Source organism: Coffea arabica, chromosome 11e (genome assembly GCF_036785885.1).
Source record: "Coffea arabica cultivar ET-39 chromosome 11e, Coffea Arabica ET-39 HiFi, whole genome shotgun sequence".
In the NCBI taxonomy this organism is placed as follows: Eukaryota; Viridiplantae; Streptophyta; class Magnoliopsida; order Gentianales; family Rubiaceae; genus Coffea; species Coffea arabica.
Window position 1 is genome coordinate 22,773,035 of NC_092331.1, and position 72,089 is coordinate 22,845,123.

At 34.4% G+C, this 72,089-nt stretch overlaps 3 protein-coding genes across 7 annotated transcripts; all 3 read left to right on the forward strand.

The window, feature by feature from the left end:
* The first annotated feature begins 4,485 nt into the window (after positions 1 to 4,485).
* LOC140021611 (F-box protein At3g07870-like) lies at positions 4,486 to 6,202 on the forward strand. 2 transcript variants are annotated; one of them, XM_072072871.1, is made up of 2 exons: positions 4,486 to 4,885; positions 5,339 to 6,202. In XM_072072871.1, exons 1-2 carry the CDS (start codon positions 4,692 to 4,694, stop codon positions 6,009 to 6,011), a joined length of 867 nt encoding a protein of 288 aa, XP_071928972.1. In that variant the 5' UTR covers positions 4,486 to 4,691; the 3' UTR covers positions 6,012 to 6,202. The 2 variants fall into 2 exon arrangements, with proteins under 2 accessions (XP_071928972.1, XP_071928973.1); XM_072072872.1 differs by having other exon boundaries at positions 5,345 to 6,202.
* Positions 6,203 to 7,911: 1,709 nt separating this feature from the next.
* LOC113717843 (F-box protein At3g07870-like) lies at positions 7,912 to 10,858 on the forward strand. Of its 3 annotated transcripts, none has more exons than XR_003454507.2 (2): positions 7,912 to 9,361; positions 9,702 to 10,858. XR_003454507.2 is itself a non-coding variant. In XM_027242658.2 (2 exons), exons 1-2 carry the CDS (start codon positions 9,207 to 9,209, stop codon positions 10,461 to 10,463), a joined length of 813 nt encoding a protein of 270 aa, XP_027098459.1. In that variant the 5' UTR covers positions 8,112 to 9,206; the 3' UTR covers positions 10,464 to 10,858. The 3 variants fall into 3 exon arrangements, 2 of the variants coding, with proteins under 2 accessions (XP_027098459.1, XP_071928960.1); XM_027242658.2 differs by having other exon boundaries at positions 8,112 to 9,361; positions 9,806 to 10,858; XM_072072859.1 differs by having other exon boundaries at positions 8,113 to 8,698; positions 8,989 to 10,858.
* A 27,495-nt stretch (positions 10,859 to 38,353) lies between these two features.
* Positions 38,354 to 58,942, forward strand: LOC113717570 (myosin-1). Of its 2 annotated transcripts, XM_072071661.1 has the most exons (25): positions 38,395 to 38,464; positions 38,557 to 38,593; positions 38,708 to 39,542; positions 43,729 to 43,830; positions 43,934 to 44,077; positions 44,159 to 44,309; positions 44,396 to 44,423; positions 45,951 to 46,116; positions 46,233 to 46,296; positions 46,419 to 46,432; positions 46,518 to 46,602; positions 47,138 to 47,241; positions 47,409 to 47,547; positions 49,358 to 49,476; positions 49,551 to 49,703; positions 49,822 to 49,911; positions 51,489 to 51,566; positions 51,946 to 52,104; positions 52,672 to 52,878; positions 54,025 to 54,230; positions 54,327 to 54,462; positions 55,770 to 55,899; positions 55,996 to 56,142; positions 56,624 to 56,691; positions 58,115 to 58,942. In XM_072071661.1, exons 3-25 carry the CDS (start codon positions 39,186 to 39,188, stop codon positions 58,772 to 58,774), a joined length of 3,507 nt encoding a protein of 1,168 aa, XP_071927762.1. In that variant the 5' UTR covers positions 38,395 to 38,464; positions 38,557 to 38,593; positions 38,708 to 39,185; the 3' UTR covers positions 58,775 to 58,942. The 2 variants fall into 2 exon arrangements, with proteins under 2 accessions (XP_027098118.2, XP_071927762.1); XM_027242317.2 differs by having other exon boundaries at positions 38,354 to 38,618.
* Positions 58,943 to 72,089: the final 13,147 nt, after the last annotated feature.

Consider the following 72,089-nt stretch of genomic DNA (forward strand, 5'->3'; position numbering starts at 1 on the left):
TTAATATTCATTCGAATCATCACGCATTTTGATCAAGAAATAACAAAGGGTAAATAGAAGCCACAGGACAATATTATGACTGTAAAGTCTCTGGTTATTCAGCTATTAAACTTATCAAATGACTTAATTTGTAAATTTACGAACTTGTATGTATTTTTGTACACAACGTGTTGATTTCTCTTCAAATTTAACTGGAGGTGTATCTATAGGCAAATAGGGTGGTATGGTCCCGAGGAGATTACACGGATAAAATCCTAGAAAATCATTTACTCAAACCCATAAAATTGATTTTTGTTTATAAACAAAATCTACAACTATCCAACTTACCCAAAAAAAAATTATTGAAAAAAGGATCATACTTGAATTCACTTTAGATTGGTGATGTCATTAGAGCAATTATCTTACTTATAGAGTAATTCTGCTTCAAATGCCCAAACTACTTTTGAAATAATTCAATACCAAATTGCACATATGTTGCTGCGACCCCTATAATTACCGTTTCCTTCCACCGCTTCACTTGCTCAGGCCAATGACTTGCAGATCCGGACTCCATCCACCATATAATAACTAAACCACCACACAAGACTTCCTACTGGGGTAATACATGAAAACGTTTTGTCATCATAATCTAAGAGAATAGTAAAGGTTCTTAAAGAGAAATTTATTGATACTGATTTCTAAACAATAGCATGAAGTGATGAAGTTAAAGCATTTATAGGTAAGCACATGACATTGCCGAAGGACCTTATTACACATTATCCATGATGATTACTGAATTTAAATCTTCAGAATTCGGCTTGGAAGTTGTTAGAATAGGATGGGCAGGAAGTTGTGAATAAGATAGGGAAGGATACAATTATAAGAGTTACATAAACAAAACGTGTCTGCAGAAGATTTTCAGAATTAAAATTCCATATTTTGCAATATGTCGAATTGCAATTCCGTAAGAATTAAATAAATGGCCCCGGACACTGTTGAATTAAAGTGGAGTCCAACACTATAGACTACCTATCCTTCGTAACATTATAATCTACCTAGAATAAAGAGGAAGAATGATTGGTCCAAAAAGTTAATGGTCGAGATTAGACATGCGAAGAATCGATGCTTAAGAAGAAGTGTAAAATACAAAATAAATCACTCTTATTAAGCTAATCTATGAAAAAGCTCCTATGATTTTAAATCATATACTCCAACTCATCGTGGTTTGAACTAATTTGAAACAGCAATAAAATTATCATAACTAATAGAAGCGGAGGAAATAACACAATTTCTTTTATATATATATACATATATATATATATATATATATATATATATATATATATATATATATATAAGCAAAAAAAAAACCTTCTAACAAACATCCTAGTTAAGCAAACCTATGAAAAAACCCTTGTGGTTAGTTAATCCAACCTACGGAAAAATCCCTTATGATTACCAATTGCTTCTCCACCTTCTATGGCCACCCTCCCCTCTACCACATCCCCTATCCGTCTCCTTTTTCCTCCTCTCTCTTTCTCTTTCTTTCCTTCCCCTGCACCCCCCTATTCCCTCCCGTTGCAGTCCCCTTTTCGCATCTCTTCACCTGCTTCCCATGACCAAAATTATCATAGGAGGGAGGGCATGGGGTGCGAGAAAGGGGCAATCTGGTCGTGATCCCTTCCCTGCACCCGGTTCCCTCTCTCCCATGGCTAGCTATGGTCGCTGAAACGAGAGAGAGTTCGGAGAAGTAGAAATGGCTGGGAGGAGACGAGAGGGAGCGGGATGCAAGGGAGAGGAGAAGAGGGGGAGGAAGGTGTTGTGATAGAAGGGAGGATGGCGGTGGAAGGTGAACAGTGATGGTGGAGGAAGAGATGAGGGTGGTATTTTATTTTTATTTATTTATCTTGTGTATGCAAATTAGTTGAGCTATATTTGGGCATTTTTATTTATCTATTTTGTGTGTAGAATAAGTTGACTTGTATTTGGGATTATTTATTTATTTATTTTATGTATAGAAATGAGGTAAATTGTGTTTGGGAGTTTTGGATTGTTTTTGAGAATTTTATGAGCTCTAAGGGATTTAATATGTATATTAGCTAAAAATTTGATTTTAAAAGTTATTTCCTAGTTCAAGCACACTCAGACTCATTAATTTAAATGATTTTTATCGATATTTCACATTAGTTCAAACCATGAAGTACCAAATTGTATGATTTGAAATATTCATAAGGAGTTTTTTCTATAGGTTTGCTGAATGGCAGGGGACTTCAAACCATAGAGGGTTTTTTCAAACCACAGGAGACTTTTCTGAAATATAATTCTAAGTGTACAATAGGTATATCTACTGAAAATTTGAGTGTTTCTAGTATAAATGCTTGCAAAAGAGAAGCGTGTATTTCAAACTAATTAATTCAAATGATTTTCACTCCTTTTTTAAATTAGTCTATATCACGGGTACTGAAATATATATTTTGAAACTATATGAGGCTTTTTTTTGTAGATTTACTTAATTGCAGGAGATTTTTCCTGTATATTACCTAAGAAAAACCACAAAAGAAAGGGATAATTTCATAAACCACCCTTGGGCTTTTATAACAATTTCGCTTAGCATTCCTCTTATTTTAAATATTACACTTGTTTTCCTTGTTTTTAGGAAATGAGGATACTAGCCTTAACTTAAAACTCAATTTACATACCAAATAAGAGACCTACCCTTTCTTCCTCCACCATCACCTCTCACCTCCTGCCACCACTACCCTTAGTCCTACCATCTCTCCTTCTCCCTCCTGCCTCCCTTACCATCCATTTTCCTTTGTTCCTCTCTGTTTTCCCCATCCCCCTCCCTTCCCCGTGTTTTTCCTTAAGAGGAAGAGAGGGAGAAGAGAATTGGGAAATAGTAAAAATTGTAAAAATATCCTTAAAAAAAGTTTTAAATTTTTAAAACACCCGAAAATACAATTATACAGTGAACAACACACTGAAAAACACCTATTTCATACCTATCAATAAACTCATTATTTTTCATGTACTTATCTTGTACCTTAAAGCCATTAAAATGAACTTCGCTTCAAATCCCTAGCTACTTAAAAATATGTAGTAACTTTAACTAGTCCTAGACCCTAAATGAACTCAAGCAATGTAATTCATTCGCTAGTAATGTACAAGGGATAAAATAAAGATATAAATAACATATCACTTTGAAAATGCTCATACATTCAAAGTTTGTACCTAACATAATTGAAGAAGAAGGAAACACGACGCAAGTCACATTCTTTTCAAGCTTTTTATGTTTCTTTCTTTCTTTTTTGTGCCTTGTTACAGTGATCCTTGATGTACTTTAAGCCATTTTGCATCATTGCGTAATCATTTTTTTGAATCAATGAAAATGTTAATTCTTGCTTTAAAATAAAAAGTCTATGGAACCACTTTATATATTTATTAATCACATTTTGTTCTTTTTCATTTATATTTTTTAGCTGGTTTTTTTTAAACCTTCCCACCCTTCCCAATACCCTCCACACCCCAATTGCCAAGCGTAAAATTCGAATCCAAGATCTGATAGCAAGAAAAACTCTAATAGCCCCTTTTGGTAGCTAGTAATTTGTGTGATTAGGGAACATCATTCAAAACTTTTCTCACATTTTGCCAAATGAATTTTTTCCTCCTTCACCTTTAAAATGTTAACTTTACGTTCGTACAAATTCAAATTAGCAAAATTTGGTACCAACCTAAGTTTTCGATCACTTGTTAGCCTAAAATGATCACGTGATTCACATGTGATCATTTTTTGTGTACAAAATGTCAAAGTCCACTCTTTTAGTAGTAAAACATGAATATGGATTGGGTCAAATCTTATTTTTTTGGGGAAAAAATGAATATAGTTCAAGTCAATATCATACTTTTTACGGGAAAAATGAATATGAATCAAGTCATTTGTTTAACTACAAATGGAATCTAACTTTTTTGCATTAAAAAATAATTATGTGTGGATCATGTGATAGATTCAAGGTAAAAAATAATCAAAAATTTAAGTTGAGACCAAATTTTATCGATTCAATTTTATATGGGACATAATGTTACTATTTTAAAAATAAAAAAAGAAAAAAAAACATTTGGGAAAATGTGAGACACATTTTGAATGATTTTTACTTGTGGCCATTATGGTGGCAAAAGTATTAGCATTAGTGGTCTTATGGTGTTGGTAGTGGCAAAAGTATTAGCAGTACTGGTTTTGACACTTAAAATGAAAGCGTTAGAGTAGTTTGTTTTCTTCTTCTCTTTTTTTTTAGCAAAAGGGTAGATTGGGTATTTAATTTGATTTTGTTACCCAAATACGGTATCAGCAATATTCAAAATAATAGGGGTGTTAGGTAAAATTGTCATTAAACCTCAAGGGAGGTTCCTGAAATTATCCCTGAAAGAAAACATAAAATCCTCATTTTATTTTTATTTATGTGCATAAGTGTATATTTATGAGTGACTATTTATACTTTGGGCATATCAATTCATACATGAATGCTAACATGTGTGAACTCAATTTTATTAGGCCCTGCCGTGCTTGCATCAACCTTCGTGAAACAAAGCATATTCTTTCTTTCTCTGGATATCTCCGCCCCATTTGAAAAAAGACGCCAGCTAGAGTCCAATTAATACGTCGGACCTACACACACACACACACATTCCGTCCTGCGACTTTAAGCAGTCTAGCCATGAACTCAACCCTTGACATGTTCACATTTGTCATGGAAGACATGGAAATTGAGAGAGAAAGCAAGAGAAGGAAATCAACTTCAAATGATGAGCATCATCACCCAGGACCAGGAAATTGTTTTGAAAATCTACCTCAAGAAGTTGCTCTCGACATAATTTCCAGACTATACATAAAGTCCGTCATCCAATTCAGGTTTGTTTGCCGAAGTTGGAACAAGTTGTCACATGATCTTGATCTTGTTAATTTGCATCTCACGCGTGCATTAGAAAACAAGGACATATCTCTGATCTTTCATTGCGATTATCCTGTAAACAATCAACTTTATTTTGTTGAATTTGCTGATCAGAATCCTGACAAAGATGTATTAAGAAAAATTCAGACTCCTTTTTCCACCTTCATGCCTGAATTTCAAGTCGTTAGCTCTTGCAATGGCCTACTTTGTTTGTCCAACTCTTTGTTTCATGATGGACCATATGTTTATAATCCTTTTACGGGAGATTATAAAGTGCTACCAAAATCCACTGAATTCCAGGACCAAGATGTTGTATTAGGATTTGGATTCCATCCTAATACCAATGAATATCGTGTAATAAGGATAGTCTATTATTGGAATTTGTATGAATTACCTCCACGTATGTCGCGAAGGTTCAGGTATCGGAATTTTCCAGGATCAGAAGTTCAAATATTTTGCCAGGGCAGTGAAAAGTGGAGGGTTATCGGAGACATACCTTATAAACTAGATCAATCATCAGGAGGGGTATTTGTCAATGGAAAGCTTCATTGGGTAAGTCTATGGGGCAAGAATCACTGTCGACGTGACCGAATTCTCGTGTCATTTGATTTATCTAATGAGATTTTTAGTGAAGTTCCATTGCCTGAAAATGATGTCAACCTATTCAGGCACAGATACTCTCTCAGTGTTCTGGGAGGGTGTCTGTCTATTGTTCATCCTTCGTCTACAAATTATTGGGTTCAAGACATTTGGATCATGAAAGAGTATGGCGTGAAAGAGTCCTGGGAGAGAGTTTTCAGCATCGGGGCTTATGATGTGACGAGATATAGGTCTCCAGAAATGCGACGAACATACAGGATCTGGAAGAATGTAATTAATCAACGATATGTTCACGTACTTTGCCTTCTCAGCAATGGTGAGATCTTGTTGCAGTATAGATGGGGAGCTCTAGTTTCCTACAATCCTGAGAATGGCATGTTTAAGGACATAAAGTTCCCAGGAATGCCTAAATTCTTTCATATCACTGTGCACATTGGCAGCCTGAGCCGAGCAAATGCCGCTTCGATGTTAATGAATCTCAATTGAACTGGAAAACTTGAACATATGTACAGAATAAATGACTTTGATGGTTAGATTGCTTAGGTCCTTTGCCTTCTCAGAAATAGTGAGATCTTGTTGATGGTTAGTTTGCTTAGTTAATACATGATATAATTCATACATTTACTGGTGTATTCAGTGTAGTTATTAACGGAGTATCAAGTCTTTGTTTTACATAACAGCTAGCGTATCTATAACGAGGATGATTCGCATGTCATCTTTCCTAGTCGTCTTACTTCTTTTCGCTCCAAGATAATCATGAAAAGTATTGGAAAATTGCTATGATCCAGAAAGATAAGATGCTTACAACATCTATCATTAGAAAAAGCCAAAAAGGTGTGGCAAAAAGAAAAATGGATCTTTAAGTAGAGCAATAATGATGACAATCCCTGTGCATTCGAAAAGGATCGTTTACCAATATAATCCTCTATTTATTGATAATTCGAAACAAGTCCAGCATGTTTTAGCCTTCCAAAAAAAAAATTTGCCATTTGAAATATCCATTTAAAGTCGCTGTTTCAATCAGCAACTTCAAATTTGCTAATCCGTATGGTGACTTTAATGGAGTCACACCTTGTACTATAGGTATCAAAGTAGTTGTAATATTGACTTGTCCAAACTCGCCCACTAATAAGTGAATTTGGGTATGCAGTGAATTTTGAAAGGGTTTAGATTTATGACTCAATTAAACTCAATTAAAAATAATTGGTAGGTAATAGATTGACTCAAAACCATCTATATACATTTAAAAATAATTGGATATTTAATCCCAAGCTTTGGTGGATGTTAAACGGATAAATTTGAATTTCTTATCAATCCAATAATAATAAAATATTGTTATTTCTTATGAAACAACATCCAAAAGAACAAGAAAAAAAGAGCAAGTAAAAATTCAAGTGGGTCATAAATGAGTAATTAGTTATATACCCATACTCATTTATTGAATGAATATAAATGAGTTGACTCATTTGATTCATTTATTAAATCGGTATAGATGAGTTGATTCAATTATATCCATTACTCAATTATAACCTATCCGAACCTGCTTAAGTCATCCATTTTTTACGCCTCCTACCATGTAGTGTGGTTCTTAGCGATAGTTATGAATGCAAATAACAAGGAGGTTAAAAGTTATAAATGCAATGTGGCAAAATTTCAGTAGTTTTGCGAAGAGGAAACCAATTCTCAAGTATGGCCATACTTTAGTTCCACATCTTCATACTGTTTTCTTTTAGAAAATACTTTTATCTTTTTGCATATATTCACTCTATGAAAAACCCACAAAAACCAAGTAAAGACATTTAGAATATAGAGGATGCAAATTTTAGTTGCTTGCTAAATAGAAATAATGGATGAACTCTAACAATAAAATGGAATATGACCTAGTAAAAGATCAATATAGTGAACTATTTTACCAAAAGGTTGTTGGTAAAGGGACATAAAATCACCATTTCAAGAAGCATATCATAGACACACTTGCAATTAGCAAATTTTAAAGTCATTATTGCAAATAGAAAAACTCTAATTTAAAAAGATGCAAAAATTTTAGGGTGCAAAAGTATAGCCCCAATATAGTATAGGAATCTAAGTTGCAATTAATCCTGAAATAAAATAGAGCACCATGCTGTGGATTCCCACACTCCGTAATAGCATCAAACCTTGCATCATCATTCCATGAACAAAGCGTATTCTCTCTCCTTCTCTTGATACTTCAATACCGACAAATAGCAAAAAAAAAAACACCGATTACGGTCCAATTAATGAGTCAAATCAACGTCTCCCCCAAGTTTTTCCTACTAGCATTATAATTAGAGTTAATTACGTTTACCTCCCTTGAGATTTAACCAAACTACGAATCAAACCCTCAAGCTTGGACAAACTACAAAAAGGTCCCTCAGGCTGTTTAATGCATAACAAGTAACTCTTATCGTTATATTGCTAACGTTGACTGATACACAGTGAAGGATGTCAACATGAAATTTTCGTGAAAGTCCAAAATTAACCTCAAAACCCTACTTTGTCTTCTTCTCCCTGCTTTCTCTATACTAGTTTGAGATTTCAACTACTGGCAGCCAATAATTCCATGTCCATCACTTGAATCTTTTTTTTTTTTTTGGGGGTTCAAATACCTTTATATCTTCAAAGTAGTAACTCCCACAAAAATTACAATCAATGTTAGGCTCGTAGAAATTTTCACCTTTGCACAAAAAAAAAAGAAAAAAGAAAAACTCAGTTCCCATGATAAAGGTGAAAAAATAGGGGGAGAAAAAAGAAAAGCTCCATAAAACATCACAAAATATGCATAACTTATAGCCTTACATTTAACCACCAACAAACTCAAATCAATAACTGAAAGCATAAACTTATCGTCATAAGGTCTCAAACTGATCTAGACCTTGTTATGCCAACACCAAGATAGAGTCCATAAATTATAATTACTTTCTCCTATTTTGGCCTTTCCAATCCTTACAGTCTCTCGCTAGATACTAGTGGAATACAATCTTTTTCTTTCAAAAGGTGTATTTGAGAGTGTCAAACTGCTAATCTCTTAGTGTGCATGTGTAGTAGCAGAGAAGATGAAGAAGGGGGTGTCTGTTGAGGTAAAGAGATGGAGGCAAATTGTGTTGGGAGCTAGTGGAGAGAGTTGATAAAGGCAAAAGAAGATCGATGCTTCAGTATCCCTCTCAATTATATTTTTTTTATTTATTAAATAGGCAGTCGCTAATTTATTTATATTTTACTTTCTTTTTTTTTCATAGTTACTCTTTGTCTGTTTGATATCTCTCAACATGTATTTTTCTTCATTTTCTTAATTTTTTTTGCAGCAAATTTTTTACTCTTAATGTTACTATCTTTCTTTTTCTTTAGCTTTGCTTACTAAGATACTTCATTTCTCCTTTGGACATTTTTTTTATGCCTAAATATTAAGTTCTTTTATAACAATAATCTTGTTTTTGTTTTGAAGGGCAATTTTATCATCTTGTGACATCAGTTAACAGAGTTTATGAACCGTCAATGACAAGGGGGTAAATGTTATTTGGACAAACTACAAGGTTTGTTTGGTAATATGGACAAAGCTCGAGGGAAGTAAGTGCAATTAACCCTTATAATTAAGTCCAAGTGACCTAAAGCAGTCTAGCCGCCACCTCAAACCTTGAAACGTTCACATTTTCTACTACCATCATGGAAGACGACATGGAAATTGAGAGAGAATCCAAGAGAAGAAAATCAACTCCAAAAGAACATCATCAGCCTGGAAATAATCTTTATAGTCTACCTCAAGAAATCGCCCTCGACATAATTTCCAGACTACACGTAAAATCCGTCATCCAATTCAGGTATGTTTGTCGAAGTTGCCACAAGTTGTCACTTGATCAAGATCTTGCTAATTTGCATCTCACCAGAGCATTAAAAAACAACGACATAGCCCTCATCTTTCATTGTGATTTTCCAGTGAACAATCAGCTTTATTTTGTTGAATTTTCTCATCAAGATCATGAAAAAAATGTACTCAGAAGAATTCATACTCCCTTTTCTAGTACTTTGCCTGAATTTCGAATTGTTAGCTCGTGTAATGGCCTGCTATGCTTGTCGAGTACTTTGGTCAATGATGGACCATACGTTTATAATCCCTTTACCCGAGACTATAAAGTGTTACCAAAATCCACTGAATTCCAGGACCAAGAAGTGATAATAGGATTCGGAGTTCATCCTCATACCAATGAATATCGCGTAGTAAGGATAGTCTACTACTGGAATTTATATGAATTATCTCCACTCAGATCGCTGAGATTCAGGGCTCAAAATTTTCCAAGATCAGAGGTTCAAGTATTCTATCAGAGCAGTGAAAAATGGAGAGTTATTATTGGAGACATACCTTACAAGCTAGATCAGTCATCAGGGGGAGTTTTTGTAAACGGAAGGCTTCACTGGGTGAGTATATGGGGAAAGAATCATGCTCGTCGGGAACGGATTCTGGTGTCATTTGATTTATCTGATGAGCTTTTTAGAGAAGTCCCACTGCCAGAAAATCATCTTTACTTAATCCGACACCGGTATTCTCTCAGTGTTCTCGGAGGTTTTCTGGCTGTTGTTGATCCTTCAAATACTAATTACGGGGCTCAAGACATTTGGATTATGAAACAATACGGGGTGAAAGAGTCCTGGGAGAAAGTTTTCAGCATTGGGGTTTATTATGTGACGACATTTCAGTCACCAGAAATGCAGCAAAAATACAGGATTTGGAAGAATGTACTTGATGAACGATTTGCCCGGGTTCTTTGCCTTCTGAAAAATGGCGAAATTTTGCTGCAGTACAGATGGGGAGCCCTAGTTTCTTACAATCCTGAGAGTCGAATGTTTAAGGATCTAAGGTTTAAAGGGATGCCTAAATTCTTCCATACCGTTGTACACGTTGGAAGCCTGAGCCAAGCAAATTAATGGCCTTCTGGTCTCCGGGGATCAAATATAATAGCAGAATTTAAGATATTGACAGTAGGAAGGACCTTTATGATTCGCTTGATTGAAGTGTTCAATTATGTAGTTAATTCATCAAATGGTTTGTCACCAAAGTGGTAAGGTTATAGTCTGGTTGTGATTCTCATCTGGACATCTTCTCCACACCGATATACCTTACTCTCCCTCCCCTGGCTATTGTCTGTTGCGATGGCTGTAATTCTCTTCCTAGCTACCAATATAGATACCATAGTTTGAAATGGCATATTTTGATTTTTGTCATAGGTTTTGAAGTAAGATTCTCAATATCTTTTTTGTTGTCGTAAATGGTGATGAATCTACCGGGGTATTGATTGGAATGATCGATACATATTGCTGAATTCAAGATCAGAATCCATTACCGCGTTGAGGAGTTTTGAATATGAGAAATACAAAAGATAAACTGCAATTTTAAATTTGTATTTGGGGGACTGGGGGGAAGGGGGGGGGGTGTGGGGGTTGGAGAGGGTAGAAATAGAATACACTAAAAGAAAGTAATTTTAGAGGGTAAAGCAGAAATTTTATGTTGCACCCATACCTCAGTTAACAAGTGTCTTGAGTGGCTTGGACTGATGCTGCACCTATTAAAAGTTCAATCCATATGGCTGTAAATGAGTTTAATGAAATCAAACACCTTGGTGTTCAATTTTGGTTTGTTTATTTTTTAAGTCGAATTTAAACAAGCTTTTATTGAGTCAAGTTTGAATAGTTTGAATTTTTACCTAAAAAATCCAATTTTAAGTTAATCAAAGTAAGCTCGAATCGAATTTGAAAGTTCATCGAACATGAAATGCTATTTAGTAGGTTTGATTAATTAGCGAATCAAGTTAAAATGAACTCTTACCAAACCAAATTTGATTCGAGTATCAAATAGTTTAGTTTGTCTTTCAACCATTTAATTGAGTTATCTTTTTTACCCACGTGAACATATCTTGAGACTGTTTTGCGAAATCTGGAGTCTCCTCTTTAACATCCCCCCTCCCCCTCCCCCAACACACAAAAAAAATCATGTCTTTATAAATTCTTATAAGTGAAACTTACGAATCGTTGAATTGATACTACACTATGACTAAGGCCTTGTTTAATAATCCAATTTATCACTTAAAATTAATGGTTTCAGATTTTAATATGTTCACACGTGTTTCATAACCAAAAATTAAACATTTAAATTAATTAAATGACATTGAATTTTTTAGGCAAAATTTACTTCCAAAAATAAATGATAAACTATTCACTTATCACTCAGGGTGTGTTTGTTTGGACATAAAATGTTTTCCTCAAAATGTTTTCCAAATTTTCCTGTGTTTGGTAATCATTTAACTTGGAAAAAAAAATTTCTGTGGAGAAACTATTTTACTTCACTTGGTGGAAAATAATTTCCTCTTTTGAGTTACTGAAGTTATTTTTCTTCATTGAAACGCACGGCTCTTTTGAGTTACTGAAGAAAATAACTTCACTTGGTGGAAAATAACTTCCTCCTTTGAGTTACTGAAGTTATTTTCCTTCATTGAAATGCATGGCTCTTTACAATAGAGCTCGCTACTCCCACATTCTAACAAAAACAAAGAAAGAATTTGCGGCTAAAGATACAGAAAGTGAGCGATGGAGATTGGAGAGATTGAAAAATCACCACCAATATAATTATTTCTGACGGCAACCATCTCCAACTCTGGCAAAGTGCCTTGGTGAGATTCTTATTTAGGGTTTTATCTTAAATATCTTTTATTTTTTTCCCAAAAAAATCTGATAAAATTGGTTTCTCCAGTCTAGGATTCTATCGATCTTTTTTTTGTTATTTTATTGCTATAATTCTTGAGAATTGTGGCATTAGTTTCACGGAGGAATTTGGGTTTTTTCTGAAAAATGCTTCTTTTGTTTTTAATTTTCTTCTTCTATAACTATACAAAGCTCTAGGAATTCTGGCCAAATTCACTGCTCTGGTCCCCTTTTTTGACGGTTCGGCAAAATGGGTTGCGAGTTTAATCTTATTCTCTTAATTTTAAGGCCAAAATGACTAAGTTTAAGCTAAGCACATAACATGTAATTAACTAATATCTAAACACATAAAAACATGTACAGCACCTTAAGAGTGAAGTAAAACAGAATGATTAATTCCAAAGCTTCCATTGGAATTGGAAAAGCCAAGCGACAACGCACCTGCGGCCCACATGATCTCATTCCACAATAATAACAAAATAAAAAGTAATTAAGTGAAAAGAAAAGAAAAAGAATACAAAAATTACGAGCACCTATGCCGGTTAAGGGTTACATTATTCCTAAAAAGAGAAAATAAAATTAACTACAACTTGACCAATTGAAATGCTATTTAAACTAATAGTTAACTAGTTCAATTCTAGGAAGGGAAAATCGTTCAAAACGTCCCTCACATTTTACAAAATAACTTTTTTCTTCCCTTACTTTTAAAAATATAATTTTATATCCCTTACAAATTCACATTGGTCAAATTTGGTCCCTACTTAGGTTTTTGACTAGTTTTTTGTCGGAATTCACCACGTGCCTTGCACGTGATCATATTTTAAGGGCAAAATTATCAAATCAAATTTTATATAATTCGATTCATAATCCCTCACATTTCATAAAATAAATTTTTTCGTCCCTTACATTTCACAAAATGAATTTTTTCATCCTTCACATTTTTCAAAATGAATTTTTTCATTTTTTATTGATCATGTGTGTGAATAATTTATTTTAAATTCATGTATATATCTATTTGATTTCACTTGAACAGTACGAATAACATGTGAAATCAAATAGAGATATATTACATACTATTCGTACTGCTCAAATGAAATCAAATAGATATATACATGGGTTTAAAAAAATTATTAGTTTTTCACTTATATTCATTTTCTTTTACTCGAAATTTGAAAATAAGGAAGACATTTAATCCTAAATATTATCGAGTGTTATATCGAATTAAATTTGGACAAAAAAAATAAACAAAAGAAAAGTATGACAAAAAGAAATAAGTGATTGGCATTTTCAAATTTTAAGACAATTACAAGGTAAGTAATTTAATTATTGGTCTTAAAAGTGTCGAGTAGAAATTTCATATTTAAACTGAAATTTATTAGCACAATTATAGAATTCGACTTATGACTCATTAATTAGATGACCTTATTATACAATTCAATAAATAAATTATTACCAAAAAGAGAAATGTCACAAATATTGAATAGGTTCAAATGGTGAAATTATATAAATATATACGTGAGTTCAAACAAAATTATTAGTTTTAAACCCCTATATATATTTATTGAATAGCATGTGTATAACTACGATTAGCATGTTTAGATGAAATCCAATAGAAATAAATTACATGTTATTCATACTGTTCAGATAAAATCAAATAGACATATACGTGGGTTTATAGAAAAAAACTATTCATACACATGATCAATCAGAGATGAAAAAATTCATTTTGAAAAATATGAGGGATGGAAAATTCATTTTTTGAAATGTGAGGAACGAAACAATTCATTTTGTAAAATGTTAGGGACGAAAAAATTCATTTTGTAAAATGTTAGGAACTATGAATCAGATTATGTAAACATTTGATTTGACAATTTTGCCTATAAAAAATGATTACATGCAAGTCACGTGGTGAATTCTGACCAAAAACTAGTCAAAAACCTAGGTAGGGACCAAATTTGATCAATATGAATTTGTAAGGGACGTAAAATTACACTTTTAAAAGTGAGGGACGTTTTGAACGATTTTCCCTTCTAGGAACTTAATCCAAACTACCTAAAGCAAGCTCCAGGGGACAAATTATAAAGTCCTAAAAATTGGGGCTAAGTCACAAAGAAAGGGAAATTTAGGGACTGAAATTGTAAATCTCCAGAAATACATCATCTTCTTCCTCAATTCAGAAGAACTGTTGCTGCTCTGTTTCCTCTCGTCTCATGAAGTTCGCCGGCTTCCGATGACAACAACTCTGTGGCTCCTCTCTCTCTTGCACACGAACATCTCACACTATCACATAGCTAGATCCGCTCAGAAAATGCAGCAAAACATAAAAATAAAAATAATTTTTAAAAAAATCAAACGTTCTCTCTCGGCCCTCTTGGTTTTCCGGCATCGTTCACGATCTCCGATCAACTTTCAATTGATCGGAATTGCTCCCCCACATGCTCAGATTCATCAATTTGTCCATATAACTCAATTTCTCATTTGGGGCCATTATTGGCGCAACAAAACTTTACAAATCTAGGTCTAATTGAGGTGCCGCTTACACAAATAACGAATGTCAGTCCACCTAAATCCCATTCCACCATAGACAAATCATATCATAGACAACAAGCAAAAGGGAAATTTAAAGGGAAGGGAGATTCATCGATACAGCGAAGAAGCCAAATTCTTGAACATAATATCAAACAGGTGAGAGAAAAATTCAAACAACATATGGAGCAACGAAGTTTCATAGTGCTTTTCCAGTTATGACCCACGGTAGTGGTGGCTGTGATCGTGGACTCCGTCAATAGCACCAGCAGCGCAGCTCCTTGCTCCTACTCCTCGGACTCCCTTTTTGGGCTTTTCTTTTCTCTGTTTTTTCCTTTTTTTTGGGTGTTTTTTTTTTCTGGTTCTTTCTTCCTACTTTAATGGATTTGTGTGACGGCCCCACCTTCCCCTGAGCGTACCCTAGGGTTTAGCGGACCGCTTATCCAACTCTCGTCAGGACTCACTCACTCACATCAAATAAACTAAGATGCACTCTAAAAAATAAACGAAATAATAGTTCCCAAGTTTGGAACACACGTATACATTCATTTCTATCTCAACCATCCATACAGTCCCAAATACTTCAAAAGATTTAAATTCTCAGTACATTCAACCCTAATCGAGCGACTAGTGTGAGTACAATTACAAAAGTCAAAACAACTAGACTACGCTAGTCTATACACGTCTCACGCCTCATTCGTACCCCTGTAAGGAAAACAAATAGCGTGGAATGAACTAAAAATCCAGTGAGGTTCCAAATAGCAAATTGACCATTATTTATACGTACAAGTTTCCAATGTAGCAAAGTAACGAATATGAAGAGTTCATAAAAGTGAGCGATAACACTTCAAGTAGCAATCTCAAAATGAACGAGTGTAAAATTCTTTTTCTAAAAGAAACAATAACACTACGAATAACAATCAAAATATAAGGATACAGATGGCTCTCAAGAGCCAAATTCTCGTTGCTTCACCAGAGCTTGATCAAGTATCAGTTGACACTCTGTCAATTTTCACGTAAAGTAACCAATCCAGTAGTATTTCGTTTAACTCCAATCCGTCCACCATTCAACCCCCTTGCCGGGCCCAAATACCAACTAAGCACTGGTGGTAATACTCGAGTATACCGATTAGTCGAGAAGATAACACTCCACTCGACATCACTAACTACCCATGGTTTGTTATCTAATCGACCAATCCCTTGCCGACTTGACTCGATTAACTAGCCAATGGGGTTTAGGTCCCCAAGAATTCGATGAGATAACCTCTCCAATCGACTGAATCAAGATAAAAGTACGGAGACGGAAATGAGAGGTACCTCCCACTCGGATCGAGTGTGGTACATACTGCCGCTCAGTACTTACAAGTCAAGCACAAGTATATCAAGTCAATTGCAATAATAAACGAGTACATATCACATTATGGCAAGTGCGATAAAGTACACTCTTGTCCGACCATACCAATCACATATCATTCGATCACATTAGTCAAGTAGTGAAACCAAGTTTCAAGTTCAATCAGATATTTGGAAGCACTCACCAAAAGTCTTGTGCCTCTCAAAAATCACGTTCCGGTCCAACTCCTTGGTTGGAGTCCAAATCTGCGATAAAATATCATTTACGAATGTAAACCTTTCTAGAATTTGAAACATAGGAGTTTCGCTTCAAGAAAATTAAGTAAATGTAACTCGTTATGTAGTATTCCGGATACTTATCAAATCCCAGAAAATTCATACTCGCTTGTTTAGTTTCGATAAGGAAGCGGTTAAAATTTTAGAACTCCCATTGGAGTCAAAAGAACGAGGAAAACATATTTCAAGTAGTCGTTATTTCCATTTTCTCAAGGGTACAAGTTCGGCCAAGTTCTAACTTATATACCTCGATAAAAGAAGACGCAAATATCCTAGATGGTTCACGTGGTATTCGCTCTCAAACCTTACTCAAGTCACAAGTATATCTACCTAGTCTTCGAGCGTAAATTTGGGCAGCACGTCCTTTGTATTTACCTATTTTTCAGCCATTTATGGCTTCATTCTTTTCCTCAATCAGTCCCAAAGTCACTCACAAAATAATTTCATTTCAATAGCCATTCAATAGGTTCAAAGTCATACAAGTACAAAATCAAGTTAGGAAAATGTCCGGAAATGAAATTTAAGTCAAAAAACAAAAGACAGATTTGATGTCGCTTAGCGGAACGGACACAACCGAAGATACCCTTATCAGATTGGGGTGTAATTTATACCATTTCGAATCTAAGACAAAGGCTTACAACTTTGATGAAGACCACTTAGTCCAGTTTCTAGTGTATCCAAGTCAGATTCCCAATTTACAAACCGGATTCCTACCAATAGGCTAGTTAACTGCACTACATTCAAATGACCATAACTCAAGCTACCGAAGTCCGATTAAGGCGTTCTCAGGGGCGTTGGAAAGTTAAAACATAGTACTACAAATTTCATGTTTTGGATAAATACTAGTTTAGTACATATTATGGTGAAAAGACACGACCAGATTGGTAAAATATCCAAAACTGATCACTGGATTCACCTAGGGCAGTCAGGGTATTTCGGTCTTTTCATAGGCTACATTGCTCTGATTGAGCTGAAATTTTGCAGGCAGCTATAAAATATCATTCTATACAACTTTTATGTTTTAGGTTAAGCCTAATTCGGCCTCTAACATAGTGAACTAGAACAGGGCAGAACAGGGTATACTTTAACTTCAATTCTGGAAATTTGCTACAATCAAGGTATAAATCTCATTTTTAGCTTGAAACTATCACTACCACCTCTTATACCAACTTATATACATCATATACCACCCATACAACAAGTATGATAAGTGAATCATTCAAACCCAAACTCAAATTCATCACCCCCAACCATCCAAAATCACTTGATATAAGCATTACAACCACAAATACAAGCTACTAAGCAACTCCAACATGATTAAGGAAAAAGAAAGGGGTGGTCAGCCATATTACCTCAAAAACAAAGTTTGCTAGAGTTATCCTCCACTTCTCCTTGAAATTTTTGGGTCCTTAAGCTTCCCCAACTCTCAACCTACAAGTTAATCAATTTAGTTTTTCTTGGTTTCACTCTCAACTCTTGATTTGAGGTTGGAAATAGAAATTCTCTTCACTCTTTCTCCCTCTCCTTGCTCTTGGCCAAACAAGAAAAAAAATGGTGAAGAAATGAGCTAAAATGAAGATAAGAAGGTAAGAAAGTTGGCTTGGTCAAAGGGCCTTAAATGGCCAACACTTGTCACACTTAGGTTCTCACAATTTTTTTTCTTTTCTCTCTCTCTTGGAGTCAAGAATTTCAGCTGCCTTGAAGGGTATTTTGGGATGATTTTTGCTGAAATAAAAGTAAGGAGATTGAGGTAATAGAGTAGTGTTCAAGTGGTGTGTTCAATCAGTAGCGCGCGACACCCGTCGGTCCGAATTGTTTTTTCCTTAAATCGCGTATACTAGGGTTTTAACTTATAATTTACTACCTCATTATTATTACTTCTAATCCCACACTTAATATCATCTAAAACTCATTCTTAATCACCAAATTTTATCCACACTCCGTACCGAATAATCACACGACGAAAAGGCGTAAAAACCCTAATTTATCGTAACGATGAAAGTAAAAAGGAAAACCCTTGTTTTTATGATTATTTGTAGCTATTGGGGAAGTGAATGTGTATTAAAAGTTTTGTAAAGTAAAAAATTTCAAACTAAAGGGAATTTTAATAAAAATATAAGAAATTTTACGAGTCATCACAATTTGGGCCTCTTTGGAACCTGAATTTTTTGGGAGTTTGTCTAAAACTTTACTGTAGTGCACTGTAGAAGTTTTTGAAAAAATTTTGTAGAAGTTTTTGTAAGGTGAAAAACTTTTTTTCTCTTTCTCTTTCTTTTTCTTTTTCTTTCTTTCCTTTTTCTTTTCTTTCCTCTCCTCTTCTTCTTCTTCTTCCTTTCCCCTCCCCCTTCCCCATTACCTCTCCTCTGCCTCCCACCTCTGTTCTTCTTTTTTTTTCTTTTTGCTTTTCTCCTCTCCCCCGTCCCTCTCCCTCCCCCGCCACCCCTAAACTTTTCCACCATTCATTTCTTCTCCTCTCTGCCCGCTACCCCCTAGGCCCGCCACCCTCTCTGCCCACTCTCCCCCTTTCCTCCCCTCTTCCCTCTCCCTCGCACTCCGACGCCCGAGGAAGGCCGGCAGCTGTGCATTATTATTTTTTTTTTGCTTTGTCTCTCCCTCCCTCCCTTCCCTCTTCCCCTCTCCCTCCCTCCCTTCCCTCTTCCCCTCTCCCTCCTCCGCCACCCTCTCCCTCTCTGCTTTGCGATCTGGGACCAGACCGCGACCAGATCGCAGCCCCCTCCCTCTCCCCTATCGTACCTAGCAGGAGGGAGAGGGTGGCGGGGGAGGGAGAGGGGAAGAGGGGAGGGAAGGAGAGGGGGTGAGGGTGAGGGACTCAAAAATTTTTTTTGAGGTTACTGGCGTCGGGAGAGGTGGTAGAGGTGGTGGCTGGTGTGGTGGGTTGGGTGAGGGAGGAAGGAAAGTTTTTGGGAAATTTTTTGTGTATAGATTTTTGAAATGTGTAGATAAAAAACTTTGGAAAGTTTTTTGGGGTTCCTGTAGCAAAAGTTGTTAAAAAACTAGTAGGTAAAAAACTTGGTAAAAAACTGGGGTGCCAAACAGGCCCTTAAAACTCTAGAAGATTTTGAAGGACCTGCGCAAAGCAAACTACTGGCCTCTTGGTCTCCAGGCATCACCTACATAGCAGAATTCAACATATTGGCAGTAGAGAGGATAACCACCAGCCTTTGCCACCACTAATGCATTAAGGCTCGGTGGCGTGGGAGGCAAGCCACCACCAATGTATCAAACCTTGCATCCCATCAATTTGTCATGTTAAAGTGGTTCTGCTTAAAAAATGCTAGCGAATGTGTAGTGCACTCGTCTGATAATGGTTCAATTCTCTCCAAATTATTCTTGGACCTTTTCAAGTCCTCTCCCTAGTGTAGAATAATTTATCGTATCAACAAAAAAAAAAAAAAGATAGTAGAGAGGACCATAACCACTAAGCCAAAGCACATTGCCCACCAAAAAGGTTTTGGGACAAATCTCTTTGAACTGTAGGTCGGGAATTCAAATCTTATCTGTCTTAAAAATAAATTAAAGGAAGTGTTAGAGTACCCCTTTAATTTAGTCAGATCTGGTATCTCCTTACATATCCTCTTTAGATTCCCCCTTCCTATAAAATAGGATGTGATAGATTAATTTATAAAAATGTTATCGTTAAAGAGAAAAAAAAAAGAAAAAAAAGAAGACACTAGAGAGGACCATTATGATTCGCTTGATTTAAGTACTTAATTATGTAATTAATTCATCCAAATCGTTTTTTAGTAAAGTGCTAAGGCTATCGCCTTGTCGTGATTCTCAAATCTTGACGTCTTCTCCACGGATATATCTTGCACTCCCTCCTTTGGCTACTCTCTCTTGCGATGGTTGTTCCTAGCTACCAATTTAGATACCAAAGTTTGAAATGACATAAGGTTTTTGTCATAGGTTTTGAAGTAAGATTTGAATAATTTTTTGTTGTCGTCCTAAATGGTGATGATGCTACTGGGGTATTGCTTGGAATGATCGATACGTGGTTGATTTCAAGATCAGAATCCATTTCCTCGTTGAGGAGTTACTGAGTATGAGAAATACAAAAGATACATTGTAATCTTAAATTTGTGTGGAAGGATTGGAGAGGGTAGAATACGCTAAAATCCCTTTAGTTGTTTGGATTACATAAACCGCATTTGGGTTTGCAATTTATCAATTATCTATATATTCTCTAAACATTAGAATAATTGGTGATTTATAAATTCAAATAACTCTTAAACTATTTAAGCAATTAGAGGAATTTGAGAGAATTTTAAAATTTTCATCAAATTTCTCAATCCAAATACAGCCTAGAAGAAAGCAATTTTAGAGGGTAAAGTTGAAATTTTGTATTGCATCTGTTCCTATCATGTGTATGCGTATGTGTGTTAAATAGGTCCAAACACCATGGTGTTCAAATTTAGTTGATTTATTTATCAAGTCAAAGCTCAAATAGCTTGAATATTTATCTAGAAATTCCAATTTTAAGCTAATCGAAGCAAGCTCGAGCCGAATTTGAAAGTTTACCAAATATAAAATGCTATTCAAATTGGATTTAATTAAGTAGCAAACCAAACTCGAACAAATTTTTATCGAGCCAAATTTAATTTGAATATTAAGTAGTTTAATTCATCTTTCAACTATATTATTAGCATTTAGGTACCTTGTTGAGTTAACTATACTAACTTCTTTTCAAGTGGAGATTTTATCTTTTCACCGCGTGATCGTATCCTGAGACTAATTGCGAAATGTGGAGTGTCTTCTTAAACCTCAAAAGAAAAAAAAAAGAAAAAAGAAAAGATACAGTGTGACTAAATATTATTCATTGTTTATTTTCATCCCGTCCCGTTTTTACTGTCCGTTGAGTTTTAGATATGGATTTAAGAATTTACTACTGGCACTTCTTCCATCACTACTTTACTCTCTTCTCTAAATAATCAGAAATATAAGAATATCTTGAGACTTAGGGACCCTATTTGTTTGGACTGAAAATGCTTTCCAGAAAAAGTTTTCCAGAATTTCTGGATTTTGGCAGCAGAAGAGGTTGAAAAATTATTTCCCCTGAAAAATGTTTTCACGCCACCGGATGGAAAATGACTTCTACAACAACTTTACTGAAGTTGATTTCCGAAGGCTACATGACTCCTCTATCTCATCGTTGCTTAGGCATAATACATCTCAATTATAAACCATCCACCCAAATACTGAAGAAACACATAGAGATTAAAGCAAGAGATCGTCATTGTCGCATACCCCATTTCTGACCACCACAAATCCAAACGCCAGTCACATTCCCCTTTTTCTCATCTTTTGCTATTTTATTCCTTTTCTCTACACTCTCACACAAAAATATCTATGGAGATATAGAAAAATCTAGATGTACAATGAATTTTGTCATTTTAGATTTTTTTTTTTTTTTGGAGAATAGGAACTTGGGACATGTGAAGGAGATGAGGTTGGAGAGGACTTGTTATCAGAAGACTATATAAGCATCAGTATCGAAGCACTGATTTTTCATATGACGGTTCAATTAATGTCTAAAATCGCTGCTGAAACAAGTTTTATGAGGTTTCATCTTCTATGCGATTGGTTCAAGAGATATGATGATGACTTCTTGATGCTGCAGTTCGATTCGAATTTTGGGAATTGGAAGAATTTGACTTGCAGATTGATTATGGTAAATCACATGTAAAGATGGGCTGAGTGGAGACTTAGGTGAAGAGTGGAGTGGTGGCAGGGTGAAACAAAAACATTGCTGGGAATATTTTTGGGAAAAATTTTTAGTTTTGTAAAATAATTTCAAGAAAGTGTACCAACCACTAGAAAATTAAGGGAAACTAACTATTTTCCTAGAAAACAAAATATTTTCTTTGCGAAAAATCCCAACTTAATTTTTTTTTCTCTTACTAGAACTAGCCTCATCAGTGTTTATAACATCATTGAGTGAGTTGTTATTTGCTGAAAAACAATTTAGGACTGCAGGTGCTTATAAACTTGATTGAGTTTATTGTCCACTTTATTCGTCACTCGAGGGACCCTTGTTTTGGATATAAAGTGACCTAAAAATTCCATCCAAGTTGGACACAGATAATCGCAAGAAAGTAGAGTTTGAAAGTTGTCAAGCTTATTGAATAATAAGGGAGGGAAAAGACTAATGGAGGTGGGCCTGTGAATGATGATGAGGATGGGGCTGAAGCTAGCTGAAAACTACCGACTCCAGTTCTGAAACAAATGCGATTGGATTTGTATAAAGAGCAAATTATCCCAACAGTCACTGAATTTTTTTGAATAGTCAAGATTTGGTCACTCAATTATTAATAGTATATTTTTATCTAGTGAGCTATTAAAAGTGTAAATTTTGAAATATTCCATCTGATTTCACCGTTAACTCTGTCAGATCTAAGGGTTTGCATGATTTACAAAACATACTATTAATAATTAGATCTGGTAGAATTAACGGTGAAATCAGATTAAATGACCCCAAATTTATACTTTTAATATTTTAGTGGGTAAACATATATTATTAATAGTTGAATGGCCAAAATTCAATTATTTGAAAAATTTAGTGTCTACTCAGATAATTTGCTCTTGTTTAAAATATAGCTTGTGTGCATTATCATTTTTTTCTAATGAGTTTTATTTTTCTTTTTTTTTAACAGCAGCAATCTACTGCTAGTTGGTATGAGGGAAGCAAAATTGGATTTGTGTAAGAGTTGGAGGAAGGCAGAAGCCACCTCCAAACTAGAAAGGTACACTACTACACCTTCTAGATTTTTTAAATTAAGATCACACTTATAACGAATGCACATAAGAGCTTTAAAGGACTCTTTTTGGCTACTGAGTCAAAATTTAGACCTTCTTTGATAACCCGTGTTTGATAACCAAAAATCGAGCATCTAAATTAATTAAGTGGTATTGAATTTTCTAGACAAAACTTGTTCCCAAAAATAAGTGATAACCTATTCAATTATCACTGAATCTGATATATACTCAAATGTATCTGATTTAATACTTAACAATTCAATAATTTAATAGATTCAGATTTCAAATTTCAGTTTTTAGATTTCAATTTTATCAAACACACCCTTAGTGTTTTTTTTTTTCAATTTTCAGCAAACAAGAGACTTATTCGTAATCGTGAACTACTTGCATTTAGGTTTCAAAGAAAGAGAAACTAGAGGGAATCAAATCCCAGTAGACAAACGTTGTGTAAATTTTTAAGTTTCACTGGATCTGTTGATGTTTTCAACTTCCATCTGCTAAAGCCGCTTGCATACTTGGTCCGCACCTCTTTATTGTTGCCACTTTTGGAGTCTAGACAAGAAACGATCACAGTTAGACCTGGTCTGCAACTAAAAGCATATTGTACCTAAACCCTCGAAATTTATCCATATTATTTTTGACAGCATAGATTTCAAAATTAGTTACAATCACATCCCTTTGACTTAGACTCAATTAATAATTTTAGCTGCAAGCAAATAATCAAGTATAATTCCCATCCTTGCTGATAATACTTAACAAAATGTTTGCGGAAGACAAAAAGTTTGAGTCAAATAATGCTTGAAAATTACCCACAAAAAAAAGAAAAAGAAAAAGAAAACTGATATGAATTTCATCAAAGAATTGGTAGAACTGATGGTTCGTTGATCATTTTTTATGCTAATTGGTGCTCAATATGCCATAATGAGATGACAAAATTTGATAAAGATCATGATAACTATTTTCTAGTTGCAATTATATTGCAATGAATATTGTTTTTACCCAAAAATCATTGTAGACATTAAAAAGTGACTGCTGTTTTAATGAAACTAATTAAAATAATCTTTTTGTTTTGAAACTCTAATTAAAATAATCTTGATTAATTGTTGAATAAAGTTTCAAATGTTGCGCCTTACAACATAGGCATGATCTCTATTCTCAAGGACGGTGAACAGTTTAAAATGAACCAATGATTACTGTTCAAATCTTAACCTTAACCCCCAAATCAAAGCCTCATCTGTCATTTTATATTCTAGGTACTAAAATCTTGCTCTTGATTAGACTTTAAGTCTTCATTATTTTTTTTTTTTTTTAGGGTGTTCCGCAGGGAGTGTACCCCTCAGACTATTTCACACCCTCCACAACTTGCTAGCAGCAAGGTTCTTGCTTGAACCAGGGACCTAAGGTTCCATCTTCAGCAACATCAATCGCCAGACCAAGCCCCGGAGGGCTAAAGGTCATCCCTTCATTACTTAATCAAGGATGTGACATTTACATTTTGAAAAGTCCTATTCGATTAGTTTAATTTTGTTTCCCTAATTAAAGGTGATAAAAATTATTAACAAAGAAATGCTGCATTTAATTGATTTTGAGGGAATATGTGAGTAATTTTTAACTTTATGTTGATATCCCATCCATCTGTTAGTTAATTTGTGATGTTGAGTTGTAATTTGTTTGTATTATTTTACTATTATGAGTTGTTTTCTGTAATCTTATCAAAGAAAGAACAAATAAAAATCCAAAAAAGGAAAGATAAACAACCGTGACAACAAAGTGCTGCATCTTTTACAAAGAGTAATTTAATTTCATGTTCCAACACTTCTTGATTCGAGGTTAATTTTCAATTCCCCTAACTGTAAACTCTTTCTTGCTTCAAAAAAAAAAACTTTAAACTTTTTCTATCGATTTCTCTTACAACAGAAGTTAAAAGGAATTCTACGATGGTTCAAGGTGAAAATTTCCGTAACCCCTTGTATCTTCATCAATATCAAGAGATTGAATAGAAGTTTTCATAATTGCATTTTCTTCTAAATAACATGAACTAGATTTTTATAATCCTATCATATTTTGAGGCACATTATTTGTTCGTACAAAGTTAACCACTGGAGTTTCATTCGTCAAATTTGTAAACTTTAATTTATTATGGAAATATAACTGTGGAAAACATTATAAATATCGGTACCAAACATAACGTAATATAAGAGTTATTTTTTAGGATAATTTGTTTTCTGGCCAAAAACCTTACTAGCACCTTCAAAAAATTATTAGCCACTATTTGGAATCGTATATTTTGGCCATTAAACTATTTTTTGTTATTTCAAATCACCCACTCAATATATAAAAGCTGTATATTAGTAGCCATTGCATAAGATTTTTTTCATTAGATTTATTTCAATTTTTGTTAATTTTAGGGTTGTTTGTCAATTTAAGAGAACCTTATTACATTATCAACTCAAATATTTTCTGTTTTGCCTTTGTCTTTTTCTTCTTTTCCTTTTACTTTCTCCCTTTACAGCAATTAGTTCCCCAAGTTTTTTCTCCTCCTCTTCTTAATTTCTCCTTTATGCATATGTAACTTATGTTATGAAATATTGTGAATTTACACAAATAAATATAACCAAGAAAAGAATAGCAATTCTAATAGCTAAACTTGAGGAAATGACTAATATTATATCAGGTTTGTGGGCTAAGTGCATGATTTATAACTGTTCTTTTCAAGAAAGTCTTGGTCTCCTTTCATATTTTAACAACAATATGTTGCAAAACTATTTTGATGGAACACAACATATACTCTGTTTTCTTTTGAATTGCAGTCCATGATTTATTGTCTATTTTTATTATTAATGAACACCTTGATCCAGCTTCAAGTTTTTTTTTTTTCAAAGACAGTTTTTATCAGAAGGAATTATGTTTTCATGTATCTCATTTACATAAATTTAGTTGGAAAATTTTGTTTATTATTAAAAGTGTAGGCGATATGAAATCTTTTTTCTCGTATCATATACAACGGTCATAAATTAAAATATATATATATTTTGACCATGAAAAACAAGTACAGACTCATTAAATTAGGGTGTTGCCCATCATAAGTATTACTTCACTGTCTTGTAATTACTAATTATTAAAGCCATATGCCTTAGTGAAATTTTTCAACAACCTTATGTAATGATGTTTGAAGCTTTGTCTGTAAATAGTTTTATATTCTCATCTACTCATGTAGAGACAACGGCATATTTAAAAACTCTATTTGGATGGATTATTTTTACAAAACTACAATTGTGCAATTTTTTAAGAAACTTTTATTATATTTTTACTTCACATAAAAACTATTTTTATCTCACATAAACTATTTTTTAGTAAAGTGATTATAGTAAAACCCCAAAGATAGATAAATGCAATTTTTTTTTCCCAAGGCTCACCAGCTTCGAATTGCAGAGGTCACAGTTGAACTTTTCTTTTCTCACATCTTCTCCGTTTGGATTAGCTATTTTTGAGAATGTTTTTGAAAAATTTTGCTGTAGTAGAGTTTTTAGAGTATATTTTGAGATATTTAAGAGTAGACGAGTTTCTAAAATATATTTTAAGATATTTTTTAAAATTTTAAAAAAAGTTAAACTAATTTTTAGATTATCTTTTAGAGTACTTTTTAAAATTTTTTATTATATTTGAAAAACTAGTTTTTGAAAAACACTCCCATAACAAAATTTGTTCTTTTGTGGAAAATAATTGACTTCGTCAATTCCTTGCATGATTTTAATTTTCCCTATGGATGATATCATATGTGTAAACATGCAGCCACGGATTTAAGGGGGGGCTGGTGGGGGCTTAAGCCCCCCCCAAGCCGCCGGAAAACCCCCTATATATAGGGGATTCCGGCGGCCAGCCCAGCCATTCCGCAGAGGGCAAGGTCAGGCTCCTGCTTGATGATTTTTTCTTTGTCTGATGAGGTCAGACATTCCGCAGAGGGTTGCACGTATCCATACCCAAACCCTATGGCAGAGTTGCAATAAGTCTCTACGGTACCATCCCTAGATTATAGGTTGATGTTGTTCAGCACAATGTGGCTGCAAGGAACCGTGTCGCTGCATGCAAATTTCATGGCGTTTTTGCTTTTGGAAGTCTTGCTAATGTTCTTGTACATGATTTCACTTATTTCAACTGCAGAACTCTGGATATAAAAAGTCGTTGTCAGGATATTTTAAGGATGAGTAGATAAACAATTGCCTGCACTTTTTTTTTTTTTGGTCGAATTTTAGTATCATTCAGAGTTTATTCACCAAAGAGAGCAGAAAATACAAAGTCCATCTGGTTCCCAATTAACCAGCTATTCTGGAAAACCATGAAGCTAGAGGGTGAATCATACCTGGTTCTGGCAAGGCGTCGGCGAATCACAGTAGAATTGGTCAATGATAATGGGATTTGAAACGTCATCTACTCTCACATTCTGATATCGTACCCCTCGAACATACCCAGATCCTCCCTGCAGAGCTACCATTTTTAATCATTCTCCATATAATTATATGTTTTTATTATTTTTATAATTATTGATTCTAATTTTACTTATTAAATATATTTATTTCGTCACAAACAAATTTTTTAATACACTTCGGCCCCCCCAAAAATAAATTTCTGGCTCCGTCCCTGTAAACATGTATAACAAAAGGAAGGTAAAAAAAAGTGAATAAACGTTACCCGGTTTCAATTTCACTCAATAGACATGAGCCAACAATGTTCTTCTTTCCTTTTTCTATTTTTTATTTTTCTTTTTTTCTCATAAGAGTATAAATATACATCTGTTTGCTAGGCCTAGAGGTGTCAAAATGGGTCATTTGGACGGGTTTGGGCTAGTTAAAATGGGTAATGGGTATAAATGAGTCAATCCATTTAATTAGATGGATATAAATGGGTAAGTCAAAAAAATGAATTGGATAACCCAATTACCCATTTATAATCCATTTATTTTAACTTTTTGTAAACTCATTTAAATTCATTTTTGCAAACTAAGTTATCAATTTATATCACCATTTGCACCCATAATTAGTTTTAAATATTTACTTATAATGGTCAATAAGCCTAATTACCAATTTTTTTTCCATCCGTACTCTATGTCGCAAAATTACATACTATTCAATAATTAAATAATAAAAATATAAAATTTTGAACTAAATACTATAAAAGTTAAAATAAAAACTTAATCCAAAAATTTTGAACCCCTAACATTTTTTCGTGTGTAAATTTAAAATTTCATTTTAGAAAGGTGGGAAAAGAGGTTAAAACTTATCATAAATTGATAATTCTGAAAAATGAGCAAGTTAACAAATTAAGAGAAAATAACATGATAAGATAAAACCAACAAATAAAAATAATAATGAAACAAAAGTAGTTAACATCATGACAAAATGAAAAATCTTTAAAAAAAAATGAGTGGGGGAAGAGAGGAGACTTGGGAGAAGACAATTCTAAATGGGTTACCAGGATTTGATGGGTTATCCAATAATCCCAATAATACCCATTTATTATTGGGTAACCCATTTATATCCATATGTAAAAACTTAAGATATACATATTCATCTATTAATGGGCGGGTATGGATAAATTTAATTAAATGGGTTGGTTTGCCACCTATAGCTAGGCCTATTGAAAAAAAACTATCTTTCTGAAACCTACATCTATAATAAAGGCAGTTAAACACACCCAAAATTTTCATAAAAGCATTGAAAAATAACATAAATAATTTAAAATACCTAAAAATACATGCTAACGACACACATCAACTCTTTTCCCCCTTCCACCACCCTACCAACTTTTGTTTTTCAATATGAAAACATGTTTCTAGACTACAACCAAAAAATTGAGCAGAGCTGACCATCTTCAAATTGCTAGCAGAGCTTACAAACATTTTTTTTTAGTAGCAAAAAACGTATGGATTTACAAGATGATTCAGAAAATGCCCCATGATTAGACCGTCTATATACAAGAAAGCATTGTGCAATATTTCACCTACTCTATCAATTTCAAATCATCGACTTTTGCATGTATTACAAAGTTTGGAAAAGTGATCTGTTTGGATAGTGAAATTATCCCATTTGCTTGCATCATAAACACATTTTCCAACCCACCTGTTTATATTTCCAACCACCATTTTATCTCATATATATCACATCACAAAAAGTGCTACAGTAATTATTTCAAATAATAACCTATCCAAAAAATGTTACAGTAATTATTTCAATTATACAATCCGATTGTAAAAGTGTGGTTGAGAAGATCAAATTGGAAAGGGTGGAGGATCCTCGGGCCAGTGCTGTGTTATTTGACATCCTGCATATGAGGAAAGAGTTTCGGAATTGCACTTTTTCTTTTGTCAGACGGAATGCCAATGTGGTGTCTCATTCTTTGGCAAGGTTTGCCTTAAACTTAGTTGTTGATATAGACCGGAGAAATTCTTTTCCTAGCTGGCTGCTTCGGTTAGCCAACATTGATGCCCGAGCAGTTGCTCCAAGTGATGTAAACATTTTATGATTTTAGTGGAATCTGTTATCAGTTGGAAAAAAAAAAAAAAAAAAACCTATCCAAACAGAAAAGGTGAATTTTTTGGGTGTTTGTTTAAAATTTTACTGTAGTTTACTGTAGAAATTTAAAAAAAAAATTTTGAATAGTGTATTTTTTTTAATATTTTGAAGTGTATAGTTTAAAAACTTTGAAAAAGTTTTTTGGAATTACTGTAACTAAAGTTTTTAAAAAACTTGTAGCAGACAAACTTGATAAAAAACTTGGCTTCCAAACAAGGCCTAAGTGACATCCCAGATTAAAAGGCATGTTCCGACAAATCACCATCATCCGTACAAGTCATGTAAATGTTTGAATTCGATCTATTCTGCAATTGAACACGAGATTGCACTGTTAAATGAAGACCAAAATTTCTAAGGAAATATTCAGCTTGAAATTCAAATGATTTTTCAAGACTTTGCGTCAATTGTGCTTAAGTATAACAAGAAGCCCCAGTAGGTCAGGTCTGTTGTACCCAAACAGTTGAAACAACCCATGTTTGGAAAGGAATTTTCTACCAAAAAACCTCTATATTTTTTGTAAACACATTTTTTAATTATCTTTGTATTTTACATATATCAAATTGTTACAGTACATTTTCTACAAAAATTTCAAGAAATTGCAATCCAAACAAGACAATCCCATAATTCCATATCCAGCAATTCTAATAAGCGTTAACATCTGGAAAGCAATACCTGACATGGATGGCTCCATATAGAAATATCATAATAGTCCACATATGGATGGAAGAAAAATCTCGCAGTAAAGATGCATCAACATTACACAACCTGCAAAATCCAAATTTAGGGTTTCGTAAGAGTTCTTGACTAAAAAAATATTGCCATTTTTGCTTTTCCTGAACCAATAACTAAAACAGCATGTTCACTCCTTTTATACAGTTTTGCTTTGTGCAATTTTTTGCATCTTTAAAAGTTGGCTGCTTTATTACATCTTTGCCACCTTTGCAATAGCGTCATCACTTCTGCCAGTTTTGAAACATTTCATTAAAAGCCATTGGCACCTCCGAGTGGCTGAGCCTTCACCATTTCAAAAGCATCAATTTTCTAAACCACTCGACAACCAGAAATTTTATATTTAGGCAGTGGAGACTGGAGATGTACAATTTCACTTTCGTCGTTTTCCACATCTCTTTCTGCTCCCTCTTCCCCCTCCCCTTTCCGCTACTACCACTACTTCATCCTCTTCTTTCTTTTCCCTTCACTTCTTCCTCTCAAGTCTCACCCCGTCCTTACCATACATACGTGTATGTATATATATATGTGTCAGTGTATATATGTATGTGTGTGTGCACACACATATATGTATATGCATAAGTAATTTACATATACATTCACACACACAAAGATATATACATATATCTGGACACATACATACATACATACATACATATATGTATATATGTATATGTATATGTATATATGAAAGCACTTAATTCAATTATTCCATTTTCTCTCTCTTAGGCAATATGCCTAATATCTATTTTTGCATCAAACTATTTTATCCATTTTTTATTTTTATCCTATGCATTAACGCAAGTCAGAATACTAGTCTATGATTAAAATTTTATAAAAACATCCTAAAAAACGCCCATCCAAATGACCCAATATATCATATGATAGACCAAAAAAAAAATGTTTACAAGTTCTGAAAGTATGAGCCTTGTCTACTTGAGTTCATTTGGAAAAGCAGTCCACCGCTATAAAATTATTACTTTATCATTATCCTTGCAATTGTGTATAACTTAGAGCAAAAATTGTAAACTTATAAAGATGAAAGTAATATTGAACCTACTTTTTATTATTGGACACATAATAAAAAAATTCATCTTTATGTAGTTATAGTTTTGTTAAAATAATAAGTTCTCAACGCATATGAACGAATTGAAAAAACCACAGTATTAGACAAAATTATTGTAAAAAGTCAATAGTGGGGTTGGGTGAGGTGAGAGGATAGTGTGGGGGAAGAGGTGTGTAGTATTGAGGTGTTTCTTGGGTGTTTTTTTTGTGTTTTTATGATATTTTTTTGGTGTTTTTGAGGTGCTTTTATAGTATTTTGAGGCATTTTTTACCAAAGAAGTGTGATTAATATACTTGTTTTAAAAAAAAATTATGCTAACCCATTGTCTTTATAAAATGTATATTGATAATAAGATATTAAAAACACCAAAAAGTATTATAAAAACACTCAAACTACTCATAAAAGACAAAAAAAGAAAGTCAAAATACCCAAAATCACACAAAAATTGCACTTAACACGCACATAAGTGCATCACTCTTTTGCCCTATTTCGCCACCCTAACCTACCAGCCCCTTTCCCACTCTTCTGCTATTTTCCCTCCACTCCCACTGCCACTCATCCTTTCCACCTTCATAGCTAGCTTATGTTTTGAAACTCAAACCGGGCAATGATTTAGCTGAACTCAGGGGTTAGCGGGTTTGACGAGGATCGGACCTGTTTAAGAATCGAGTGACATCATCATAATGTTATAAATATATTAATTAAAAAATAAGTATTTGATATGGAAAAATGTATATAAGATAGTATTAACATGAATAAAAATGTTATTTTATCTCTATATTTTTGCTCCAATTCATCCTATAACTTAAAATCCTTAAAAAATAACTTATTTTTAAGCTTTAAATAAAGATTGATAAGCCTAAAATTAAATCCAAAAGTCCAATTTGAATTGATAAAGAAATTAAGGGTACAAGAAATCTAGAAAAGTTTATAAGATTATTTATAATTGTTCAAAACATTTAGGGGTCAAAATGAAATAAATGAAAAGTTATGGATCAATGTTTAATTCTAAACCTTAATCCATTGTTTTAAACCTGGTGCTGTCGCACTTTTCTCTTCTAAATCTTTTGTTTCCCAGCTCCAGCGCTTACCGATCTTCACCTCTGTTCTTCTGAATCTTTTGCCTCTTTTCTCTATTCTTTTTTTTTTTTTCTCTTTTCTTTATTCATCACAATGAAAACAACAATTTTTATCCTTTATATTCGCCACAATGAAAATAACAATCTTTATGCTTTATATCTTTTTCTTTTCTCTTTTTTCTCATTTCTTATGACTTCAATTCTAGATCTCTCACTATTTTGATCAATGTTGGAAGAGCAATAAATGGCTGTACCACCGCCACAGCCTTCACTATCGCCACTTTTACCACGGGATCCACCACATACACTAAGAGATCAAAATCTAATGTGAAAATTTTGATAAAAATAGATGGGATGAAAAATAGAAAAAAATTTGGGTTTTTTTTTTATGTTCTCCGATTCCCAAATGAAATTAGTCTTTGACCAGTTTTGACCGAGTCTTTGCTACACGGTTTCTTCAACCAACTCAGACCGAACAACCATCCGATTCCTTGTTTGAATTATTGAACCAGCCAATCTGATCTAAATTTAAAAACATAGCAACCAACCTTTCCCTCTTGCCCTTCCCCATTTTTCGCCCAACCACCACCACCACCTTCTCCCCCTTCCCCCTCTATCATTGCCCCTACCACCCACCTTCTTTCCTATCACCCCTTCCCTTGGCTTTTCCTAACTTTTGCCCCTTCCTTTTTTCTCTCCCCACATAGTTGAAGAAGGGTTGCTTGTGGAAGTGGAGAGTGGGAGAAATGAGGGAAGATAGGGATTATCGAGGTTAACGAAAGAGTAGAGAAGGAACAAGTAGGAAGGATTCACCACCATATTATAAAAAGATCCTAGAAAACACTTCCAAAAAAATCTTAAAACACTGCATAAAATATTTGCGTAAATTACTTTTTACCCTCCTATAGATTGGTACTTTTCTACAAAATCTCCTTATGATTAAAGAACCCATACATAATACCTTCGTGATTTAGATTAAAGTCTCATTATTCGCTTTTCCTATTAAAACTAATGGTCAATATTAAAAGTCAAAGAAACTAATAAATTGATAAATTCACCTTTTCACTATTTTCGTTTTCCTTTTCTTTCTCTTTTCCTTTTTCCTTTGACCTAGCAAATCTTAATTTTTTTCAAATATTAAAAGGAAGAAATGGAAATAAAAATAGATAAATAAGAAATAGAAAATACCATTAAAAATTTGCAATCGTTAAAGATTGGACTTAAAAGCCTATAATGATATTTACAATCATTAAAGATTTGGTATTTTCTATTTCTTATTATCTATTTCTATTTTTCTTTATTCATATTTGGGGAAAGTAGTTAAAGTGTAAATGTATCAATTTATTATTCTAACTTTGAATTTTCAATATTGATTATTAGTTTTAAAAGAAAAACTAACAGTGACACTATAACTCAAATCGTGAGAGGGTAATGTATAGATTTTTAAATTATAGGGAGTTATGTGGTAAAGTACCAAATCACAAAAAGGTAAAAGGTAATTTACCCAAAATATTTTGTTAAACATGCATCTATAGTAAAGTTTTATAAAAGCATCCCAAAAAACTCCATCCAAATGGAACCTTTGTATTATGTGTTGATATTCCATACACTCACATGCATACACTATCAATTTTGGATGTATAACAACTCATCTTAATTTGAATTTGAAATCAAATGTTGTATACATGACATGCATTCGAATACAATAATATTATCAATGTATAGAATATTAATCCTTATATTAGATAAAAAAAAAATATCTACAAACTTTGAATGTATGAGCATTTTCAAAGTGATATGTTATCTTTATTTTATCCCTTGTACATTACTAGGGAATGAATTACATTGCTTGAGTTCATTTAGGGTCTAGCACTAGTTATAGTTACTACATATTTTTAAGTAGCTAGGGATTTGAAGCGAAGTTCATTTTAATGGCTTTAAGGTACAAGATAAGTACATGAAAAATAATGAGTTTATTGATAGGTATGAAATAGGTGTTTTTCAGTATGTTGTTTACTGTACAATTGTATTTTCGGGTGTTTTAAAAATTTAAAACTTTTTTAAGGATATTTTTACAATTTTTACAATTTCCCAATTCTCTTCTCCCTCTCTTCCTCTAAGGAAAAACACGGGGAAGGGAAGGGGGTGGGAAACAGAGAGGAACAAAGGAAAATGGATGGTAAAGGAGGCAGGAGGGAGAAGGAGAGATGGTAGGACTAAGGGTAGTGGTGGCAGGAGGTGAGAGGTGATGCTGGAGGAAGAAAGGGGAGCAATATTTTTTTGGTGTTTTGGTGTTTTTGATAGGTGCTTTTGCAATATTTTTTGAATATTTTTGGAGAACGTTACTGTAATATTGTATTTAAAAACTTAATATATAGAAAAGTGGCAAATTCAAACATACTATTATCACCATACTATGAATTGGGTACACCTTATCATAAAAATTTTAAACTTTTAAAAATAAAAGTAATATTCAACTTATCTTTTATTGTGTACCGTTAAGGGCATAAAATAATAGAACCCATCTTTAAATAGTTAAAGTTTTTCTTTTTCAAGCAGTAATTTCTCACAGCAAATGAAACAGATTGGACTTGTGAATTGTGAATTATTGTCAAAAGTCAGCATTTTCACCCAAAAAAAAGGAAAAAGTCAACAGCATTAAATAAACCTCAAAAAAGAATGTGGGACACTCATCAGTCGGAGTAGATTGCAAATTTAAGAGGAAAGCCCATTTGCCGCCCACCGAGAAAGGGCAATAAGCGGGCCCAATGCCTTGTCCTTAACAAATTCGTGTCACGATCTTCTACCGTAAAATTAACAATCGACGGCTGAAATTCAAAATGGGTCCAAACAATCGGGTGAAACATTTGACTCCTTCCAAACAAAAATCTAACAACGTAAACGTACTGTAACGTTAGCTGCTTATAATATCGATAATTTTTCATGACCCAATTACCCCTCAAGGGTATCCTTGAAATTCTAAAACTTTCTTCTAAATTCCATCAGAATCCTGTTTGCCGTGGAGAACATAAAGATAGTGAAACATGGCCGTACATTACAGCCATGTTGTGCGGCGTTCACAATCTGTCGAAGGCTATATATTAAGATTTGGTGAGTTGGTGGTTGTGACTTGAGAGGTTGCAATTGATTGAAGGAAGTGAGAGTTTTATTTCACTGTTAATTGCTGTTGTTTTTCTGTCAATGATATTGAGTTGAAAAAAGAAAATTCTTTCCTCAATGACTAAATACATCTCAATAATTTTTAATCATATATTATTCGTGCTAAACTAGTTTATGCTAAACTGGTTTATAGTATGACTTGAGATAACCCTCGACTCAAGGATGTTTTTCTTTGTCTTATAAAAAAAAAAGAAAAAATAGTTCAAATATCAATGAGCTACAAAGAAATTTTTTTTCCCAATCTTGTAGTGCCTTTAGACTAAAGAATTTTATAATGCATATTGAGAAGTCCAATAAACATAATTGTTGGTCCAAACATTCTTTTCTTTTACAAGGAATACTTGTTAGCTAGTTGTTCAATAAGATAGAAAAATATACTTTGATTACATATTTTAAGATGCTAAGTACGGTATGTTAGTAGTTGTAATTAAAAAAGAATGCCAATATAAATTTAAGTGTCATATAGTACTGTATGTTAATAGCTATAAATTGTCATATATAGTCTAATGTCAATGAAAGAGACTTGTGAAATACGAGGTAATATTCACACAATTTTAGTGGGCAAAAGAGATAACTAAGGCCCTGTTTAATAATCTAATTCAATACTTGAAACTAATGTATTTAGATCTTAACATTTCCGACATTTTTGATAATTAAAAATTGAACATCTGAATTAATTAAGTGGCACTGAATTTTTAATGCAAAATTTGCCATAAAAAATAAGTGATACACTATTCACTTATTATTTAATGAGATATACGGTCAAATATATTAGATTTAGTACTTAACAATTCAATAACTTAATAGATTCAGACTTTAGCTTCAGATTTCAGATTTCAGATTTCAGTTTTCATATTTTAATTTTATTAAACGCACCCTAAACCTTGTTCGGATTGCAATTACCTAGGAAAAATTTTACATTTTTCATGAATACATTTTTTAATTACCTTTATACTAATATACATTAAATTGCCATAGTGCATTTTTATACAAAAATTAAAAAAAAGTAATTTAAATGGGACCTAAACTACAAAGTTTACTACCTTCATATTAATAATCTTCGAAGAATTTTGTTTTGCTAAGTACTCATACAATGTGATTCATCTTAAAAGAAATACTAATAAAGAGGGATATCATTCTCAAAAAAAAAAAAAAAAGAAAAAAAAAAGAAAAAGCTTTGTTCAAGGGTTGTGATGGTTAGAGTCTAGTGTACTCAAATGTTCTTTGGTGTTTAAGATAAACAAAATATTTTACCTCATAAATTGTACAAATCAAAATCATTTAACCTAAAAATATTGAGATCAAATCAGTTTCGATAAATAGCAACTATACAAAATTTGGATCTAAAATCTAACTTTTGCACATGTGTTATGGATTTGATAATATATATATATATATATATATGTGTTTATATATATTATCAGTATATGAAAGATTTATTCACAAATCTTTAGGTTGTGTTTGGATTGCATTTTCCGTGATTTTTCATGGAAAAATTACTGTAGCGATTTGATGTATGTGAGGAAAAAAGGTAATAGGGAAATGTGATCACGGAAAACGACGTAGTTTCATAAGATGTAATTGGAGATACACAAAAAATGATGTTACTACAATTCTTTTGCGTTGTTTTTTTATAAAGTGCTACCTATTTTATTTGATTTGCAAGAAAGACTGTACGAACTAGAGTAGACTTTCTCTATACAATTAGTAGGGTAATCTAATAGATAAAAGTGCTAAATTTCATATCTTTTTACGATATTATTGATCAATAATCATCAATATTTGTTTTAATATGAGAATTTGAATCCAATTGTGTTTTTCTTGACTTTTGTTCAAATCAACTTTAGAGAAAAGTTAAGGGACACAAAAGAGATTTTATTGATATTATATTAAGTCGTTAATTAACTCATAACCAGCAATGCTAATTCAAATTTATCATTTATGATTAAATAATCAATGTCTGCCACTACCAACTGGAACGTGAAGTTTAAATTTAGCATTTAAGGGTTTGTCACATTTGGAGGCCCTAATTACGCTTGCAAGATAAGAAAAAAAGTACCTATACCAAGAAGTAATAGACATAAAGAACCAATAATAGCAGTGGTTTCCTTTTTGGTAAGAATTGACTCTATAACTGACACATCAATCCCATGTGAAATTCAAATTCACCATTTTTTTTTGTGTCTTTTCTTACATCCAGGGTTAAATGGAAAAGCAAAGTAACCCAAGAAAGGGCAAAAAAAAAAAAAAGGAAAGGAGCAAACCAAAACCAATGGGGTGGTAAACTGGTAATAACGTAAGGGTATCATAGTCAATTCACCAAAGCCGGTAAACAAACCATGTGAGCTCCAAAATTTCAAACTTTTGGTTGGTTCCAAAAAATTCAACAAACAAATGTACTCTGAAATGTCACAAAACACACACAGTCACACACTGACACACAGAACCCAACGAAATCACTTTTGAATATTCAATAAAAAACCATCCAGGCGAAAAAAAAAAAAAAGAAAAGAAAAGAAAAGAAAAGAGAAACAGAATAAAGAATAAAAGCATATAAAAAACTTGAGCAAAGTAAAAAAAAGCTGCTTCGTGAAGACAGAGCCTTGGATTGTCCTTTGACCCTTTTCCCTCCCAACTCCCAGCACCCCTCATTCTTTTCTTTCTTTCTTTTTCTCTCTGGTAAGCATTAGTTTCTTCACCATTTTCAGCACCATTTTCTCTAATTTTCGAAAAAATTCCTTTTGACTTATTTTTTCTTGGTTTTATGGGAGCTGAATTTGGCATCTTGGTGGCAGCCCACTACATCAAGTAATCTATCTCAGCATCTAAACTTGTTAGCAATTTAAATCTCAGTTATTTTATGTGTTTTTGTAGATGTTTCGTTCTTCTGAGGCCGAATTGTTTGCATTTTTTTTCCTGCAGTTCAAGAAGTCATTTTTATTTGTCCTGCTAGTTTGAAGTTCCAAGATCAAAGACCAGATCGAGATAAAGTTGAAGTTTTTACAAATATATTTGAAGTTTATTTTTTCTTTCATTACTTGATTCTACGGACTTGGAAAGAATTGGGATTATTTATGGGAGATTGGATAATTTATGGTATGTCCCTAAGATAATGCAGTTTTGGGGAACTGGGGTTTGGGTCTCGTGATTGATCAGTGAGAAAGCACTAGTGGTTTTTGTGTTGTTAACAGCAGAAAATGGTCCCCTCCATTAAGTTAGGCAGATAAGCAAAGTGGGACCTTGAGCAAAGTTTGATTTGCTTTTTAGAAGGAAGAAAAGAAAAGGAGTGGGAGAAAAGTTAACTTTTTGATCCAATTATTGAGATTTTGATCAAATTAGTTGTTAGTTGCTAAGAGATAGCAGTTCTTTTGAAGTTTGAAGTAAACCCTTTTTTAAGAAAATGTCCCAGAAAGGCCGTGTTTCGCCTTCCTTTCAGTCAATCAAATCGTTGCCCGTGGATTTAAGGTTGAGGGGTTTACCAAATTCTCAGCATTTATTAGAAAAATCAGGTGGCGGTATTGCGTCTGAGAGGAATGTGGTGAATGGTGAAGTAATGAGTGATGCCATGGAGGAGGGTGTCAATGGCAATGTTGATGTCGAAAATGATGAATCACCATATAGTAGTTTGAGTTTATCAGCTGAAGAAAGGCCTTCTGTTGGTGATGGTTTGATTCCAGAGAATTCATCTGTTCAATCTACTGGCCGTTCTCATGTTGAGTCTAAATGGACTGACACCAAATCGTATTCAGTCAAGAAGGTATTTGTTGGTTCTTTTTCTATTTCGCTGGGGATGATGCTTTGACAGTTGTTTTTACTCCTCCTGTTTGTTGCTCAATGGATGTTCAAGTGATATCTTTAATACTGTTGCTGGTGTAGATTGTTTGGCTGTATATTTCTTTGCTTTACCTCTTGTGTGTAGCATGTGTTCCTAACTTAGTGTAACAAATTCTTGCATGGTAAGGTGTAGCTTTCTGCTATGCTATCTGTTCTGCTAAATATATATGAATACCATGTGGTATTGATGGCTTTTTAAGTTCGTAGCAAGGAATGGGTTGATTACTGAAAAAGTTAAAAAGCAACGATTCTATGGTTTAATGTCTGAATAAGCCAGCAACTGTGGTTTGATGACAGCCTGATGATTTACCATGCTATAATTGATGACAGCCTGATGGTTTAATTGCTGATGCTATAAGTTTATTTAATCAGGAGTATGCCTGATATCGAATGAGCAATTAGAAGTATCATGCTATAGCAACCACGAAATGAGATTAGATCAAGATGATTTACAGTTCCCTTTTGCTCATATTCAATGACCATTGGAATGTTCCATGATCTAGTAACCACAAGTTTAGATTGTATGAAGGTGGTTTATAGCTCCTTTCTTTAATTTGGTTTTTGTTTTTTATCCAATAAAATCGGAAACATGAAGCCTTAGTGGTTATCTGGGGATTAGCTTTGAAATCTAAAACCTCCAGTTTTTATGCTTATCACTGGCTTTCTAATTGAATTTGAAACCATCTGCTGCGATGATGGTTACTTACTTTGTTTTCTAGATAAAGACGTAGACTTTAGTTGCTGGGTCAAGTTTGAATCACTTTGCTGGCTTTTTTTTTTTTTTTTTGGTTTTTAAATGTATATCTAACAAAGCATTTAGGTTAGTTGTGGTAGGAATTTGTTTTCACTTTTTATTGTTTATGATTAAGTTAGATTGTACATTGCTTTCAATTTGCTTTTCTTACCTCTTCGGGCAGTTGATGTGCTTTGCTTGTGAATTCTCCCATTGAGGATTTGAGAATATTTACAGCATTTTAATGATGTAGGTTATTTCTTGTATCTGTACAAAGAACATGTGGTCACTAAATTTCTGGCAATTGGTGGAAATTTTTTTCTTTTGGAATACTAGTGGTTGATTCCTAATTCTTCTTGGTTAGTGCTTAGAAGGGCTTCAGTTCTTACAATTAAAAGCCTTGTAGCAAGAGGGCTGGTAGTATAATTGGTTGATTATGGATGAAATATGGATTGCAAAGAGTAAGACTTCATTCAAAGAAGGTTAATGGGTTCCGATGTGCTTTCTGAAACCATGTGTAGATGTATGAGCTTCAGTAAGGATGGGACCTGTGAGATAAGGATATAAATACATACATAATTAGTTCTAAGTTTTAAAGAATCATAAATGTCTTTAGCTTGTTAAGTGTGTTGCATCATAAACCTCTAACTGCCAAATCTTCCATTCATGTAGCTTAGCTAAATTTTGAAGTCATAACCACTTTTCAAGTATGTTTGTCTGTAGCCCCTTTGGATCCTGCAGGAGGTGATCTACATTTTGTTTTCTCTTTTGTATTGTCTTTTCATAAATCAACTGATTTTGATAGAAAAAGGCACTTTTCAAACTGTAAGGTGGACCACATTTTGCTTAAGTGCCGAAGAATATGTCTATAACTTGTATCTTAAAATATTTTTAAATCAGTAAGGTCGGAGCACTGAAATTTCAAATTAGTCCTTCTAACTTGCTAACCCAGATTGCCAGTTACAGCTTTGGATCTATACTTGAACTTGCTAGAGTAATTCGTATATCCCTTCCCTTAGAGATGCTCAGCTCCTGATTGTCGTAGGTGTAGCTTGTTTCAGATGAGCTGCTATTTTTCTCCTTTAAGTCAGAAGGAGACAGATGCTCATAGTCTGCTTTTGGGACCATAATTTCTGGAGTTCATTTTTTGCCAATTTGGTACATAGAAGCCGGGCAAAGCCATTTCTTGTAGATAACTGCATTGATTATATTACTCTTATTCCCAAGATTAATGCAAATCAAATGCACATGATGTGCAGCATTATACATGATAGAGCAGCAGAGAATGGACACAAGAAATATTAATAATTTAATCTCAAGGGCCCGGACAAAGCTTGCATGGTTTACTGGTCACTGAACTTAAGTACCCTATCTCTGGGAGGCAGGTGCATATCAGCCATAATATGAAAGCAAATCTGGCTAATCTTTTGAAGGCCAAAATTTACCATGGCATTCAGACAGCCTTAGTTTTCAGCAGTGCAAGCTGAACGATGCTGTCTAAAAACCAATCCAAAAACTTTATTCATTCTAGTTGAATCTTGAGTAATGCCAACAGCTGCAGAAGAGATTAAATGCCCAACTTCCTCATTTACCCTTTATCTGTCAGGCAGTATGCAACAAGCCTGCTGATTTGAATATTGTGGGGGTTGTTTGTTTAAGTAGTTTCGGCAACTTTCTTTGGAATATTCTTGGACTATCTCGATAGAAGATAACCTTTTGCTTACCTATTATTATGCCAAGTAAATGCTTCAGCTTCAACTCCAAGTATAAATGGGTTTTGACTTTCTAGCCAGAGGTTTGAATCTCACTGACTACATCCACACAGGAAATACACATCTGGAACAGATATACCTGGTTTGATCTCCTTTTCTGCATGTATATATCCAATTGGTCCATAGGGTATTTAATGTTATGTAACTGCCAAAGTTTTGCTTCTTGACTAAGAGTGCAAACCTGCAATTCCTCTGGTCTACAAACAGCTTCTAATGCAGCTTTATCTGTCAGTAGAGATTAAATCCCTGACTTTCTCATTTACCCTTTACCTATTAGACACCATGCAACAAACCTGCTGATTTGAATATCGTGGTAGTTGTATGTTCAAGTAGTTTTGGCAACTTCTTTGAAATATTTTCCAAGTATATCAATAGAAGATGACCATTTGCTTGCTTACTATTATGCCAAGAAAGTGCTTCAGCTTCATCTCCAAATCGAAATGGTTTTTGGGTTTCTAGCCAGAGGTTTGAATTTCATGTATGTCCACTTGGTCTGTAGGGTATTTATTGTTACATCACTGCCAAAGTTTTGTTTCTTGACAAGAGTGCAAGCATGCAATTCCTCTGGTCTACATGCAGCTTCTGATGCAGCTTTGTCTCCTCTATTCTTCAACCCAGACTCTCTGGAAGAGATTTGATTGATTCTTGCCATTACTTGTGGTATACTAAGGAAAGTCCTTAAGAACGGATAGCTTGTGGCTTTACAATATTTTTATCCTTAATAGTGGAGGAAGAGGCTGATTGGCACAAGATACAGTAACATTTTGGTATATTTGATTAATTTCAATGTTGTCATTGAGAAAATTTGCCCATCACTGGGGCCTGATCTGTATAATTTTGAGTTAAATAATGGAGCAGCTTCTTGATGATTGTATGCTTCTCCAAGAAAATTGAACCTTCACAGCTTGAAATGAAAAAGAATGATTTATAGTTAGCTTGACAAATTTCTTGATGGACAGCTGAGTTAAGAGCACATATAATGGCAGAGTTTTTTGCCTTTCGTGAATGCCTTTGCTTTTAGTTTGAATTGATACAATCTATAAATTGTACGAGGAAATTTTTGGAATGGCTTCTGTTTCAGTGTAATTTAAATCGTTGGAAAAATACAAACAAGTAGGGTCTGATGATAGTGTTCAAGCAGATCCATATATTTTGAATGAAGTCAAGGGTGATATAATAGAGTTGAAGGAGCCCGATGACCCTCTATTTAATCCTTCCATTTCTGGGATCTTTACCCCTCTTGACATGATATGTTAAGAAAAAACACAATACAGTGACCCATTGATTGAACCCTGATAACCTTGGTATGAAAGAATTACTAATGCTCCCAGGTTGATGCAAGGTTCCACCAGTTGGCTAAAAACCTGGTTATTAAAATGTGAACAAAAACTTTTGTTCATTTATGAAAAACAATCTTTCTTCTTGTGATGTGATATCTTTCTAGTAATTATGCACATGCTGATTGCATTTTGAAAGAGCAAGTACTGTTGAAGTCTAAATTTTTGTGCTTGTTATCATGTATCTCCAGCCAATATTTTGTTTTTTACTCCATTAAGAAGATTTTAAGTTATTCTTGACCAACTGGTTAAAGCTCCTCATTGCAGAAACTCCAATCATGGTTTCAACTTCCTGATGGGAACTGGGAACTTGGAACAATTCTTTCAACAGCAGGGGCTGAAGTTGTGATATCGTTATCTGGAGAAAAAGTAAGCCTAGTTTGCTAAATTATGAAATTCTGCTTTTCTTTAGACAGTAAATCTTTTTTTTTTTTTTTTATAAATTTTTTCCTCATATGGTCCTTTGTTTCAGATTTTGAAAGTGAACTCTGATGATCTGTTACCAGCAAATCCTGATATCCTTGATGGTGTTGATGATCTTATGCAACTTAGTTACTTAAACGAACCATCAGTTCTATACAATCTTCAGTACAGATACAATCGAGATATGATCTATGTAAGAATTTAGAATTTATTATAGTTTGATCTTGGTGTATTATTGGTTATCCAACTCCTTAATAGCTTTCACTTCTTGCAGACAAAAGCAGGGCCAGTCCTGGTTGCCATCAATCCCTTCAAGAAAGTTCCACTCTACGGAAATAATTTTATTGAAGCATACAGGGTTAAAACCACTGATAGCCCACATGTATATGCAATCACAGACACAGCCATGAGGGAAATGATTCGAGGTGTTTAAAGTTCTCATTTTCACTTGCTGTTATGATACTTTTGTTAGGACACTTCACTTATCTTCCTTATTGTACCTTCGTTTCAGATGAAGTCAACCAATCAATTATCATAAGGTAAGGAGGATGCTTACTTCTTTATAAATGTGTCTTTGCCTCCATACTTGATTTCGTTATCTCTTACCTTTTGAAAGTTATTCAATCTGTTATCTATTCCTAAGAATCTTATCCCTGTAATCTATAGAAAAGATCTAGCAAATCTGCTAGTTGAGAATTTGTGTTCGGAGGCTTGTAGTCAAAGCTGGCATCTTACTGCTAGTTCTTGCACTTGCTCCAATTTTTGTTGGGTAATTATTTTGGAATGGTCATATAGATTGTTGTAATGCCTTTTCAGTTGAGATTATTCGTGCAACCATGAGGTAAGAGGACATTTAAAATGGTCATTAACATGTTATACTCCATCCATTGTCAATCTCGTGCTTCCCTCTCTTTGATTTCCAAAAATAAAAGTTGCCTTGTAAATGGGGACACATAGCTTTACTAGCTTTCCCATTTTGCCCTTTGAAAAAGTAACACTTTCTATGTGCGAAGGCATTTCTCATGGTTATGGATTCAAATGTGAGGATCGTGTTGTTAATTTACCCAGAGCCACCTCTACATAAAGTTGTAACTTGTCCCCCTAAAATTTTAGGCTTATTATTTGGTATCTGATGCGACAAAAAGTGTCTCACCCTTATATTAAGTTTCTGTTAAACTGTAGAAAGATTATTAGTCTTCCTACTATTGCAGTTGGCGGGATGGGAGGTATTATTATTACCTTGGAACTATTATATGTTCTGCACATGAAATTATTTGGTTGGGTTCGTGCCTCCTTTACTTTGGACTACTAAATGTGGAACAGACAATTGTCTCCGTACTTAGGAGACAAAGATACGGTTTCATGTTTATATGCACTGTCAGTTGCTGCCAAAAATTGACATTTGTGTGACTCACTTGAGATTTGTAATTGTGACATGAAGAAACCTTCTAGTCTTGAAGTTTGTTGAGAAACTTACTGCCACATCATGTTCCCAAAATTTTTGGAAGCAAGATAATGGATTGTTGGTCACCCACTCAGTGCCAATTGGTTTTGAGTTCAATACTCAGATTCTTCAACTGAAACCCCCATTGATATCATTCCGCATGTGACTCAGCTCCTTCTTAGCTTGTCTCAATTTCATGGGCTCCTGTGAGGCCCACCAAATTTTCGTAGATTCTTGTGAAGTGCCTCCTTTTGTTCTATACTCTCCTCCGAATCCCATTCAATCTTCATGGGTTCGCCAATCTTGAGTCATGTCAGAGTAGGGCAGGGGGCGTTAAGCCTAGTCCCCAAGGTTTTAGAAACAAAGCATGCCGATGTTGGGTCGTTTGACTAATTTCCAATTGGATTTGATTTTGGATTCCCAGTTTCTTTAGCAGAGCAGATGTCAACTACGTGATTACCATATGAAGTAATTTTCACAAATTTGACATATGATGCTTGATTTAGATAATGGTATCTGGCAAAAATTAGAGGAATGTTTTATCTAATATTCTTTCTGGGGTTGTAAGCAAATTTAAAAGAGTATGTATTTGTATTCCTCATTTATTTTGTTGTTTTACCAGTGGGGAAAGTGGAGCTGGTAAAACAGAGACAGCAAAAATAGCAATGCAGTATTTGGCTGCATTAGGAGGTGGAAGTGGGATAGAGTATGAGATATTGAAAACAAATCCAATACTGGAAGCCTTTGGTAATGCAAAAACACTAAGGAATGACAACTCAAGTCGATTTGTAAGTTTCATGTTCTGTGCGTGAACCTCAGTTAAATGTGCATTTTGATTGAGTTCTAATCAATTCACCAGAAGGTCACTTTTGAACTTTTCAACCTCCTCTTGCAAAATCAACAGGGGAAGCTGATTGAAATTCACTTCAGTGAAACTGGAAAAATAGCTGGTGCCAATATTCAAACTTGTAAGATGCCCAGCATTTTGTCCTTGCAATGAAGTACTTTTTAAGATTTTGTAATTTTTGGTATTACAGAAAACTGACTTTTGTCTTCCTTTCCCTTCAAATACGATTCTCTTTTGCTGCAGTTTTACTAGAAAAGGTATCCCATCCAGCATACTTAGTGATTTTCATTTATGTTTTTTTTCCTTCAAATTTATGTGACCTAATTAATTTTTTATGCACAGTCCAGGGTGGTCCAATGCACAGAAGGAGAAAGGTCATACCATATCTTTTATCAGCTCTGTAGGGGAGCTCCAAAGAGCCTTAGAGGTTGCAACATTTCCATAATGCATTTGTCTGAGTTAAATAGTTGTTACGTTTTGTTCTTAGTTGTGTGTCAATATTTTGGTGCCTCTTTTTATGCTTGGATTCTTTTATTTTTTCCTGGTATAGCTTTCTTTTATGGTGATTGGTATTTTTTAGTGTTAAAACAAGGCAATATCTTTAAACAGAATTGAAGCTAACAAAGAAATACTGGAACTTCCATTTGCAAAATTAGAAAGGCAATTTTTTGCTTTTTCCTTTTCTCTGGAGCAAAATGATTTTTTCTTTAACTACCTTGTCTTCCCTTTTCCTTTGAAGCAAATTTCTTCAATTATCCTGTTTTCCTATCCTGCCTTCTCTTCTTTTGAGGTACGCTTGTTGAGAGCAAATTAGGAATGTATATGTGGTTTTCATTCGATATTATGACCCTATTGAAATGGTGCTTCCAATTATGTTTCTAGTTCCATTGTCTTGCATTGTTCTGGTTGCAATTGTTAATTACTGCACTTCGATGTTATTTTTCTTGTCTGTTTTTTGACAGAGAAATTGTATTTAAGAAATTGGGACGAATATAAGTATTTGAGTCAGAGCAATTGCCATGCCATTTCTGGGGTTGATGATGCTGAACAATTTCGTGTTGTGCAGGTACTTTTTGATGTTTCTGATATGTCATTTTCTGTCTTGTTAAACCAGATATGGGAATTCAAGCTGTTATTCCGCTTTTATTATGCTTTTTCCTGTCAAAGAAGAGTAGCTTCACAGTAATGTAAACAAATGGATTAAGTCGTATTCTTCTTCTTTTTTTTAATCAGGAAGCTCTTGATGTTGTTCATGTTAGCAAAACAGACCAAGAAAGTGTATTTGCAATGCTTTCTGCTGTTTTATGGCTGGGAAATATCTCCTTTACTGTTCTTGATAACGAAAATCACGTGGAACCTGTAGAGGATGAAGGTAATGTTTTATAGGAAAACCGTATCTAAGTTTTCTGATTACACTACTATCTCTTAGCTGTATTCTTGCTTCCTGATCATTTCTTGGTCTTGGTAACTTTTCTGGCTGGCTAAATTCATATTCACTTTAAGAAAATGTCAGAAAATTTTCCAATGAGATATAATAACCTTTGGTTTTTAAATGAAGGCAAATGTCTGTACATTTGAGTTCTGCGCCAAGGTGAACATGCATCAGGTGGTTGTAGCACAGAATTCAATTTGGATAGTGGAAATAGGAGTTCAGATTTGTTCTGCTTTAAGCTTTAAGACAAAATTTTAATTGATTTTTATGCCAATCCATATGTTTCTAAGGCAGTGCATCACCATCCAAAATGTTCTTTTACATTTATTTTTAGCCGTTGACATGTGAAATGTATGTCAGTTGCATTAATTGCTGTGTCCTATCCATAGTCCTAATCTTAATTCACTCTAGAGCTAATTTTAATCAAATTGCTTCTTTACTTTTGTTTGTGTGTCTGTCTTGCTTTTTTTGTTTGTTTGTTGCTGGATGCGACAAATATGCGGACTGGTCATCTATTTTTTTTTGTTGCATTGCTAATTATGTTGTGATAATCCAGCTGTAGAATTAAGTTGAGAAGGTTCTTATGAAATAGAATAAGGAATGTAGACAAAATTGTGGAAAACTGTTCCAAGATTGTGGATCCATTAGCCTGGCTAATTATGGAAATTTTGGAACATTAGTTTACAGTTGAAAGATTTTATACTGAGATTTGCTTAAATGGCTATGCCGGAGTTTGGCACATAACCCACTTTATTCAGATTATATGCAAATTGTTTAAGTTGTGTATGAGAGCTTGTGCATTGTAGAATGGTTTAATGGCCACTCATGTCTACTGAGCATCTATTGGACTATACTAATTACTGTTGTCATGAACTATCATGGTGACACGAATTTATCTGTCAAAGTTAGCAAATCCAGGCGAACCTTGTTGGACAGTTGTACTTGCACCCGACATTAGACCCTACTTTTATATATTTGATTGAGGCAAGAATCATGTGCTTACTGAAATCCTTCAATTACAACCATTGGATTCATAAAAAAGACTTCACTATTACAAGATGGTGGCAGAAGTAAGTAGTTGTTTCATCAGTAATACATGTCAGCTACATGCTTGATGCCTTTGGATAGTTGTACTGAATGTAGTATTGGCGCGTGCTTAAGTATGGAAAGTGGAACCAAATACAAGTAGGATCTCCTACCAGCCTGCAATTGTCTGACCCTGAACAGTGACTTGAATTGGAATATGTTATTATAAATCTTAGACAGTGCTTTACTTAGTTTTGTGTCTGGTATAAGAGCATTATTTTTGTAGTACTCAGATGAAGATGTACATGATTATTCTTTGTTAGAATTGTCTGTTTCCTGTGTATATCATATTCGTCAAAGTCTTGGGAGTCCCATTAATCTATTGCTTTCAAAATTGGTTTTTTGAATTAGCCTTTTAGATATTTATCCTTATGCGTATGACTAGGAAATGCAAATATTTGGGTTACTTTTTTTTATAATCTTATCCAAGCAATTTAATGTGTAAATAGAGATGGAATTGGATTATTGTGTTTTGGAGTTTTGCAACTTAAGATCAGCTGGACAGGAATAAGATCATGGATAAATGGGAAAGAGAGCAGAATTGTTTTTCCCTTTCCTCCATATCGTTATAAAATTGTGCAAGATATTCAGTCTGTGCAAGCTATGAATTTCTCATGGATGAGTTTGCTTGAACTCACCCAATATTGGATACTTGACCTTGCAGGTCTAGTTAATGTTGCAACCTTAATTGGTTGCGGGATCGCAGAACTAAAGCTGGCGTTGTCAACTCGGAAAATGAAAGTGCGGAATGACATCATAGTTCAAAAGCTAACTCTATCACAGGTAAGAATCACATCTTCATTTGTCAATGAAAGGTATAGATTTGCAAAACTGAGTGTTCTTTTCCTCAATTTTAGGCCATTGACACAAGAGACGCCTTAGCAAAATCGATTTACTCTTGTTTGTTTGACTGGCTGGTGGAGCAAATTAACAAATCTCTTGCAGTTGGCAAACGTCGGACTGGAAGATCAATCAGCATCCTTGATATATACGGATTTGAATCATTTGAAGTATTTCCTTGGACTTTCTGTTTGCCTTTTATTCACTATCTATAATATATTATTTTGTGTACAAAATTTCTCCTATATAAAAATAGAGGCAATCATATTTTTTTATTTTCTATTTCAGAGGAATAGTTTTGAGCAGTTCTGCATCAACTATGCCAACGAAAGGCTGCAGCAGCACTTTAATCGTCACTTATTTAAGTTGGAGCAAGAGGTAACTTCTTAAACCATATTTTTCTTTTACCTCTGTTTTTCTACTGAAGGCAGAATCCTGATGTTCAGATCTAATATTCTTATATTTTCGTGGATTTGGGATTTTATTTATTTTTCTGATTTCTAGGATATTTCATGCTAAGCAAATACATTAACATACATTCCTGGACACATACACCCACGGATATATGCACATGTTATGTAGTTAGTTAATCATTAACTTTTTATGGCTTATGTACTCTTTTTTTCAAATGAAACCTAAATGTAGTTAGTGACAAACCTTGGCTTTTTAGTATGGGATGTCCTTGCACTTTGAAAAAACAATGGGCTTAACTGTGTAGAATGCTAGGCTGATTTGTAGTTCTTCTTCTGCAGCTGGCCTAATGTAAAGCTGAATGCCATTTCTTCTTCTTACACTTTTGCAAAAGAAAGCAGAAGTAGTTAGCTATAAATTTGATGAATCTGAAGAGCTCTGTTGAGAACTGAATTTGATTTGCTTGTCATTGAGAAAATCCATTACTAGCAACAGACTAAGGATTGGTAGCAGCTATATACTCTTCAATCTGAAAAAGCTGGCAAAGCTGTTAAACTTTCCTTGAGGTGTCACGCCATCTTCTGACAAAATGACTGGCAGCATGTTCTACTGCATCTGGGACGATAGCCTTTCGGTAGAGCATGATCTAATTTAATATATTCATTAAGGTGTATGAACTGCTTGAAACTGCTTCTGGATAAGTATATGATTGGTTCCAAACTGCATCCGAGTAGTTGATTCTTCATGCAGATCCAGATCTTGACTAGATGGATTCAGAATGGATTTGATTTGCATGTGTCTAGACTGTTGGCATTAACTTGTACTCCCCCTATCTAGAAAAAAGTAATCAGTTTTTGGCATTTAAAGTTATTGGGTTCAGTTCAAGAAAGATATTGTATCATAGACTTCATTCCATATCAGATTCACTTCTACTGTGGATGGTTAGCATCTGGTAGAGTTGTTTACTGATTTGGTGTACTTAGGAGTTGGAACAATAAAAAATGCGAAAAAACAAACATTTTATGGATTAGATATTACCTTACGGTAGAGTTCATCAAGTTCAAGTTTTCAAGTGCAACGGCTTTTAGCTTCTTGTGGGCCAAGAAAGTGACTTTTAGTAGGTCATCTGCTTTGCATGGTTAGATTGCTGTTCTAGTTGACACAATTTATGCTAGTTTGGACAACATCACTGTATAATTGAATAATCAGGAAGGGCTATCTCATGCAACTTTGATATTCTGAATACAAAGGATGAATTTTTTACCTCGCATTATTAGATGCATTGTAGTTTTAATTGGCTAAAGGCTCATGTTTGCTCACAGCTTTGAGCTTGTTTTTTTCACAGCAAAAGTATGTTTTTCTAGGTCTCAAAATCAATAATCAATTTGAATCACCAAACATTGTTGCTGGTGGTATATGAAAATTTTGATTTCTTGTACTTGGAAATTTGGTTATAGGTGGAACTTTTAAGAAACATTAATCATGTTGTTCCATAGAACTCTTTTAACTCCTTTTGAAATTCATTAATGCTTAGTATGTTCCAGGAATATATTCAAGATGGCATTGATTGGGCAAAAGTTGATTTCGAAGACAACCAAGATTGCCTGAATCTTTTTGAGAAGGTATGCTGCAGTCTTTTGCCCTTTATGCATTAGAAGAGCGCTCTTTCTATATGTCAATTTGGGTAGTGAAATTTCCCATATTTATTTTGCTTGGTATTGGCACAAATTTTCTTATTGACAGATTCTGTATTATTGCATGTGAATGCAATAGTGAACTAAAAAGCCCTTTAATAGTGTTTAAGGAATGGATGTTGACTTTTGCTGCAGACAACTAGGATTGTGTTAGCATGCCAGTCCTCTTATATACATGCAACTTTGTGCAATATGTTATTTTTGTTGGCAAGTTATGCTATTGAATGTATGAACACAAGAGAAGAGTGTTAGTTCACTAGTTGATTGTCAAAGATGTGCTTTTTGAAATTTCTCTTGTCCTCTGCAGAAACCATTGGGTCTGTTGTCTTTGCTAGATGAGGAGTCTACTTTCCCGAATGGGACAGACATGACTTTTGCCAACAAGCTCAAGCAGCATCTAAAAGCAAATTCTTGTTTTCGAGGTGAACGAGACAATGCCTTTTCTGTATGCCATTATGCAGGAGAGGTATGTATCTTTATGATTGTATTTGCTTTCTACTTGTCTGCTCATCCCTCTCTTACCCCCCCCCCCCCCCCCCAAAACACACCCACACAAACAAAAAAAAAGATTTAAGAATTGACTTTTTCACCAGAAAAGGCTGAAAATGTAAACCTACTGCTGGAAGGACAGGGAAGGAAAATTCTATTCTGTTTTTGAGATTTACAGAATCCCTACAGTGGAAATTTGTTTAAACGAGAACAATTGGCTTCATATTCTTCCAAATTTAACTATTACTGCATTAATCTTGATGGATGTAATATAAATGATTGGGGACTAAATGTGCTAAACTGAAAAGGTGAAAGACTGGATTGGATGAGAAGAATTCTAATTAAAGGACAATATAAGCAATTTTATGATAAATATTTTCTTTTTACTCTGTTCAACTACTAAATTTTTTCCCAAACTTGTGCTTTCTACCCATGTGCTGTGTGTTTTCTCTTCTTGCATCATAAAAGCTTTAATCATGCTTACTCAATCAGAGAAGCTTGCATCATTAAAGCTTGCATCATTAAAGCTTGCTTGTCTTCTCAGGTCACATATGATACAACTGGATTTCTGGAGAAGAACCGAGACTTGTTACACTTGGACTCTATTCAACTTCTATCTTCTTGCACATGCCATCTTCCTCAAATATTTGCTTCAATCATGCTTACTCAATCAGAGAAGCCTGTAGTTGGTCCATTGCATAAATCTGGTGGAGTTGAGTCTCAAAAGTTAAGTGTTGCCACAAAGTTTAAGGTAACTTTTTTCTTCGCAAATATATTATAAATAATATTGAGTATCATGTATGGTTTGGATAAATGAAAGTTTTCAGGAATATGAATACATCCCTTGGATCTTCTTGCTATAATTCTTATTTGCTCAACTCAGATACCAGTTTGTGATGTTTTATGTGCATGTTCTAGTGAAGTAGTCACAATGCTGAAACTAATGATGGGGAGAACTAAGATTTCAATCCCCTGGACAAGACTATGAGTCAGAGCAGTTGAAATATTCTACTGCTCAGACTTTTTTTTTCCCCTTGGGACTGAGGGATTGTTGGAGAGCAGGTAGTGGATGTGCCTCAGAGGAAATGTTAATCGGCTCTAATGCTATCATGCTTCAGAGTGTCAGCAACTGTGCTTGTGGTCCCCACCTTGGAAATGTTGCCATAGATGCTTTAACCTCTGTTCATTTTAACTGCCTAGTTTTGGAACCTTTAGTGAATATACACGGATTACATTGTAATGATGGAATGATGTTTTTGTTGACTAAAATTTCTCTTAAGGTATCAATATGGGTGCAGTTATTATGCAATAGTTTAAAATCACACTGTTTTGATTTGAGTCTTTGCAGTTCAAGTTCTCAAAACTGAAAACATAGTTGCTTTAGTTCAACCCGATTTTGAACTTTGAACGTAGATTAGTTATGATTACTTTTCTTCATTTCAGATTTTTTTGTTTATACTTTAATCCTTCTTGGAAGACATTTTATTTTGCCTCTTAGGTTTTTTTTAAAAATATTTTTTAAAACTTTTTAAATGGACAGAATATAAATTTTTTGGGTTGGGGGGAGAGTTGTTCTGGAGGAGAGGAGCAGGGTTATTGACTTAGGCATCATTGGCCGTTGGTGCGAGCTGCCTTTTAAGGAAGTCAAGTTACTTGATTATTATTTTCTGTTAGTCCCTTAGACCCGCGCATGGCTGTGATTGGTTCAACCAATATATGACATGATGTTGCATCTGCAAAGTGATTTTTATGACAGAGAAATGGTAATCAAAGTGCATAGTTGGTGTTATTGGTGATTTTAATTTGTAATCGTGGAATATGCAGTTTCTTGATTTTGCTTTCTTAGAGACCATATATATACTTAATAGCTCATCTTTGGTCCTCTGGTGGGTGTCAGGGCCAATTATTCCAACTGATGCACCGTCTTGAGAACACCACCCCACATTTCATACGCTGTATCAAGCCCAATAATTTGCAATCTCCGGGGGTTTATGATCAAAAACTAGTTTTGCAGCAACTGCGATGCTGTGGAGTCTTGGAAGTGGTTCGAATATCTAGATCTGGTTTCCCTACCAGAATGTCTCATCAAAAGTTCGCTAGAAGGTAAAACAAACAGTACCTCACTTCATCTGCTCTGAAAATTACTTGTTGCCTTGCACTTCTTTCCTTTTATGCTATCTAATGTCATTCCTGCATCAGGTATGGTTTTCTTCTTTTAGACCATGTTGCATCACAAGATCCGCTTAGTGTTTCAGTTGCGATTCTTCATCAGTTCAATATTCTACCAGAGATGTATCAAGTTGGCTACACAAAGTTGTTCTTCCGTACTGGACAGGTGAGATCAATATTTACATCGTTTATCATTCTCCTTTCATTTTTACTTTAACCTTGCCTCAATTTCCCTATCCCTGACCATGAAACTGGAGAAAAATCTCTCTGACTTTTAGTTCCCAAGTTGTGGAAACTTCGTCTTGTTTTGGTCAATGTCAAACTAAAAAGTAATTCCTCTTGCTTCCTCTCTGCCTCCTGTCCATGCAATTTCGATCCTCTTAGTCCTCTAAATCTGAACAAGATGCTGCAGATAATACAGCCTCTATTTACTATGTAAAGACCTTACAGTTAGGCCTGAATTGACCTTTTAGTCACTCTTAACATGAATTACTGTGATGATATAGAGCATGATGTGCTATTGTAATGTTGCTCCTGAAAGGGGGAGGGCTCATTCACTTAAGGGAAGGGCTCGCACTGTATTTTGTTATCTTTTTTTCTGAGTTACCTGTCTTAAGGCCAGATTTTTGGTATACTGGAAATTTGCAAGCTCCTTAAGAGCTTGGCTCTTATTTGGGAACCTAATTTTATGTGAATAATTTTCTGCATTTTGATTTCTAACAAGCCAGGAAGGATTTGCATCTCGTTACTTGCTTGCATTGCTGGGATATGCTGGCATAGAGATGAAGTTGATTCGCTTTCACATGTAACCTGGTTATATTGCTTGTAATTGAGGATTCTAAGAACTTTAAAGAATTATCTGCAAAAATGCGCATACACAATATGCATGTTTCATTTTCTTGGATTAGTTTTTTTTTTTTTTTTACACAAAGTGTTTATCTTTCCCCTTTGTACGTGGAGGGCCCCAGTTTGCAAAATCAAGTGAAGATAATCTCTTAGCATATTTTACTTTCCAAGACCATGAGTAATACACAAGGAACTTTTGAGTATAAAGTCCAGTTGTGTAGGTATTCAATTAACGTAGATGAATGTCTTACTTGCCTTTATAGTGTATCCAAATGATGTCCACTTTCAATAAATTTGGAGTTTTCATGCATTATGAATTTGTGATGTTTTATTAGTCTTGATTCATGTATCTCCTTTGCACAAGAGTTTGGGTTACAAAGGGTAATGTAAATGGGAAGAAACCTCAGAGTCTGTGAATGGTTGCATGTGGACAAAGCTATAGTATGCCCATTGTAAAGTATGTACTGCAATTTCAAGTAGGAAGCCTTGAGCTATAATCAAGACTAGTTTCTTACTTTTTGAAAGTATTATCTATTTGTGATCCCATAATTGTCTTCATTGAAGATTTTGGTAGATATTTGCATTTCCTCATGTAATTTTGTCTCATTATATCGTAAAAATTCTCAGATAGGAGTCCTTGAGGACACAAGAAATCGTACTCTCCATGGTATCTTGCGCGTTCAAAGCTGCTTTAGAGGTTATCAAGCTCGTTGCCATATTAGGAATCTGAGGAGAGGAATTGCCACTCTGCAGTCTTGTATATTTCTTTCAAATCCTGTTTGTTGTATTTGTTTTGACATGATAATCGATACCTGATGCTTATTTGTCACTATATTTTACCATTTCTGTGCAGTTATTCGTGGTGAGAAAGCTAGGAAAGAGTATGCTATCCTATTGGAGAGGCATAGAGCTGCTGTGTGTATACAGAAGCAAGTAAAAGCCAGGCATACTACAAAAAGATTTAAAAATGTTTCTGATGCATCAATTTTAATCCAATCAGGTGATTATCAGAATTTTGTTTGTTTAGAACTGAGAACTATTCAGAGTTATCTTATTATACAGTTTGATCAAGATTTGAGGATCCTTATCCGAATTTTTTTGGCTTCTTTTGAAGTTAGACCTATTCTTAATTATCTTATTATACAGTTTGCTCAAGACTTGAGGGTCCTTAAACTGCCAGTACTTGATCCCTGTACTTGTCTAATACTCTTATGTTTGGCCAAGCTTTGGAAATGGCCTCTGTTTTGTATAATTTTAAAAAAGGAAGTGGAAAGATGTTTTAATGATATCTAAACTATTTGTTTATGATAAGTGATCGGACGCTAAATGTTAACAATTCATTTATTTGAAAATCTTTTGGATGCGGAAGTGTTTGTCAAGCTTTAGCTAGCTTCAAGTAGTCCATATTTTGTAATTAGCTTTTGGTTGAAGTATTGATGTGGGGCGTTTGCTTCTTTTTTTCCTTTCCTTTCACCATTTAGTTATTCGTGGCTGGTTGGTTAGAAGATGCTCAGGAGACATAGGGCTACTACAGTTTGGATCAGAAAAGGTGAGCTCTGCTTTTACTTTTGCATCGTATTAAATAATCTTCAAGTTTGTAGAAGCAACTTTTTATTACTGACATCAATATTTAAATCTCTTGACATGTGAATGTCAATTTTGAATTCATCTTTGTACATTTATTACATCATTGTCTTTGAGGATATTATGTTGAACCAGATGGTAAGCAAAATTCTTCTCTCCATTCTTTTTAGGAGCTAGTATACAGTAATTCTGGGCAACTATTTGCTATGTAGAGTTTGTCAACTTTGTAACCTGTTTCGTGAAAAAAATTAAATCTGAAACTTAAAATCATGGCTTAGCTTTGCCTTATTACATGCCGACTGCCATGATTTTAAGTTCATAATTAGCACAAATGTTCTTTGATCTCTTTCTTGGGTGAATATTATTATGTTGCATTGTAGATGCGGGGTTAGTTACTTCGTTTGTTCTTTTGTCATCTCATTAAAGCTACTATGAAATGCTTATAACATAGCGACTTTGCTCGCGTTTTATCATAGTCATTTGATCAAGTAATTTTGACTAATGCAAGTCTTCTATATTTATATCAAGTCCAGATGTTACATTCTACCCCTAGCCTTTTACATTTTCAACTTGCATTTGGTATATTTGCATTCTGAAGTTACCAAAAATGTCCTCATTTATAGCACACTGAGCTTTTGTTTTCCTCATTTTAAACTTTTAAATTTACCATTATGTCATAAAGCACCCAAAGCTTTCTCACTTGTAACTGAAGTAGACAAAGTATGTGATTGCATTCCATGCCAACCTTCCTCAAGGTTGTAAAGCGGCTTTAGTGGTTGAGATTATACTGAAAAGAGTTTGTGCGTGCATATTAACAATGTGAACAACAGTTCTTTTTTTTTTTTTGTTTGGGGAGGGGGGGGGGGGTTTGGTTGGGGGTGTTTAAATGGAGCTTTGACAAATTCAGGTGCAAAGTGTCAAATCAAGATTTAGAGTTCAAGTGGAGTTGATGGTAACTGTTTTTATGCACGGACTTTGGTTTTGAGGATATAGTTTCATGCACGTAGAGTGAGTATATCCTACCCAAATGTCACAATCCAGTAAAATACTGCTGGTTTTCTGTTCATTATTCTGTCCCTATGATTAAGGTTGATGATATTATGCGTCAGACGTGACTGTTTTGGAGCTTTGATAACTTCAGGGGCAAAGTTCCAAATCAAGCTTTAGAGTTAAAGTGGAGTTGATGGTGTTTGTTTTCATGTATGGACTCTATTTTAGTTTCAAGGTTTTAATTTCTTACATGCAGAGTGAGTTTATCCTACCCACTAAGTCACAATTTAGCGATAAAATACTGCTGACTTTCTGTTCATTATTCTGTCCCTACAATTATTGATTGACTATATCGTGCATCAGATGTGACTGTTTTTTCTGCCTCTTTTTTAAACCAGGGTAATGGGTCAGAAGACTTCTTAGTTAAGTCATCATATCTTGCTGAACTACAGCGCAGGGTTCTTAAAGCTGAAGCTGCTCTGAGGGAGAAGGAGGAGGAGAATGACATACTTCACCAACGGCTCCAACAATATGAGAATCGGTGGTCTGAATATGAGTTGAAAATGAAGTCCATGGAAGAAGTATGGCAGAAGCAAATGAGATCCCTGCAGTCCAGCCTTTCAATCGCAAAGAAAAGCCTGGCTCTTGATGATTCCCACAGGAATTCTGACGCATCTGTAAATGCAAGTGATGACAGGGAGACTAGTTGGGATGCTGGAAGCAACTTTAGGGTTTCTGACAGCAATGGGATGAGACCAATGAATGCAGGTCTAAGTGTGATTAGCCGATTAGCTGAAGAGTTTGAGCAAAGAAGTCAAGTGTTTGGTGACGATGCCAAATTTTTGGTGGAAGTAAAATCAGGTCAAGCTGAGGCAAATCTGGACCCTGATCGTGAGCTTAGAAGATTAAAACAGATGTTTGAGGCTTGGAAGAAGGATTACGGGTCAAGACTGCGTGAAACAAAGGTGATTCTTCACAAACTTGGAAGTGACGAGGGGTCTGGGGACAAGGGAAGAAAAAAATGGTGGGGAAGGAGGAACAGCTCAAGGATAAATTGAGTTTATTTGTTGCCGAGAGCAGATTGAATTGCATCACACTAAATCTTGTAAAAACATGCATTATAGATCTTTAGTGAGTGAAATATGTCGTATATATTCTTATTGGTGCAACCAGTTCGTAATTTGTAAGAAATGGCATTCTTAAAAGATCAAAGCTATGGTTGATCACTCCGTCGCTCTCAATGGTATTTGTCATTGTTCAGTCGTTTGCAATCAAGAAATCTGTTTTACCTGTCATTTTTGATTGGAGAAGAAGTCAAGAACGGCGGTCATAGGAACATAAAAGCCAGGAAACCGTTCCTCTTTGACTGTATTTTGTTACTTTGGCTGTATAATGTGTTAGTATAACAGAGAAATATTAGGCGTCATGGAATGGGTAGTTCTGTATCTATTGAGATAATAGTGAGGGTTAACAAGCTTGTAGGGAATTTGAAATCCCAATAAACAAACAAATAAATAAAAATAAAGTAAAGTATATTGTGAAATTAATAAAATAAATTACTAAACTGAAGAGTAAGAAGTAGAGAGAGAATTGAGAATTATTTTCTTATTATTTTAATTGATCAAAAGTTGTTACATGAGAGGTTATGATACCTCTATATATGGGTAATATAAGATTATACATACATGAATCCTATTAAACACTTGTTCAGAAATAGGATGGCTCTATTAATGAACTAACGAATAATAATAGAATTCATTCAATGTACCAATGGATATTGTGGAGGATTCATGAATCAATCTTCTCAAGAATACACATCCACATCTTTAGTTGTTTCATAACATTCTCACTTGAATGTCAATTACACAGAATATGCTTCGTTAAAACTTTATTAGGGAAAAATTCAATGGGACAAAAATCTTAATGAAATTAAAAATGTACACTATTCTTGTGTATTAATTTCTCCCTCTGATGCAAACATTATTTGAGATTTTTTACCTGACGCATTCCAATATTCTTTACAAATTTCTCAAAAGTTGTAGTTGGTAATACCTTGGTAAATAAATTTACCAAATTATTATCTGATTGGATTTGTTACACTTCAATTTCACCATTTCTTTACAAATCATGAGCAAAGAAGCATTTTGATGAAATATGTTTCGTCCTAACTCCTTTAATGTATCTTCCTTTCAATTGAGTTATACAAGTTGCATTATTTTCATATAATATAGTTGAAGGATTTTTTTTCTCTGAGGATAACCCATAAGTCTTTCAGATGTAGTGGGTCATTGGTCTTAACTAAACACATTCTCGACTGGCTTTATAAATTGCTATTGTTTCAACATGATTCGATGAAGTGGTTGCTATTGATTGCTTTGTAGATCGCCAAAAAATAACTGCATCACCACATGTAAATAGATAAGCAGTATGAGATTTTATTTTATGTGGATTTGATAAATATCATTCCGTAGAGATAGCAAAAAAAATGTTTAATATCATTCCAATGTTGTAGGAGAGGAGCAAAATCTTGCTAATAAATTCACTACAAATGATATATCAGGTTTTGTACAATTAGCAAGATACATTAGTGCATCAATCACATTGAGATATAGTGCTTTAGAACTAAATATCATTCATCTTCCTCTCACGGTCTAAAAGAATTCTTATTAAGATCCAATGAACTAACGACTATTAGGGTACTTAATATATGCGTCTTATCCATATAAAATCGCTTTAATACCTTTTGGATAGAAGTAGTTTGGTGGGCAAAAATTCCACCTTCCAAATACTCAATTTGTAAATCAAGGCAGAGTTTTGTCTTTCCAAAATCTTTAATCTCAAATTTTTCTTCAAACATTCAACAGTATTTTGGATCTCTTCAAGAGTTCTAATTAGATGAAGATTATCAACATATATAGCAATCATCACAAAATTTAACCCTTTTTTTTGATAAAAATACATGGACATATTGGATTATTGGTATAATCTTCTTTAATTAAGCATTCATTGAGGTGGTTATACCACATATATTCAGATTGTTTGAATCCATGCAAAAACCTTTGTAATTTAATAGAATAAATATTTTTAGCATTTGATTTACATCAGGCATGTTGAATCATTTGCGGATTCTCATATAAATATCATTTTTAAGATTTTCATATAAATAAATAGTAACTACGTCCATTAGACACATATCAAGTTTTTCATGCACTGCGAAACTCACAAGATATCTAAATGTGATTGCATCCACTACAAGTGAATACGTTTCATCATAATCAAATCCAAGTCTTTGTGAAATTTCTTGAGTTACAAGGCTTGCTTTATATTTCACAATTTTATTTTTCTAATTTCTTTTGCCCGCAAATATCCATTTATATCCTACTGACTTTATGTGATGCCCCCACTTCTCCCTAGGGCGAACTCAATGGTATCCGCGGAACGTCTGCTCAACTCTCGCCAGGACTCAATACGAATCCAATTCAAATTTAAGGATAAACAACCAAAGAATAATAGTTGAAGTAAAGAAAAGTCGCTTCCTTAAATAAACTTTCAAGTCTTACATCATAATTATCAAAAGTGCATCACTTTCCCCAAAATACAACCACTAGAAGTCGGCTAATCAATTACATCCCAAAATACTAATCAAAAGTAATTAGACTGGTTTCTCCAAAATTCTTTCCATTCCAAACTCCTGTTAAGGAAAACAAAACTAATGGGATGAGCTGACGTTCAGTGAGGCAAAGAAAACATGCAAACACGTAGTTCAAGTAGCAATGGCATTTGTACGAGAAATAAAACAAAGAAGTTCAAGTAACTCATAAATAACTTTAACACACATGATGGATACAGAAGCTCTCAGGAGCTAGATTCCACTCGCTTCGCCAAGGCTCGATCAAATATCTCCATGTGATGATACTCCGTCAAAACCGAGTAGGTATTAAGTCCGTAGAACTCCACTTACTTTTCATTCCCGCTCACCGTTACACCCCCTGCTCCGGGCCCGCACTTCTTTTATAAAAGGCACTACTCTATGAGTATGCCAAACGAGATCTCTTAATAGATCAAGTTTGTGACGATTGGAAAATTCGCTCATATTTTCTTAAAATTTTCTTTTATTTTGACTCAATTACTTTATGATAGTTTTACTACTCAAACTACTCATTCACTCCCTCAATAGTTACAATTAATTATAGGACCAAGGGTTTTTCCTTTACTTTCATTGTTAAAGGTAAACTAGGGTTTTTGCATCTTTTGGTAGAGTAATAATCGGTGTGGAGTGTGTACTCAATTTTGGTGATTAAGAGTGAGTTTTAGATAAGAGAAAGTGTGTGATTAGAAGTAATAATAATAAGTTAGTGAATCATAAGTTAAAACTCTAGTACGTGCGAAATAAGGAAAAACGGGTTGAACCGACGTGTACTGTTTGTTACCGATTGAGTACACCACTTGAACACCACTTTAATACCTTAATATTCTTGTTATTATTGCAGAAATATCAGCCCTTAATTATCCTAGAGAGGGCCGAAATTATTGACCAAAAAGAAAGGGAAAAAGAAGAAAAATTGAAGACTTAATCTTGGAGTGATAAGTGGTAACCATCTAAGGGTTGTTTGACCAACCAATTTTCTTCATTTTTATCACCAAATTCACTTCTTTTCCTCTTCATTTCTGCAGATTCCAGCCGAGCTTCAAGACAGAAAAACACAAGAGAGAAACTAGCAACCTTCACCTTGAATCCATCTTTGTTTGAGTGCAAGTAACCGAACTAAACCGATTAGCCTCTCCTTTTGGTGCTTGGAAGCCTAGGGGTGCTGAAAATTTGGGAAGAAAGTGGTGTATTTCTCATTTACAAAGGACCTTTGGAAGGTATCATGGCTGCCTTTCCTTTTCCTCTTCCTTGATCTTGTTTAAGTTTGGATAGAAACTCATATTCTTGGCTTATGACGGTTAATTAGTGAGTTTTGCATGATATGGTGGACTTTTTAGTTAGGGTTTGATATTTTTAGTTGTGATTCTTTTTTTTTATCTAGTATATGATGTTGGTGAGCTTGGATAGGGACTTGGGGTTGTGATTCAAGATATAAATGTAATTTTCAAGTATTGAATCATCAAATTTCCAACTTTAAGGATGAATCTGCCCTATTTCTGACCTGTTTAATTTGTCCATGTTATAGGCCTAATCAGGCTTAGGTCAAAACATGAAAGTTGTAGGGAATGGAGTTATATAGCTGCCTGTAAAAGTTCAGCTCAATCGGAGTACTGTATCATGTGAAATGACAAAATTACCCCTGACTGCCATATGCACTGTTTCGCGGACAGTTTTCTGTTTTCTCTGAGATTACACCTTTTGACCTTGAAAATGAATGAATTGGCTGTCAATGTCTTCATAAGACTTGTATTTCTCTGTCTTAGCTTCGAAATGGTATAAAGTGTACCCCAAACCGATATGCGTAGCTTCAGTTGTGACCAAAACGCCAAGAGACGTCAAACCTACTGTTTTATTGTGTGTCCTTAAACTTGGTTTCCGAACATATTACTAGTATTGTTTTGTAATTGAATGACATTAAGCCTAGTTGAAGGCCTATTGTGATAACATTGCTTGTGTGTGACTTTGGGGCTGATTTGAGGAAAACAATGAAGCCATAAATGGCTGGAAAATAGCTAAATACAAAGGGCGTGCCGCTCACTCGAGGACTAGACGTGTGTACTTGTGGTTCGAGCGAAGAATTGAGGTTGAATTGAACTCGAATTGTCTAGGGCATTCGAGTCTTCTTTCGTAGAGGTATATAAGCTGGAATTTGGCCAAAACTCGTACCCTTGAAAATATGGAAGTAGCGACCAATAGAAATACGTTTTCTTCATCTTTTTGACTCAAATGAGAATTCTAAAGTTTTAATCGCTTCCTTACCATAACTAAAAGAGCGAGCATGAGTTTTCTAGGGTATGATAAGTAATATGAATATTACCTAAATGAGTTTCAGTTACTTGATTTTCGTTAAACAAAACGCTTAAGTTTCGAACCTTAGTTAATTTCAAAGCTCTTAAACGATGTTTTATCGCTGATTTGGACTCCAACGAAGGAGTTACACCTGAACGTAATTTTGGCAAGCACTAAATCTTTGGTGAGTGCTTCCAAATACATGATTGAACTTGATATTTGCTTTACCAATGTGATCGGATAAAATTTGCTTGATTTGGTCGGGCAAGTGTGTACTTTATCGCACTTGACCTAACTCAACTAAATACTTGATATCTCATTCATGCTTGTACAAGTGACTTGATTTGCAGTGATCTGTATTTGTATTTGTACTTGTGCTTGACTTTTAAGTGCTGAGCGGCAGTATGTACCATACTCGATACGAGTGGGAGGTACCTCTCATTCCCGTCTCCGTACTTTTCTCTTGACTAAGTCGATTGGTCATCGACTATAGTGACTACTTGGGAACCCAAACCCCACTGGCTAGTTAATCGAGTCGAGCTGGCAAGGGCTTGGTCGATTAGATAACGAACCATGGGTATCTAGTGTTGTCGAGTGGAGTGTTATCTCCTCGACTAATCGGTATACTCGAGTATTACCACCAGTGTTTAGTTGGTGTTCGGGCCCGGTAAGGGGAATGAATGGTGGACAGATTGGTGTTAAGCGAAGCACTACTGGATTGGTTACTTTACTTGAAAGTTGATGGAGTGTCAACTAATACTTGATCAAGCTCTGGTGAAGCAACGAAAAATTGGCTCTTGAGAGCCATCTGTATTCTTATACCTTGGTTGTTATTTGTAGTGTTATTATTTCTTTTAGAAAAGAATTTTACAGAAAAGAATTTTACACTCGCTCATTTTGAGATTTGCTACTTGAAGTGTTATTGCTCACTTTTATGGACTTGTTATGCTCACTACTTTGCTATTTTGATACGTGAACTTTTCAATAATAGTCAACTTTGCTATTTGGAACCTCACTGAATTTTTAGCTTATTCCACGCCATTTGTTTTCCTTACAGGGAGTACGAGCGAGGCGTGAGACTGGTACAGGCTAATGTAGTCTAGTTTTTTTGAAAATTTGTAATTGTACTCGCACTAATCGCTCGATTAGGATTGAATGTATTTAGAACTCCAATGTTTTGATGTATTAGGGGTTGTATGGATGTTGAGACATAAATGAACATATTTGTACTTTCCAAACTTGGTAACTGTTATTTCCTTTATTCTTGAGGTTGTACCCTATTTTATTTGAAGTGAGTGAGTGAGTCTTGGCGAGAGTTGGGCAGGCTGTCCGCTAAACCCTGGGGTACGCCCTAGGGGGAGGTGGGGTCGTCACAAAGTTTTTGATTATCTCATGGTTAATCGAGCTTCTCGACCAAGCCCATGTTGGCTCGAGTCGCAAGGTCGGCCAATTGAGATTTGGGCGTCCCCCGATTTTTATTATGAGTCTATGAGATTCACTCCAATCAACAAATACAATTATAAGCCGATGAGATTCACTCTAACCGGCAGATACAACCACAATTATACATTCAATTATGAGCAATTCAATTATATAATCAATTAAAAGAGAACGAGTGCGATAAAGTACACACTCGACTCGACAATTGTAAATAACTTAATCAATAAGAAGCAATTTACATAATTGGCAATTATTCATGCACTTGACACTCACCAATTCAAAACTAATGAGTAAGTGCAAAATAAGATCTTTAGTGATCGGCTCCGAGATTTTGTTCAAGATCCTCTTGAGCGCCTGAAGAAATAACAATTATCTATCATTCACAAATACTTACAAATCCCTTGCCACACAAGGAAGAATGTACACTTGCATAATACTAAGACAATGTGTTAAAAGAGCTTTAATATCTCTAGAATCGAGATTCAAAAGTGAGGATTTAAAGTCACAAGAAAAACTTGCATCCTCCATGAAAATGAGTTTAAAACGGATGATTGATATCGAAAGACAATGAAAAGTTCTCAAAAACTCATTTCCCACGAAATCATGAATTTTCAGCTTTGCGTGAAAATATTTGGAAAATCAAATCTTGAGTTTGGCATGTCCAAAAATGGAAAACTTTATACCGTTAGAAACTAAATCCAAAGTACTAAAAGTTCCTAGAAGACATATTTCCAAGATTCTAAATGGAAAGTATTCATTTTTCAGCTCAAAGTTGCTGATTGAAGAAGGTAAGATAGAACCAGTCTTGGTTTTCGGCGATGTTTGGAAATTCGGCAAAATTCATAAAAAGTGAATCAGCCTTTAAAATTCGTAATACAATAAGAGTTCCAAATAAATCTTCAAACAAAATAAGCGGAACTAAATTCGGAGTTTTGAGCAACAAGATATAACAGCTTAAAGTCGGTTAATTTTTTTTTTACTACTTCAACAGTGAATTTCCAGATTTGAAGAGCAATCTTTGGGGCATCATTTGGATATCGAAATGGTCTTGAAATTACACCAAATTTGGTACACTTAAACTTCCATATATGAAATACCTCTCTATGAAAATTTAGATAAAAACTCGAACGGGAAGGTAGTTAAAAAAATGACCAAAGTTTGTGAAATGTTTAAAGCAAATCTGCCAACCCACTCTTTCTTTCTTTCCAAAGGTTTTTGTCCAATGAAATCAATCCCAATTCACTCCATTTTTTAAAACAAGGTTCCAGAAACATTTAATAAGAAATTGACAAGCAATTGGCACAAAAATTTTTGAGGCAAAATATCCCAAAACAGATTTGACCATTCGGCCAACAAGAAAGGGAAAAGGTTTCCAGTTTCCAGCTTTATCGCGTTTTCGAAATCAAACCATATCTAACTCTATACAAATTCAAATTGAGAATGGTTAGTGGTGTTGGAAATATGTTCCAAATTCTACAATTCATCAGAAGACATCATTTTGAAAATCTTTCCACAAGTGCGACAAAATCGAGCCACAATATGCAGCTTCCAGTTTCATTCGTATGAACAGTCAAAACAGAACAGCCAACTTTGTCGACTCACTACGGTTCACTCAAAATGAACCACCAGGAGATCTTTATACCGTTGGAAAGCTATGAATGTCTAGTTTTGAATGCCATAAATGGCACTCAATTTTGACTTTTTTACAGAGAGTTACGTTCAAACAAAGAAGCACTGTCCGAGTACCCCTGCTATACGATTTCCAGATTTGAATCTTGCCAAAGTTCAAGTTTTATGCAACCAAATGAAACGATTTTTGAAAGATACTTTGTACACACAATATACAACATATATCCATCAATTTCACAGTCAACCAAGGATCAAAATTTTGAAATAAAACTGAACAACATGGACAGAATTTTTCGGCCAGCTCAACCTCCACCATTTTCCAACTTTCTCTCCATTTTCTAACCATAATCCTCTCATTCATCACACAAACAACATTAACCAAGCAAAAAATCCTCAAGGCAGCTACCTACAAGCCTCCTCAAGACCGCTAGCCTAGAGATTAAAGCAAAGTAAATGGTTTCCTCAAGTCCTCTAACCTAGTTTCTTGCTTAGGGTTGTAAAACCATGCAAACTAAGTTTAAATCTTGAAGAAATTGGAAAGATTAAAGGAGATGAAGGTTACCTCTTTAAATCCTAGATGAAATCAGATTTTTCCACCAAAAACTCCCCAAGAAACTCCACAAGATGTTGTTTTTCTTCAAGCTAGAGTTGATTTCCAAGAGGTGTGAAGTTGGATGAAGATTTGGAGCAAGATTGGAGCAAGATTTGTGAAGCTTTCTTCCTTCCCTTTTCTTGTCTTGCTTTGGCCGAAAATGGAGAGAGAGAAATAAAAGAGTTCTGTGTTGTGGCTTGTCTTGGAAGCTTGGATGGAAAAGTAGTGGTTAAGTTTGGTAAAAGTCAACTTTGAATAGTTGTCGCGCGAGGGTTTCGTACAATCATTTTCTCTCGGGTATGATACACTCATGTACTAATCCTCCAAGGTACTTCCTCTAACATTGTAATTACTCACACTTACGAGTCTAACATTAATTTCTCAAATCTCCACTTAGTCGTTCCGACGCAAAATGCACGAACTTTCGACTCGCGCGCGATAAAGCGAAATTTTGAACTCACTCACCTCTAATTCTTCAATTAATTTTTCTTAGTCTACTAATGATCATTCTTAATTCTCCTAGATTATTGCACTCTCGGATCGAATATTGCCTGGAAAAATGTGTACTCGTTATTCCTTACTAGACGAGCCGCAGAAAAATTAAATTTGCTAACGGGGACGTTTTAAAAATATAAGTGAGACATTGTTCCATGTAAACGAATTTAGAATGGTTGAAATAAATTATTCGGAGAAAATGGTTGAATAAATAATTAACTAAGCCAGTAATATAGAATTAAAGTAAGTAAAAATTCGGGTTCTCACACTTTACACCTTCAGATGTTTGGACCACAGGTCTAAAAACTTTCTTTTAGCCAATGAATCTAATTCAGATCGTATCGTATCTTTCCATTTTGACCAATCATTTTTATACCGACATTCATCAATTGATTTAGGCTCATGATTCTCGTCTTCTATCATAATATCAAGTGTTACATTATATGCAAAAATACTATCAACAATTATTTTTCTTCAGTTCCAACTTTTCCTTGTGGTGACAATTTATTGAATTTTCTATAATTTCATTCTCTTCAAGAGTTGGTTCTTTAAGAGTGACCTCTTCGGGAGGTTAAATTTTGTCACTAATTAGTAACTGATCTAATTCTCTTTTCTTTTGAGAATTTTTATCTTTGGAACCAAGAGTTCTCCCACGTTTTAGGCGTACTTTTAGATTTATCAGCATTTGTAATTTATCTTTCAGAGACATTAATTTTAATCAAAACATTTTCAGCAGGAATATATGATTTGGTAACTCTTCTGGAGTCATTAAATGCATCCGATAATTGATTTATAATTTTTTGCAAATGTATAATCTTTTGAACTTCTAGTTCACATTCTTTTGTACAAGAATCAAGAAAATTCAATGATATTTTTCAATTGATTTTCTTTTCCCTTTTTGATTAATCTTTACCTCCCCTAATATCGAGAAATGTGATTCATCAAATGACAATATGCAAATCTTGTCGTAAACAAATCACTTGTCAATGACTCAATATACTTAATTATCAAAGGTGATTCATACCCAACATATATCGCCTATCGTTTTTGGGGGCCCAATTTATGATGTTGAGGTGGTGTAATTGGAACATAAAATGCACAACCAAATATTCGTAAATGAGAAACATTGGGTTCATAACCAAAAGTTAATTGCAGGGGAGAATAAGTATGATAATTTGTTGGCCTAATTTTCATAAGTGTTGTTGCATGTAATATCGCTGAATAAGTATGAATGGAACTGATTTTCATAAGTGTTGTTGCATCTAATTTCCAATTACAACTCAGTTCGATTGCATGTAATGACGGAGGGTCAACCCCCGAAGGCTCAACTTAATTCCAACCTTCTTATCTTTTCTAGAGCTTTGTTTCTTCTTCATTTCTGCATATTGCTGGCCGAAACTTGAGAGAGAGAAAGGGAGAGAAAACATCATCTTGCACCTTAATTTCAAGCCTTAATCTTGAGTTTCAACCGATAATCTTGCAAATTCCTCCACAAAAGTTGATCTCTAAGGAAGCTTAAGGGTTTTGGTAGAGTGATTTGGGAAGAGGAAGGTCTTGGCAGCTTCTTTGCATAGGGATTAAGGTGACTTTGGTAAGAAACTTCCCTCTACTTCATATATATGTAAACTAGAAGCTTAAAGTTGTAGTTTTGATAGTTTAATGGGGAAAATTTCATGGGTTGAATGATAGGTTGGAATGTTTAGCTAGGGTTTATATTTTCAGCCTTGAATATGGTTCTCTACCTCTTAATTGATGTTGTTGAGCTAGTAATTGGTGGGTTTGATGATAGAGCACTTGTTAGATATGAATTTCTAGAGTAAAGGTGCAAATTCCAGAAATTGGAAACCAAGTTGTTCTGTTCTGACCAGCTTCATTCGTCCATGTTAGAGGCCGAATCAGGCTTAGCTCAAAACATGAAAGTTGTAGAAAATGGTGTTTTATATCTTCCTGTAAAATATCAGCTCAATCAGAACACTGTAACATGTGAAATGACTAAAATACCCCTGACTGCCAAATGTTCTTTTCAGCAGGCAGTTTTGAGATTTCACATTTTTGGCTTCATTTTTCACTTTGATCCATATCAAATTAGCATTGAGTTGTCTTCATGAAAGTTGTAGCCCTTTGTTTTAGCTTCGAAAAGGTATAAAGTGTACCTCAATCCGATAAGCGCAGCTTCGGTTGTGACCGATATGCTAAGAGACGTCAAACCTGTTATTTTGTTCTTTGTCTTAAACATTATTTCCGATCAATTTGCTAGCATTATTTTGTAATTGAATGACATTGAGCCTAATTGAAAGGCTATTGTGGTAAGATTATTTGTGTGAGATTTTGGGGTTGAATTGAGAAAAATAATGAAGCCATAAATGGCTGAAAAATAGATAAATCCAAAGGGCGTGCTGCCCAAATTTTCACTTAAGGGCTAGGTAGATATACTCGTGACTTGTATAAGGATTTGAGGATGAATTTAACTCGAATTGTCTAGGTTGTTCGAGTCCTCTTTTGTAGAGGTATATAAGTTAGAATTCGGCCGAAACTTGTACCCTTGGAAAATAAAAGTAACGAATAATAGAAGTACGTTTTTCTTGTCACTACGACTCAAATGGTGATTTCAAAGTTTAATCTCTTCAAAGTTTCAAAGTTTAAGAGCGAGCATGAATACTACCTAAATGAGTTTCAGTTACTTGATTTTCTTTAAGCGAAACTCTTAAGTTTTGAGCCCTAGTTGATTTCCAACTCTTAAATGATATTTTATCGCAGATTTGATGTGAGAACCCGTAAATTCCTCTTAATAATTTTCCTAGGGTTTATTTCCTTTAATGGCATGTTTTCTGCATTTTCTGGCTTAGGAAAATTTTCTTGGTGGATTTTATGAGTAATTATAGTTTTTAAATGATTTTTCTAGTATTAGATAGTTTTTGAAAAATTAAGGATATATAATGGACGTGGGACCCACTAGTGCGAAAAGTTCGGAAAAATTTGGCCAAGTAGGTTGAGTTTCGGATACTGAGTGAAATTTATCGGGCGTTAAGAGATAAGTAGAGGATGAGATGTGATTGATGTGAGAGAGACTTAAAGGATAGAAATGCTTTAAATGTAGTGACAAGTGTCACTTGGTGAATGGTGGCACTTGTAGGACAACTATTCATTTTCTTGACTTTTGACCAATTGCTTAAATATCTCAAAAATCACACAAAATTCATTCTTGTCTTCAACTTCTTGGCCGGCTCTCTCTCTGGGAAAAGAAAGAAAACTTCTCCAATTTTCAAGCTTCCATCTAGTGCAAATCATCCAAACCAATTGCTTTCTACTCCATCAAATCCCTCCATTTGGTGCTAGTAAGTGATTTTGTGGAAGTGTTCAAGGAAGCTAAGGTGTCCTACAACTCTCCCTCTCTTGTGTTCTAGGTAAGTGGTGTTTGAACTTCCTCCTACACTTAATGAAGCTTGAGTTGTGCTTAGTGGAAGCTAAAGTGATGACATCTGTGATTTATTTCTTGCTTTTGGATGAAATGATGAAGTTTTCAATTTAATGGTGTATTTTCTGGTTTAATGTGATCATGATGTTGTGGTTATCTATGATGGTTGGTAATGAAGGGTAATGACTCTAGTAGGTGTACATGATTGGTAATTGCAAGCAATTTTGGGTTTGGAAGGAATTTGAGAAAGTTAGGGTTTTATATCCCCAATTCTGTCCGGTTTTGTATCTCATGGTTAGAGGCCGAATTGGCCTTGGCTTAAAACATGAAAGTTGTAGGTATTGATGTGTTTGAGGTGCCTGTAAAATTTCAGGTCATTTGGAGTAGTGTAGAGTGAGAAATGTCGAATTTACTATTGCTGTTCTGGGTTCATCAGGATGGCCGAACTGCGCCTGTAATCGGCTGTTTTGACTGGAATTGCTTTGGATTTGGTTGTTCAGGTCTTCTGATGAAATGTAGCTTGATGTCCTAGCTATCATATTCCTTTGGAATTTCTGCATTCGGACCTGTATAGACTGAGTTGGACTAATTACAGTATAGTGCAATTTGTAAACCTGCAATTAAGGTTCTGGTTTGGTATTTTGCATATTTGACCTAGTTGTGCTAGGATTTGGACTGAGTGGCCTTCTACATTGTCGTAGCCCTGTCTTTTAGCTTCGAGATGGTGGGTCTTGCACCCTCATCCGATAAGCGTAGCGCAATTTGTGCCATTACCGCATAATGAGGACAAAACTGTTTTTGTTGTTAGGGCCAAGTTAGTTACATTTCCTGATTTTCTGGTTTGCTATAATGCTTATATATGCA

Excerpts from the sequence above, each read along its gene's own strand:
- LOC140021611 (XM_072072871.1), top strand. The coding sequence starts at position 4,692 with ATGAACTCAACCCTTGACATGTTCACATTTGTCATGGAAGACATGGAA. Across the intron at positions 4,886-5,338 it reads AAGTCCGTCATCCAATTCAG|GTTCAGGTATCGGAATTTTC; the intron begins GTTTGTTTGCCG and ends TATGTCGCGAAG.
- LOC113717843 (XM_072072859.1), top strand. The coding sequence starts at position 9,207 with ATGGAAGACGACATGGAAATTGAGAGAGAATCCAAGAGAAGAAAATCA.
- LOC113717570 (XM_027242317.2), top strand. The coding sequence starts at position 39,186 with ATGTCCCAGAAAGGCCGTGTTTCGCCTTCCTTTCAGTCAATCAAATCG. Across the intron at positions 44,424-45,950 it reads AACCAATCAATTATCATAAG|TGGGGAAAGTGGAGCTGGTA; the intron begins GTAAGGAGGATG and ends TTGTTTTACCAG. Across the intron at positions 56,692-58,114 it reads TACAGTTTGGATCAGAAAAG|GGTAATGGGTCAGAAGACTT; the intron begins GTGAGCTCTGCT and ends TTTTTAAACCAG.